Genomic DNA, 57,246 nt, shown 5'->3' on the forward strand with positions numbered 1-57,246 from the left:
TAGGAGTGCTGAGAACACTCCAGGCAGCTCAGCTGAGGAAAGATTGGACCCCAGCCTTAAAGTACAAAATCTGGGAGCCTGAGGGATTTATTGCTCTGCAATTAGCAATGAAGGGGGGAAGGACATATAGAAGAGGGGATGAAGAATAGCTTTTTTGCTGGGGTCCCCAGCAAAGCTGGGGAGGAAACAAACTGCCCTTTCTGTAAGAATGGAATTATTCTTGAGAAAAAAACCAAAAATCTACTAGAATGAGCAATGAGCATGCTGGGGAGGGGATAAAATCGCAAGCATGGTATAAGGCCAGAGTTCAACCAGAGTGCCTCAAAGCCAGCATAATTAGGTTGCTTTAGGCCTTTTATAGATGCCCATTGGCTTTCTAACTGAAAATCGAAGTAGTCCAGATCCCTTCTACAGACAAGACCTAAGTAACCCTTACCAGTTGGAAACTGTACAGCAGGGCTCTGGTCTCACCTGGTAACGTGTCACATGAAATCCTCCAAACTGGTTTTCCTACTGAACAAAGAAATGCTGGGAAGGCATGCTCTGTGGGCCTTTGGCTACGTCTGCAAAATTGGAGATGGGCAGTTGCACTTGTGTTTATAGCACATGCACTCTCTCCTTGATTTTTTTCTTCACTGAGAAGTCAACATGCAAGCAAATGGCCACTTCTTACCATTTGGTAAACATACAATGGAATAAAGTGTTTGCAGAGATTTGAGACCCTGGATTTGGGGTTGTACATTTTAAATGGAAGGCTTTTGAGTGTGCTGTCTTACCTTCTCGGGTTTTGTCACATAGGGATTTTTTTTTTACAAAGACAGTTTAAACTTGGTATGTGTTCCCTGTAGAAAAAAGGTAGCTGAAATCTGCAGAAATCACTTGACTTAAGGAGCTAGGTCTTTAAAAAACCCTAGAGATTTGGGTTTGCTCCCCAGGATTACTGTGCAGGCTCTTTTGAACATGTTCCACATAGTAAATCAAACTGTGGAAGCCTCCTTGCTTTTAAGGCAGAGCAAGAAATTTCTCAATTACATTGATTTAAAATTACATATTTATACAGGTGCATATGAAATGTTTGTCAGACTCAGCAACGCTGCCAACAGGCTCAGTATAAAACGTTAAGGTAAAAATATTTAAGGAAAAAAAACAATTTTAAGGTCACCAAAGAAGGACTGTAAAAGTACAGTGCTTTGCTTTGCCTCTGATTTCCATCAAGAATTTGACGGAGGACTGTTTCTTGATCCGTCCTGAAGAACAGATTCTTCTTCTGGAAATACTGCAAGTCTGACTTGCTCCATATTAATTGCTTTCTGGAGTTAAAATAATCAGCTTATATTATTAATCAGCATATGCTGATATATCAAAAATTATTCTGATATAGACATTTCTTAAAGAAATAAAAATTTTACAGTATTTGAAGCTAATTTAGCAAGATATGATTTTGCTGCTTCTTATATCAGTTAAATGCTGTTTATTTATTCACAAAGGCTTCCTTTTATCTCAACTGTTTGCGTCTTCCTCAACACCAGTTTAGGTTTCCAGTGACATTTTCTAGTTTCTAATTACAGTTCAACTGTTGTTTGGATAAGCTGTGCAGTACTCACAGTGCTCCCCCCCCCCATTTTGGCATTAGGACATCAGTTTACTTAATAGTGTAGGTTTCTAGAATTGTATTAGAAAGTGAAGTAGAAACTTAGTGGTGAAAAAGATACTAAAAGTATACAATTAGCATAATAATCTTAAGATATACAGAAGTATGTATAATACAAATACACATATATATGTGTATATAGACAGAGTGGATACAGTAAATAATATTAATTCAAATGACAAAAGAATCCTGGAGTGCATGAGGGCATCCATAATCAGGTATGTACTCGCATAATAATCCTATTCCTGAAGTGTCTCTTCTGCTAACTGTGCACACAGATCGCACTTATTTATTGATTTGCTGGCATTTTCTCTCTGTAGACATCTACAGTATTCCAGGGTTAAGTCTAAGAGAGCTGCACGAAACATAAGCTGATACTTGTTCTTGTTTTTTTAGAAAATGATCCTGAGCAGGGAACAAACCTCTGCTCATCTTGATTTTTATCTGTGCATATTTAATATATAGTTTTTGTAGTATATAGTATTAGCATATAGTTTAGTATATACTAAATAATAGTATATTATGCTAAGTATTACGATAGTGTTCCATTTAGTATTAGTATATAGTTTTCATTCTTACAGGGTGAATATTGCACTATGTATGTCTAATTTATCTTTATGAAAAATCTACATTAAAAATCTATATCTATTCTTAAAATCTCCCTCTGTTAAACCAGAAAAAAACCCAATAGGTAAAACACCATTGAACAGAGTTTGTTCCATTGTTTTCAAAACACCTTTTTTTTCTTCCTTTAAAAGGAAATGAAAATACCTATTGTAAATTTTTGTTACTGACATGGCTCTAACTGCTAACTAACGTATCACAATTTTGGATGGAGGTTTGTGTAAGCAATATAGTGTAATTTGAATAGAAAGGAATAGAAATCTTCTTATTGCCCAGATTGCATTGTGTTTCGGACCTTATTCCTGTATGAAAACCATTTTCATAGGAAAAATGCATATATGCACAGTTCTGAATTCAGTGGTCTTATTTCATTGTTGGCATTATCTCAGGAAAATAATTTCACATTCTTAAAAGATCTACAGTGCATTTTTTAATAACATAAATTCAGTTCAATCATTGAAGAACTCCACTTCTTCAGTTTCTGCGTTTGATAGTTGAATTAAACAGCAAAAGCGTCTTGGAAGCAACCTATTTTTTTACTTTTGCCCCCAGGAATTATTTTATTGCTGATTAAAATGTTACATGGCACCATGATTAGGCCCAGCTTCTTACATTAATTTGTCTGCAAGTGGGGCCCAGTTTTGTATCTCTATAGTTGCATTGAGGGAAATTAAATGAGAGAAGAAAGTTGTGTACTGCACGTGTTGTTTGCTAATGCGACAACGGCAGCTGTTGCAAACTGAATTTTTCAGCCCTTCCTTTCCCTGAGAGCCTGGGAACCAGATTGCTTTGTACCTTCTGCAAGCAGTTAAATGTAACTTTTAAAGTAAAATCTAAGTCTATTGTCGGGAAAGACTGTTGCAGATTTCTAAGACATCTCTATAATTGCAAATATAAAATTCAGCAGAGCAATAACAAATCTAACTTCAGAGTTAAATAAGATGAATAATTGAATCACAGACACACACAAACACATTTTATACATGAGGCCTTAAAACTTGCACTACAGGCATACACTCGTGTGTATGGTTATGATACAGCTGTTTTGACACTTGTAGGTTAAGGAAGCGTTTTACTTGCCAGTGATAACACAGGCTGCCTTTTGCTTTTGAACTGAGCTACCACAAAAGCTAGAAACTGTGCCCAGCCAGTACGTAACCAAGGCTGTAAATCTAAATAGGTCAGGTCAGTGTGTTTGGAACAGTTTTTATTTGGTTAATGGGTACAGTTACGGGGCCATCATACAAGGATGGTTTGGCTTCCATCAGAGACAGACACTGCTACGTTGTCCTTACATCCTGTGAACGCTCATTCAGGCGAGGGAGGGCTTTGACGGTAGCTGAGGACCTGGTGCTCTTCCCAGAAGCAGCATATCTTTGATGTCATGGCTGAATTCTTCTATTACTCTTCTCTGTTACTGAGCTCCGTTGAACTGGACAAGTCTTATCCATTCATTGTGTTTGAAGGAACAAGGGCTATTGTCTGGCTGGTCGTGCAGGTTGGCACCGCTGCTCAGCACGAGATGACCAGTGCGTTAGACAAGGACTGGCGACTCTGCGCCTTCTCCAGAGGCTGGCTTTGTAAGAGTTCACAGGCTGTCAGCTCATGGTAAAGCGTATCTAGGACTTCAAATAGGTGGGCTTTTCCTTTTAAAATAAAATGGCAAACATCGTAATTTGAACAAAGACAGAAAGTTGGCAGTTTAACAATCATAACACAAGCTCTTTTTTTCATAGATGCTGTTTCAGGTAATTATCAGAAAGTGTCTAAATTTTGAGACCAAATAATGAATTCCCATCCCTATAAAAAGAGTGGAAGTGGGTTCAAGGACTGCTTTCTCTACTGTTTCTCGTGCTTCATTCACTGCCCACTGAGTTCTCACATACTTGTGTGAATGAAGACTGTTTCATGTCACAATAAAGAGTTGCCAGTCCAGCCACCTACTTAATCTTGTCAAAGAGGAAGATGATGTTTGATTACAAAGACTTAGGAAAGCTGCTTAAGTCATATCAAGTGCACAGTCAGAAAATCGAAAGCAGAGAAGATGAGCCATTTATGGCAATGATGATGCAGACAGAGAGCTTCACAAAGTTCCTTCACTTCTTGGTGTCATTTTAGGAAGCTGAGCTGTGCTGCCACTTCAGAGGGAGGCACTTTGTTCCTGTGCAGGATAAGCAGTAGTACCTTCTGGACACTTGTGTGCTGCGGATACTAACAGTCTCTTCTCCTGTGCTCACCAGGAGAATATCTGACCTGTGGCTCAGATACGGTTTCTCTCTGTGTTGGTGTCCCGAAGCCAACAAAGGTCTATCTTTGCCTTCTTTTCTCTGCATCCTCTGCAGCCATGCTGGAACAGCACAGCTTAGCTCTGGGGTGCCCGCGCCCTGAATTGCTGGACTTTAGTAACAACAAGGCTTTGAAGCTGCAAAACCCAGGATGGTTTGTATGTTATTCTCCCTAAATCACTGTTATCAATATTCTCCAAAACTAAACCCTCAGGCCACATCTAGTCTTTTATAATCTTGACTACTGCCTGCACCTCCAAGCCATGTTCTTAGGCTTGGTACAAGATGTTCGTTTCTTGAAGGTAAGTACAAATACCCTGCTAATAGGAACAAAGTAATCAAATCTAAACCCCTGGGCTGTGATCCCTGTATGGTTCCTGCAAAGGCAGCTCTGGCACATCAGGCCATTGTCAAGGGAGAGGAGTTTGCAAGTTTAATTTTCGTAAGAGGAACACGAAAGGCTGTTATTAGAGGAGTGCAGGTTTGATCCAGTTTCTTTACAGAAATACTCTGCTATATTTGTCTGTTTTGCAGCAAAGGAATACAACACAGTGGAATAGCAAACCTGATAAATAGGTGCCTTACGTATTTAGTCATGTTTTCCACTTTTTCGTATCTACAGACGTTGGTGTAGCCCTGCAGACATTAGTGGGATACTGAATTGTTCCCCTAAGGCTAAATTATAATTAAAATTTGGCTTAAAAAAAGCCCTGGATATTTTCCTGTTTCTGCTGTGTCACAGACCAGGAAGTATGACTTCCTGTAGGTAATCTTCTTGCACAGCACTTCCTTCTCCCTAGTCTGTGCCCCGGTATTTGAAATATCTTTTTCCTACTCATCCATTCATTATCTAGTGTTTTTCCCAAAAGGACACTTTACATGTTTCTTGGTCTTTATATGTGAATTATTTTCTTACCAGGTTGGGGGTCACGGCAGGATTCCAAAGTGCTCAGCAAGATTTTCCCCAAGGCTCGCTTAGATATGTTCTTTAAAAAAAAAAATAATGTTATGGCACAAATATGTCTTTCACCAGTTTAAATTATGCAAAAAATTGTATCCACAGCATATTTGCATTTGAAAATTAAAACAAAATGAAACTGAATCTGATAACACAAGACCTGATATTGGCTTTATTTTCAAGCATTTTATCTTAGATACTGCTCAAATAATAGCAGTTTGTGGGGGGCTCCAGTTCCTTAATACGGCAGTGGAAAGACAAATAGCAGTTATTCAATGGAAAATAACAGAATTTTCCAGCGTGTGCGCCTAAACAAATCTAGTTGGTAAGGACTGTAAGCAGGGCGTGCACAAGAAAAGCTCGTTCAGTCCTGTGCTAGGCCTGTGTTGAAAGGTGCATGGGCAGAGTCTGGGGTGTGATCTCAGGCCCATCTGTTCTGGGAATCACTGGGAACCATTTTAGGTATAAACAAATTAGAAGAGATTGTGTGTGTCATGTGGTGGGCCCACTGTACGTTATATATTGAGATGTAATAAACATTAGCCAAAGTGAGAGGGTGAGAGGACTGTAAAAACTACTTAGGATTTGGATGCTCTTTTTCAGTTGTAGTTTTATATTAGAAATCTGTTGGGATGTTACAAATCTGTTGGGATGTTACATAATGTGTTTGGAAATATAAACTCTCTTAATTTGCTGTCGAGACACTAACGCATGCTTTCTGGGAGATGGTCTTGCAATCAGTTTAATTAGCACTTAGAGCACCCGTATCTGCAGGGACAGGTTGTTCTTGTTAAAACTTCAAGAAGTGAAAATAAATGGAAGCTCTTCTGGAAGAAGGACGGTGTGTCTGCCAGCAGCTCTGGCACTACTGGCCTTGCTTACTGACGCTGATCATCTACCTCTGCGTGTCTGCCCTGGCGGGGACTGGGGCATAGTGGAAAGCAGTTTGCAGCGGGCTGGGATTACACCTGACCTCTGCAGCACAGTGTGAGGTTTTAATAGTCCTAACGTTTTGCCTTTGCACAGTCATTGCTTTGTAGTAGATTCTGTTGCAAATGAGATGCTGGGGATATTTAAGACATGAATGTGAATATGCTGGGGAAGCGACATCTAAAACCACAGTTTCTGATGAATAAGCTTTATTTTGTTTGAAGTATATCCCATCAGGGATTTAGGGGATCCTTGCTGAACTCTGCTGGGAATGCTGTAAATTATGCTGTTTGTTGACAGCATCGTTGCCTGTATTGGTGCTATGGGAGTTGGCAGCACATGGTGGCAAGTTCCCAGCAATGATTAGCATTAAGTGCTATTATCACCGAGACATGGCACATTGTGTGATGGATTGTGTCCTAAGCAGAAATAATTTGTAGTAATACAACTGACCAGTGAATGACATGTTGAAGTCTTGACACAAAAGATTATTATGCTTGTTGTCAGTTAGTCTTTACTAGTTTAATCCTTCACTGGATTGTTGTTGATGCATATATCAGACTTGCAATACGAAAGTAGAATTTCCACGTCAAATGCTGAAATAAGTTACCAAATTATGAGATATTGCACTTGTTCCCTAGACTCATCAGTGGAACACGAGTGTACTTCAAACAAAGTAAAGTGATCATCTGAGGAAGCATTCTCATCTCACACAGATTAGGCAGAGCTTTGCTGAAAATTGAAGAGAACCCTCAGTCATTAGAAATTAGCTCCTAGCAGTCCAGCGCAGCTCCCAATGTACTCTGCAGATGATCCAGTTCACCCGTCTTAATTGGGTAAGAAACTTCTCACAAAAAATACCTTTGTGGTGTACAGGAAGGAATTTTATCCCTTTAATACTGACTCAGTGCCAACTGTAGGATGCAGTAAATAAAGTCCTTTTCTAGAAGGAAAAAGGAAAAATCTTTCTGATTACTAGCATTTTTATTTTCCTTGTTTCCTCTAAAATTTTGTTCAGAGAGAGGATAATGAAAGCTTGGAGATCTAGATCCAAGGAGATCTCTAGGCGTCTCTTAGAAAGTCAGCCGTAGAGTTCTAAAAGCTTTCTGCAATCACCAGGCAGTTCCCCAGGCAAACACTTGTAAAAAGGACTTTGTAGTGAATAGAAAGTACAAACATCCTTTTTAGTTTGGAAGGGACACTATCAAAACCCATTTTAAGTCTCTGGACTGCTTTCTTGTCATACCAAGTCTCGAAGTTGTTGAAGCAGCTGTAAAACATCCATGAGCTTTTCTTCCACGAGGGACAGCCTAACTCTCTCAGTTTCCAACATCTGTAGCTCCATCTTCAACAATTCCGTCTCCTCCACCTTTTGCTGCAGTTCCCCTAGCAATGGGCCTTTCATCTGCACAATGACACAGGAAATTAAAAGCACTGGAGCTTTTCACTTTCTTGCACAATAATTGCAAAGCTAATTTCCCCCCCTTATCTGGTAAATGTCAGTTCACTCCAGAAGATTATTTTGAAAGGAAGTACATTTCTTTAGCGCACTACATAAAGTGAAGAATCAATAGTTGCTAGGAAATGCATGCTTTGCTCTTGCGCATAATGGCAGTTCATTCAACACTGGATGCACGCAGATAATTCAGAAATTTTAAGTACTAGCATTACTATTTCAGTTTTCTAATCTTTTGCATTTCTGTCATCCTTTATAAAGCATAACTAATTTGTGTGCCCTCACTAATGCGGTCATATTTTTGTCTTGCAACTCCCACATATAAATCATCGGTACATTCAGTGAAACAAGAATGTAAAGAGCTAATTTTTTTCTAAGTATTTTGGTTTTTAACAAGGAGTTGTAAGGAAAAAAAATAAATGAAGAGTCTGGTTCTGCAAAACACTGGCATGCTTGCTTGGTGAAGCACTGATTTGCAGGTAAGCACAGAGAAGTCCAGCTTCAACGAGACACTTGAACACTACAGAAAGCACGGGCAGGAGGGGTCTCCTCAGACCTGGTGCACCCAGAGATGAGCTGACCTGTCAGTTGGCTCAGGCCTCCCTCTGGAAAAATGTTCAGGATTCAAAATGTTGCTTTTGTTTCAGTGCAGAAATCTAAGTGACATATTTTGAACTACAAAGCTGCTGCAGCATTTGCAAAAGTAAATCTCTTTGCTTGTCACAGACCCAGCCCTGCTGCAGATACATGGCCAAGTTGCTAAAAACAGCCTGAAAAGCACTCCCTGGAAACTATGTCACTTAAATATTCATTTTGGACCTTTGAGAGTATGGACAGATTTCAGGTTTATTAACAAAAGTAAACATTTCTCAACCATTAGTGTGCCCAGCATTCTGAAATGTTATCATTTTTTGCAATTTCTTGTTGCAAACACAAACTAAATATATTTATTAATATTACACTGAGAAACAAAATCATGTGGGCTAAATGCCAAATTTGCTGGCTCTGTTGAACTCGAAAAGCTGCAGACCTTAATATGCACACTACTTAATAGATTTGTTTTGGTGGAAATTTGTATCCTAATGAATTTTAATAGATGGGAAGGAACTTCAGTTCCCTAAAACACAAGTGTCAGACTGAAAAAAGAAAACAGCCCCTGATCACACTGCGCCTTCTAGAAGGTCATTTTAGTTTGTGACAGTGCTAATAGTATGTATTAGTTGGCGCTTACTCCCCCATCAGATGGAAATCAGCCTGTTCCATTAGCTCTCTGTGAGCCCGGTGAGGTGCTGCTCCTGGGAATTATACAACAGCCACAGAAGTTTGGATCACTAGATCTGGTCTATCTGCCAAACAATGATTTCAGCAGCCCTGTCTGAACACCCCTTTTAGGTGAAAATACTAACATTTTCCTGTATGGAGAGCCAGCTTTGTTACCCCCGATGTGGCAGCAGTCCCACTGAGACACAACAAATACTCTAGAGGCTGTGGGAGGTCTTCAATGAATTAAACATGTGGTTTGCTTTATTACATTGCAGACTGCCTCACATTGCAAATACCACCTGGCGCAGCTACGTACTGAACACATGAAGTAGTTACGTTCCCCTGTACAGCTGAAGCACTGTCATATCAAATAACAGAGAGGTAAACAGGTCACTACTTTTAAGTGTAAGATAGACTTTTCCAATATGCAGTTGGAGAGATGCTGATGGAAATTCGTAACGGGTGCCCATCTATCCTGGTCCCACGCCCTGTCAGGCCCCTGCACCCCTAACATCACTGATGGGCTGCTTTTAGCCGCTGCGTTAGTCGTGCTGGCCAAGCTGCCCTTCCCGGGAAGCTGCACAGGGACGCCTCTGTCCCCGCTGGCCGCTGCCGCCAGCCTGTCGGCTCTGCGGTGGGTCTCCCATACAAACGTGAATAGCAGAAGCACAAGCTTTCCTCTTCAGTATGCGTGCCACTCCAGTTCTCCGGAGCTCTCTACTGTCATGGCCAGCTGCTCAGTTTTCACAGAGAGCAGAGGCAATACGCTCAGCTGAGTGCCACTAGTCATACTTGGGCGTAGCATTTGTTGCTGCTGCCTCTTTCTGCCCTTCATTTTGACTGCTCCTACAAAGCCCTTTTTGTTTGTTATTTCCTATGCTGTAGCTAGTAAACTGCTTTCCATGGCAGCTATACCTTAACAGTCACCTCCTCATGTATCAGCACGATAGCTTCCTGATACCTTTATTTCATTTATATGTATGGGTATGCAGGTTTTTTGTCTATTTGTGCTTGAAGACAGTGGCTCAGTGTACCATTAGAACATTTTCGCACATTGTTTTCCCTAGCTTGGTTACATCTAGCATCTCTTCTTACCTTAACGTTTGCAATAAGATAATGACGATAGTTAAGCATAACCTATTTTGAAATTTAGGAGGGATGGTCATAGTGCTCAGAGGAGTGGGCTTTGGTTTTAGCTCTGTCAAAGTCCCTTGTCGTAGCCTGATTTTGGAGCTGTGCATTGTCTGTGAAATGGAAATATTCTCAAAACTGGTATTTGGCAAGGCAGTAAGTCAGCTGCTGATGTCCAGCCCTCTTCTAAAAGGGAGTTAATGCCACGGGGAAAATCTGAGCTCTGGAATAGTGTGTACAAATACATCTAGGACAATGAATAATTAATATGCAAAAATCCCTTAGGCAATGTAAGAGAACCTCATTCTGTTGTATTTTCTACAAAAGTTAAGGAGGCTCTCATACTGGAACCATTTTTACAATGAACCTGAGAAACAATTTTCAAAACAGTACCAGAACGGCAGAAGGAAGTGCTGAGCTGTGTTGTGCAGGTTATCTTTTAAATGATTTCACGCCCAAAGGCCTGGAGGGTGGCAACTGTAGCACCAGTTTTTACGAGAGGCTACAGAGGTGATCTGAGCAACAGCAGATCACCTCAAAAGTATCAGTAATGCTGTCAGGCAAAGTGGTAGGAGCTGTAATGGAGAAGGGACTTGGTGAATACATAGATGAACACAGTAAAGAATCTATTAGATTTCTTTGAAAAGGTCTGTGAATATATAGGAATAATGTTAATTCAGTTGATAGAGTGCATTTTCAATCTGCAAAAAGCTTTTGATAAGATTCATCACGAAAGACAAAAAAAACCCCAAAAAGTAACTGGCAGGGGGCAGTAGCGCAGATGCTGCCGTGGCCTTACAGCTGGTTCAAAGGCAGGGGTAGAGCATGGAGGGACATAATCCTTAGGGTCTCCCTACGAGCTGGGTTAAGAGCTGACCTGCTCAGCATATTCATAAATCATTTTAAAAAAAAAGTGAATGTCAAAGTGTTTAAGTTTGCTCTCAATACATTTTTTGGGGGTAATCGAAACTAAAGCTGCCTGCAAAGAATTACAGCAGGAGTTCATGATACTGAATAGCCATGGATAATAAAAGATCGGATGAAATTCAGTGTGAGTAATGCCAAGTAAGGCATGTAGGAGAGGTACACAACGCCGTACATATGCAGTGATGATGGCAGCCACTCAAGAAGGAGATACAGAAGAGCTGTAATCGCCTGAAAATAGCTCAGCGGTCAGCAGAGATCAAAAGGATACGTGCTAGGAGCTATTAGGAAAGGAACTAGGGACAAACCAGAAACCATGATTATGCCGTGAAGGGCTTGCATTTGGATACTAAGCACATTTTCAGTTCTTCTCATTTAAAAAGGGTAATAGAGCTTGAAAAGTACATGGAAGAATAAAATAGAGTGACAGAAGTAAGGAATGGTTTCTATACCAAGGAGCTGAGGGAGACTAGAAATGGTGATAACTGAGACAATGTTTCTGGTGCAAAAAGTCTGTAAAATGATGAGGAAAAGATCATTTGCTGATTCCCAAGCACACAAATGAGGTGACAGCAGATCATCAGGCTGCAAATTTAAAGCTAACAGAACCAAAAACTCAAAACCTGTTCCTTTCTAACTAGTTTGTGGAGTCCTTGCCCTGAGATACCAAAAGCATAAAAGCTTTAAAGAAAGGAAAGGTAAATTCATGGTCAATAGGTCCAATACTGGGCATTAAACATGATACTCCCCACAACATCCAATTCAAGATGCTCCTGTCCCTTGTGTATTGGGAAGCAGGCGAGCAATTCCAAGAGGAAGATCCTCTGTACTGTTTCTCATTGCTTTTCTCGAAGCAGCTGCTGCTTGCCATCAGGCGTGTGATATTAGGGTGAACTTTTCATTTGACCCTGTATGGCAGGTCATAAACTAATTGTCTTTTCAAGTAAGCTGACAGTTTGTATGCGAGATTTTCTAGAAAATCATTGGCATTCTTTTGCAACACTACTCTTGGCAACCTATCACTTTATTTTTAGAATTCACTCATGTTTTCTCCAGCTATTATTCCCAGGTCCTGACACCATCGTCACCCTGTCTGCAGTAGAAACTATTTTTAAATGTTCGGTTGTTGGAAAGCAGAACTTCCTAGACATGACAGATTTCAGAACTCTTTTATCCCCTGGTTTTAGTGTCTTAGACCGAAGCAATTATTAATCACTATTTGAGGGTGTTGCTTTTCACTTGCCTGCTGAGTTTTTTACATTTTAGCTTTGTTGTTATTTGTCTAATTTTCAACACTAAGCTGGTCCAAATAGAAGTACATAGAGCAACGTATAAGGTAGTTTTGTCAGGTCATCAGAAAAAGTAGTGTTGGTGGTTTATTTGTTAAGCCAATATATTTATTTGCAAGTTAGATGAGAGAGAGCATTTCCCAGTCTCCCAGTTTGCTTTGTGTTGATTACAGAACAGTCACCTTTTTGAAAGCAATTACTTATGCCTTGTCTGTCTGGTTTGTAGCATCAGAAAAACCCCAACAACCTATAACTGCACACAAGAAATAAATGTTGGCTAAATAAAAGTAAGAGAGTTTAGGAATAAATTCCCCCTATGGGTTTTAAATTCATGTCGCAGTGAGTTGGCAAGGTCTTATTCACCTCCCTGCTTGTCTTTAAATCAAGAGCAACAGATTCCATTTTTGTCCTGGATTTTGTGTTAATCTCTCGATAACGGCACATTTCTGAACAAGGTGCACAGAACTAATATCCATCATCAGAGATTAAAAAGAAGGCAATATGATACTGCAGAAGAAGACGAATACCTCTGAATGGGAAAAAAAAAAGGAGAAGAAAACTGGCACTACCTACAGGAAGGTAGTTCCTTCCTATAGGCAAAAGATTAAAATTAGTCTTTTCTGGGGGCTGATGTTAGGCAGTATGGAGGGAAGCTTTGTGTTGCTCTAAGGAGTATTACAGGAATAAATTGTCATTGGATGCTGCAAATTGTGCAAGACACAAGTATGGTTTTATTCTGGTTTTAAATGTTTTTCCTCACAAGTAAACTCTTTCATTCAATTTAGGCAAGAGGGAAAATGATATGAAATACTGATAAAAATCAAAGGATGGCAACATGTAAAGAGGTTGAATATTTTACTCTTCCTTTAAATAGTTTACTGATTAATACAATCCTTCCAGAACTACTGGAATCTTTATGCTCCTTTTAAAGAAGGGATATGAAATACTGAACAAGCACTAACTGAACCTTCAGACAAAGCAGACTAGAGCAATGCCTACGGTGCAGTATTTTTGTTACCCAGAAAGATTGCTAGCGTTGACATCTGTGCCTATCAATGGCTGAAGTTTGCAATGCTGAAGTAGTAAGATCACATGGGGCTCCTAGGATGCTGCACTCAGGCTTTTAACTACTGTGGTTATAACCTCTGCTGAAGGGAAGTTCTCAGTTTTTTATTTATAAGTATATTGGTCTAAGCCTGAGATCCAGCCAGAGTAAACTGGATGATTTCCACTGCGGGATTCCAAAATGGTGACCCCTGCATCTCAGCCAGCTGGAGGGATTTCTTGGAAAGTCACTGTGCTCCCAGAGGAGCTGGGTGTCTGGGACACGTGGAGGGTTTCATCCACAGCTGAGGAACCACTCAAAGCTGCCTGTAGTAACCCTCTGGTTAGTGTGTGGCTCTTTAGTCTGCGGTGGTATCAGGCCAAACAGAACATCAGTCAACATCTTAGGCCATTTAAATAAAGGGTAGTGTGTGAAGAGCCTGCGTCTGACTGTGGCCGGTGTACAGTTTGTCCTCCAAAGAAACGGAGGTTCAGGGAGGAACCAGACTGGAAATGCAAGTGTTACAGGAAAGCATGAGATGTTTAAGTTGATGAACTAACGTCACGGTGAGAAACAACAGCAACAGAGAGCAGAATGGCCAGAGTAAAATATAAATGCATATGGGCATAAATGCAGCTACTCAAAGACACATAACTAACTCTTTCACCCGCTGCTTGGCACCTGTTACCTCTTCCATATTTGTTTCCAGTTTCTTCACTTCGTGCCCTTTAAGCTCAAGCTGCTGAGTTAGCTGCGTGACTCTCTCTGCGAGCTCCGCAGGGGCTGCGTCATACCCATCCGCGTTGGTGCCCTCCGAGTGAGGCATTAACTTTTTCCACATTTTTTCATCACATCTATAGACACATAAAAAAAAAAAAAAAATCAGTGAAAGCTCACAATGTGGGTCCATGTTTGTAAAAGCCAGTTTTTCTGCACAACTCTTGGCAGGACAGATCACAAATGGGTGTCCCAGCTGACACCGATTAGGATTAGGTGGGAATGGCCAGCACGTTATTTCCCATGTGCTGTAAAGGATGAGCAAAGGGGCCTTCTGATTTTGCTATATAGTCTTAATGCTTCTTACGGAAGCCACAGTGCCTTCAGGTCATGAAATAATCTCTGCAAAGAGCTCAAATAGCATTAATCTCAGAAACCTACCCGCTGCCACAGCAAGGGAGCTTGGCCATTATTTTCTTCATTTGGTCCACCTGGGCTCGCTGGTCTCCTGCCCACTTCTCCTCCTCTTCATCAGAGGCAGCCTGGCCCTCCACAGAGCGGAACAGCTGATCCTCTGCTCGAGAAACCAACAAAATCAACAGCCCAGATGTGCTGCAGCTGTGGCATTTTACACTCCTGAGACTGAGCAGGAAAGAAGTGAGATTTTAAAACCCCCAGTCAAACACAGTGCAGGGTCCTTCAGCAGCCGTGGGGAGGGCTTTAAAGCCAAGCCAAGGGAGCCACAGCAAAGATTGTTATTTTAAGAGTCTTGAATACTTCAGCAAGCTTTTGCAGGTAACTTGTAGCTGCTTCACTTAAATGTCTTCTTTCCTTTAAGCAACTGTAATATAAGGATAAGTGTGAAGGATCAGTGTGTTGTTAGCGGGGGCAATTACTTTTCGTGTATACAATTAAATGTACGCTTTCCAAGAGGAATAAGAAACAGTTGCACTGGGTAGGATTTTTTTGCCTAGTCACTGTAGCAGTTGAACACTGCTACATTCCGAGTGCGGGAATTTGATACAAATGTTCTCTAATTCGTTCGCTGGGTGGTTTTGTAGAGACGGTGATTTAACATATAAATGTAGTACTAGGTGTACAGCTAACTAATGTTTAGTTATGTCCTTTTTACCTAAACCTAATGTCTCCTTATATGCCAAATAAATTGTAAATGAACTGTCTACAATATATCTAAATATACATGTACAATTATAATAATATTTTAATAACTTTTTTAGCTGTATCTTATAAAAACTAGTGTGTTAATGCCCCTTTATCACAAGGAGATATTTACTGGGATTTAAGGGATTACTATGATGCTTGTAGCTTACAGAGAGTCTTTTGAAACAGCGAGTACGTGAAAAGCACTGGTCACATCTTTTTTCGGATCATTTATTTTGAGTCGACATCAGGTTAAGCTAATGTCAACATGATTTAAAATGCTATATTTATTTACCTTAATCACTGTCAGGTAATTAAACAGGTTTAATGAATTCTAGCAGAGCAATCAAGTCAAATGCTGTTATTTCTTCAAATCCTGAAACCCGTTTGCCCTGAGGTGGCATTGCAGGCGGTTGTGCGCGTTTAGTTCCCTCCGCAGGGGCAAGGGGGGGCTCACGGGGGTGTCACCCAGCAGAGACTCTCCGGGAAATGATTCTCCGTCTCGCTTCAAGGGCGCGAGCACCCGCAGTTCAAGCTAAAAGAGCCCTTTCAGTTGTCGCTGTGAGCGGGACTAGCGTGCGGCCCCGGCCGCTGGCCAGGAGCGGCGGCTCACACCGGGCTCTTCGCAGCGTCCCCTTCAGAGGGCGGCCGCGTTCCATCCGCGCGGCGCCACGCTCCCTCCGCCCGCCCGCGCTTCCCTCCCGGGCCGCTTTGCGACCGAGACAAAAGGGGCTGGTGATGGTTGGGTTTGGATGGTTTTGTGTGGTTTGTTTTTCCCCCCCCGCCGTGGTAAACACTCGGCATGTATTTTTTTAACGTAATTTTCACTCCAGTAGCATTCAATGTGCCTAATTTATAGGTTATCATGTTCAATAACAAAGCTCAGCTGCATGCAGCATTGCTCTTTAATTAGCAAATGAATGTCTGCATTTTCATGGCAATCCTTACACTGTACAAACTAATTTATTAAAAGCACTTTCTTTCTGTGAGGCTGTGCACTGCCAAAACAAAAAAAACTTCCTATTTTCGATCTGTGATACATTAGCAATGACCTTTTTCTATCATCATATATTTTCTTGCCATAGGAGTTCAAAGGGATAATCAATTACAACTCTTATGGCAGCCATGAGAACCGATCGCCCAATGCTATGGATTCCTTGAAGCGCTTCAAACTGGTATGTTTAATCCAGTAAATTAATTGCAGCATCTGGTGTAGCGGGCACTCAGATTAGGCTTTTAAAAACGGAGGAAATCTTTTACATCCCCCCTTGTAGGTTATGATTAGCAGAAAACCAGAGAGGAAAAGCAAAACTTCTTATGCATCTCTCTTAACATTAAGCCAGTATTTTATTAAAATTCTTCTACTAAGCTAATATTTAAAAAAATAAATCTGTCGTTAGAATCAGAGCACTTTAATATTGTGATATTTAGGCATTAATTTGTAAACTAACTTACCAAATTCTATTGATGCAAGTGCTCTTCTGCTCTAAGAAATTAGTATTTATTAAAGTATATATGAAAAACAGAAATAATTTTGCATCTAGATTTATTTAGTATATCTAGATTTATCCCAGATGTTCACGCGACCTTTTTTATTCATTCAACTTTCTTTGTTATTTTTCTCTTCTGCCTTTTCATTTGATGGAACACCTTTTCACATTTTTAAAGCTATAAACCCACAACTTATTTGTTTGTAAAGCTTTTGCTAAAGAGCTGTTTGTACTTGAAGTACGGGTAGCATAGGTTAGACATGGGAACTGTCTTTAAACTGGCAAAGTGTGTGATTTGATATAAAATAAGCCTACTTTTAGAAGTATTTTTAAGTCTAACCACGTGGAGAACGTGCTACAATGTCAATTATATTTACATGTCATTATTTTTAGCATTCCTGAGCAGCTGCTTGACAGCTCTATTCAATACATACCTAAAATCTAATTTTTTGCAAGCGTCCACAGCTCTTCAGCCTGAAGTAAAGATGCCTTGCTGTTTAGAGTTACTTTCAGATAAATGTTTTTGTCTTCTTTGAACTAGATTTGTTAAAAAAATCAAATATAAAAATCATGGAAGGTAAGTCAAACTTGCTGAACTTTGCATTTGCTGTCTCCATGGCATGTAAACCTATCATAAATGTGTCTCATTGTTAGAGCAGCTAAATGATGACTCCCCCCTCCCCAGATTGCTGTCTCTTTGAGAGCCCTTGTAGCTGTCTGCTCCACAAAAGCCTAGTCAAGTTCACTGGCAAGAGCCACCCTTGGCAAACCCAGTGATTTTCAGAAGACTTACAAAGAATGCTTCATGCAGTCCCACGAGAGATCACAAGTGTGCCATGTTGTGGCAGTAGTTAGTGCTACCTGTGCTAAACAGGCTGGATGTTTTCAGAGTTATTGAAGTGGCCAGGGTGCTTCCAAAGAGTGTGACTGTACAGAATATTAACTGCAAATGGCTTCCTTGGAAATGATTTTAGCTGAAGTTCTGAGTTTTATTTACAAAGAAATGAAAACTTTATATTTTTAAGCTGGGAAAATGGTTTTGTGAGGTGAATCATATGGGAAAAAAAGCAGGTTTAAATTATAGCTCTAAGTGACTTGTTCAGTCTTTCATTAAACATAAAATTAAGTGGCGAGTGGGAAGTAGAAAGCTGGGGTGTTACCTTTTAGGTAGGTCTAGGATTTCAGTATTCATTAGGATTTGTTTGTGGCTTTGATGGTTTAATATCTGTATTAGTTTTTCTGTTGAGGATCTTACAAATCAGTGAGGAAATAAAGTAGTTGGGTACTGGGTTTGATACCGTTCTCAGAAATCCCAGCTCCACCAGTGGGAGATCGTCGATCTTGCTGCACAACAGACAGGCCGTATCTTCCATCTGCTCCAGCGGCTCCCGCTTTCTGCTCGGGGCTGCTTCTTGAGGGGAGCTGAAATCTCACAATTTCTGACCTGCAAGAAAAGGGCAAAGTAAAGTGGACTTGTAGGAAAGCTGACAAACCAGGATGAATGCACACAGCATAGAACGCAAGTGACTTTGGTTGAATGAAATTGTTCAGACTTGCTGTAGAAGAACAGGGGTATCTATCTTCAGACCCTGTAAAACTCTGAACCCCTGAGGGTTGTGTTTGGTTGCTTCACTAAGAATCAAAGGAAGGTAGATTTCAGCTCTTCTTTAGGTAATAAGAACTAAACATCACTTATAGCTTTTAGTTCAGGTCAAAGACATCTAGAAACTATATATGGAAAAAGTCTACTCTGGCCATAAACTCTCCCTTCTCCACTGATGATGATGTGACAGTGCACAGCTCATTTTTACCATGGGCATCATAACCCCATAGCTTGGGTAGAAAGTCCTGCATCTGGTCATTTGGGCTGGTACTCAGAAATGTCAGGCAGTTCTGATCTAAGTCTTCCCAGTACTGGAGATGAAGCAGTGTCAGAGACTGAAAAGTCAAAAAGAACGATATGCAAGAGCGACACACCTGCAAAACAGTGCATTATAGGCAAGAAGCATCTCAACAATGGGCTTCTGAACTGCTCACAATCTCATTTGAAATTGTGTATTTTTATGAGTGGAATGTAGAGTATATTACATCTATGTGTTTTAATGCAAACGGCTTTCAAGTTGCTTCTTGGGTATGGAGCTAAATGAACTCTTAAGTCAGTCCATTGCAAACTTGTGTGTGTCGTGTAATATTATAAACTTCCTATATATTTCCTAGTGTAGGTAATATTATATGCTTCCTACTCACTTCCATGGCTTCCTCTTTTACTATTTTGAAAACAGTTTACTTTCAATGGTTACATCAAGATATTTTCCTATTTAGACCATATAATAATGTGGTTATATTTTTCCCAGTAGGAGTTGTCATGTAGTTCACAAAGAATCTCTATGCAGAAGAAAGCAAACCAAATTCAGGAGTTTTGTAGTAAATTAAGTTCCCTCCAAATTCTTCCTAAGATTAGTTTTGGTCTGGTGAATATTGGATATTCCTTGTACTTAACACATTAAATATTCATCAACAAAAGCGAGTTAAAACATTTAGCAAATTGGTTCTGCTGAAACAAGTTGTATAACATGATCTTTTTGTACAAATCTAAATATTTCCTGCCTGTAAACTCAACTACTGCTAGGAACAGGACTGGAGATGTAGTAATAGAAAAGCTGATGCCAAGGTAGAGAGAGGTAAGTGTTGCAGAGAGCTTTTGTTTGATCTAACACAGCTGCTGTCAATTCCTGAAGAACCACCCCAATATTGGTTCCCTTGTTGCTTGTGAAAGTATACTAAGTAAATAAGATTGTGACGTTAACAACAACAGTCAGTATTTTGGAATATCTGTAGGGACAGCAGCTGAGGTAAACCATGCTTAGGGACCAGCACTTCTTTTACCCCCTTCAGTAGATCCGACTGCAGGAGAACTAAGGACATACTTCGTTTACAATTTATGGTGGTGTTTAGCTTAGCAACAATTGGATTTACTGTACAGTCAAGGGAAACAGCAGTCTCCAGAATGGAGCCTGGCTCGTCATTTAGCTTCATTAGTTCTGGAAAAAATAATTATGAAGTAGTGCAGAAATAGCAAGCACTATTAAGCTTAGGCATTCAAAATGGGGGCTCCTGGGAGCATCACAGAGCTTCACTGTTCTGGACAATTGCTCTGGAATACAGTAGTGTTTCCTTTCACAAGAATGTTACGTTTTCTTTTTCTGAAATGTGCTCATTTGCTTCATTTTAAGACAAAAACATTTGGGGGTCTGGTACTTGATAAGAATCCTGTGCAATCTCTTGAGGACTGTAGCTGCTGTTGTGCAGATTGTTCTCTTAGTTTTGAGCTACAGTGTAATTAAGATCTGTTTGGATTTCAGAGATTTCTAGTGAGGTCACAGAATACAGAGAGGTTGACATTTCAGTGAACATTCTTTGTCGTCTCCAAGTTGGTTAAGATTTTTAACCCATAAAACATCGGGAATATTCAACTATTGTGAAAACCTTTTCTAGCAGAAGTGGGTCAATGCTGTGATGTTTAATGGGAGATCTGCTGGTGGTATGAACTTCTTACATCTGGCAGCCTGGTTTCAATTTAGCTTGCAGTCCAAGGAACATTATGAGGTTTGGTGGAAAAAAACTATCCTTGTAAGATTCAGGACTTAAAATAGTGAAGTCCCTCCACTTAGATGACACTCAAGACAGACCTAAATAATAGTTTTCACTTCTCTGTAGTTCTTGGGAGGGAACTTATAATCAGTTAATGAAATACAAAGTGCAAACTCTGATTATTCTATAGTAGTTTTTTTGAGAGGACTTCATCAGCTCTCTCTTGGTGTGGAGAAATTAAAGGAGCCATACAGATGACATGGTTTGTTAGGTCTTTCTGCCCAATATATTGCTTAAAGACAGCCCTGTTTGTTTTCTCTGGAGGTGTTCATCTGGGAAACTAGAAAGAAATGTAAGTTTTGAGCAAGGGTTTTGAGACCTGGGTGCTCCAGAATTTAAATCTTGCTTCTGGCACGGGCCCTATCATTTGCATCAAATCCCATTGTGCCTTAGTTTCTCCAACAGAAGAAATACAGCAAAGTTAGTGTACCTTACATCCTAAATAAAAAGGGAGTACAGCTTAAGATACAGCCTGTTTTCTAGAACTATGCAAGGAAATTACTTCAAGGTGTTTAGGAAAGGGGTAGATTTTAAATGTGCGTGAAGGAACGTGTGGCCAGACAGGCTGGAATTTCAGAGCTCATTCATGCCAGATAAAAATGAAGAAAAAAAGCAAGCAGCAGCATAAATATATAAACAAGTTTAAAAAAAAAAAAACCAAACAACCAACCAAGAGATTTTATAGTTGATCAGCTCATATATAATGTCAAGGTTCTGTTGGAAATAACAAAACGGAAATTAGTTGTTTTGGTATGTCCTGCCAAGACTCCAGTATAATGTGATGCTGGGCACTGGTTTATCCACAGTAGTGACCAGGGAAGGTGGCAGGAAAGGACAGGACCAACAGCACAGTGACAGAGGTGAAGGGAGGGGGAATGTCCTGCGCCATGGAGTTCCAAAGGAGGGATGTATAAACACGCTGGCTTTCATTCACGTCATCCAAAACCAGCTTAGGGTAATAATCTGCCAAGCTCGGTGCCAAAGATGAGGAGGCAGAGCTAGAGATCTCTCTGGTTTTATGGAAATGGTGAGGGGGCAAAAGAGGCTGCTGATACTTCTCGTGGAGCTGCAAGGGCACACTTTGCATTCCTTTAAACTATAACTAGAAACTAAACGTGAGATGGGCTGAAGAAGGTTCTCGTCAGAAATATTGCACAGAACTAGAAGAATAGCATTAAGGATACTAAGGAATCTTTGCAGCAGTCTAATGGAAGAGAGGGGCTGCTTTTAATTTTGCCATCACTACAAGATCTTACATTCACTTTGGAGAATATTTCAAATTTCTGACTGGATTTTCTCTGGTTTTTTGACTTTAAAGCAGATGTAACCAAATAGTACGGAAGGTTTAATTTCTTAGGGTTGCTTCATGTTTATTGTTGAAGTACACAGCGTTTCATCCTCCTTCTCAAGTGAGGTGATAAAGGCACAAATGGAGTCGTGGTGGTGCTCTTGTGTAGCAGAACAATGACACACCGTGATCTCCTGATTTCTCATGTGATTTAACCACTAGGTCACTTTTTCCTATCTGGGAGCTTCTTATTTTCTTTAATGCCAAATCTGCGCTCTTGATTTTCAAGTGGCAGAGGTTAGAATTTAGAGAGCAGCATAACTGGTATGCTTTTGCTGTCATGGTAAATGCTAAAAGGAGGAATCTTCACTTTTTCTTAAACATAGGTTTAATTCTTTTCTCGTTAGTATTCATGCAGCATCAAATGGGGCTTCATAAACGAGAAGAAGAGTGAATAAACAGCACATTTGTTTAGGGCAAAGATCAGAGGGGCAGCAACGCTGAAGATGCCTGGGAAGCATTTGTGGAGGGTGCAGTGTGGCCAGGCTTCCATGGAGACGGGCAAACAGTCCACAGGCATCTTCAAGCCTTTGTACTGGGGATAATGGGGAGCTCCAGAGAAGGAAAATTGAAGAGGGCAGAGTTTGCAAAGTACTGGACCTTAAAGTAATGTCCATGACTAATTGGCTTTTAATTGGCACTCCTGTTATTGTTATGGAAACTTCTAACTGCAGCAAAACCCACCTGCTTCTGGCACTAAACAAATCTTTAACTTAAATAATTCCTGACTAATCATAAAATAACTCTGAGGAATTGCTTAGCTTCATGTTCATAGGCCTTTAACTAGTCTCTTTTAGAGACGTGTGGAGCAGATCAAACAGCTGTGTGAATATGTACATTGCCCTAAGTATAGTTATATAAACTATGTTATACTTTAGTTTAAAAGTGTGTGACTTGTGTTTTTTAACCAAAATGAGGTGTGATTTTTATTTTTGTACTATTTTACCCAAACTGTCCGAGTTCAGGGAACTTGGAATACTTTCAGTTTTGGCTTACTCTCCCTACAGGGAATGAAAGAGTTTCGAAGGTGTGGATATTTTTGTTTTATTTATGACTTTTCATTTAATGTTCAGATCAAACATGTTTTCACTCTGGAGTTCGGTGTCAGTGTAGGTTTTCTGAATACATCTGTATTTAGTTGTTTGGTCTGTAAGCTGTGAACCCCTCTCCAACAGAAATTGTATGAATGAACTTTCTATGATCAGTTCAGATTTTAATTTGCTTAATCTCAGGTTTTCAATTGCTTGATCTGTAAAGCATTAAATATAAATTTTTAAAGTATGAATTTTTAATAGCTATAATAAAGATGACTAAATATCCTGGATTTATACTGAAATCAGTAGAAGTTTGTAGCTAAAGAGTCTCTATAATAGTGATTACAGTTCTGGGAAGTTTCCTGTTATTGGCTGATGACTTTTATTTTCTTGCCAAAATCACCATCATCTAGGAAAAAAAAAAATCCTTTTGCTGATGGCAATGTGTTTTCTTGTGGAATCTCTCCTCCTTTCTCCACATTGTATACAAAGAGGCAAATCTTGCAGTGGTACTGTTAGGCCTTGCTGCCATGCAGCGCTCTTCCTGTGATGATTTTTAGCATTTTAGAGACAACACAAATCTTTGTGCAGACATAGTGAAATTGCAGAATAGAAATGTGCCTTTTACTGTCCACATGGTCCCATTCCAACGAGGAACTTCTGGAAGCACAGACTGTTCAGGTGAAATTGTTTTTCAGAAATTAGCTGCTCTTAGTTCTTTATTGTCATTTGTCAATTGCTTGCTTGTTACTTAACTTCTTAAAAAAAAAAAATGAGATGAGATTAGAAAAATGTGTTTCCTGGGAGGTAACGCTGGTGTTCCTGGCTTTTTTGATTCTCAAAGATTTAGATGCAAAGATCTTCCATTGCATTTGGCTTTCCATGCCTTTTGGGTTGAATTTCTCTGATCTTTTAGGCTTCAGGTAAGCAAGAATAACAGAAGTAAATGCATTTCCAAAAGGACTTGTATCTCCTTTGTCTGGAGCACTGACTGTTTTTAAGTGCTTCGAAGTGGTGAACATGCTCCAGTCCATGGCCATGAAGAAATATCTAAAACTTTCCCAACAATTGTGAAGCTGTGTTTCTGCTGGGCAAGCTGGCACTACCGACCAAGAATGCGGTCGGGGAGATTTTCCCTTTTGCCCTCTCAGTGCTCTCCCTGGCAAGGACTCTAGCTCAGGCAGTGGTGGCTTTGACATATAGAAAAGACCAGAGGAGCTTTTTAGGCCTGAAGGAGTAGTTCCAAATAAATTTGGAAGAAAAACTCCCTCTTTCTTGCCACCTCTCTCCTTTAACACCTTTCTCCCATTCTGCTTCTTCTCATGCCTGATCCCGTATGCTCGGAGTTGTGCAAGCAATGTGCTGCTATGAACTGGATTTATGAAATGAGGTGTGTTTAAAATCTCATCCCTCTCACTTTTGAAGAGAAGCTAAAAATTTTGTATCTATGCATAGCCCTAAGAGTTACATCTTTCAGGAGATGGCAAAACACAGGCTGCGACAAGAGCAAGTGGGTGGAGAGATCTGGGTTTTACTGCTGATGGAAACACACGATTGAATTCCACCCTGCGTAGGGACCATGGTTAAAGTGAGAGGGAGAATTACAGCAGCAGCAGGCTTGAACATGGAGAAAGGAGACAGGATTGGGGTACAGATAAAGAGACAGAAGATGAAATATGCGGGGGGAAAAAAGTGCTTAAGGGCCAAACACACTCCCTGACAAAATTTGGGATGCTATCCAAGTTCTTGAAGACTTGCCATTACTGTCCTAGCAGTAAATGTTTGGGAAAACCATCCACAAATGAGTTTCTCCTCCCTCCCCCACTGCAAGTCCACATGGAGGATGATAATTTACTGTGCTGTCAGTTGCTCACTTGACTCAGAGCAGAAATCTATGCAGAGAATGTAGAGAATGTGACCCTCTTGGTAGAAAACATAAATGTCATGATGATGCTACCTGGTACAAATTCTTGTGTTTTGAGTGTATTTGGGTTTTTAAGGTTCTCAACTTAAAAGATGTCAGGAGGTTGCCTTAACCCCTGGAGTGCGTGTGTTACAATATAGTTGTTGTTTGTAAAATCGCAGTCTGTTTTTCCTGTGGGTTGTTTGCCTCATTCAAGGCCGGGGATGAACGATTTCTGTGGATGGACAACAACTTTAGAGAGAGGGAAACTTCTGCCAGGAAGTTCCTTTCTCATCTGCTGCAGAAGCTGTAAGGAGCAAGTCAGGTGAGACACAGGAACAGAATGGATAGTGTCCTTGTTAAAGCAACTAAATGCTCCTTTGAGGAAGTAGATTCTTGTCCTGTCTCTGCCAGAGCCCCTGCATAATGCTGGGCAAATTACTTTAGTTAGGCTTTCTACGCATAATTACTGTGTTATATGTGTATAGATAATATTGGGTCCTGATTATTTTTTTTGGCATGGAATTTGAGACTATGGGGCATGAGAACTGCAGCTTGAAGCATGGGATTGTGGAAGTTATGATTGGTGTGGTTTGCCCTGAAATACTAGGTACTGTGAACATTTAGATAATTCAGAGTGGGCACCTAAAATCAGCAGAAAAAATGTATGATAATCTTTCTAGTCTGGTATGGTACTGTGAAGAGTATTCTAAAAACCTAATCATTCATTTCCAATGAAACAGTTAAGGCCACATTTACATTTAAGGTAAGTATCAGTGCATTGAGCAATACCCACACGACTACAAAATAGAGCTCTTATGCATGGATACACGCATTCATACGTACATAAATTTCTTGCAAATAAATGACTAATTAAAACTGCATGGGCAGGTTTCATTCTGTGACTTACAGAATACTGTCCTTTCAGCTCTGAAGTGCAGCTCACGATCTCAGAGTCTCACTGTTTGGGTTTTTCCTTAACCTTTTTTGGCCTTGAAACTTTAGTTTACCGTTATTAATAAACTATTACTCATTTGGCTGCTCTGTGGAAGATAACATTTGATAATTAGGCTAAACAGATGAGGTAATTATAGTGTTTTTATAAATCTTGTGTCTAGCAAGGGATTATATTGCACAGCAGTAGTTCTTGAGTATATCCTTGATGAATAAGACTGCTTTTTGCTCTGTGTGGGGTATTTTATGGTTAATAGCCACCTCACTATCCAGGAGAAATATACATCACTTCGGAATTATGTCATTCAGATATTCCTGCCCCTTAATGAATTCTTTTGTGACAAAATAAAGGAAATGATTTCCAGATGTTGTTCCACTGGAATAAAGAACTCTATTGCCACACCCTGCTCACTAGAAATTCAGATACTTGCACTGAAAGTCTAGAGTTTTGCTGCACACAATGCAGATCTAAGTAAAGCTAGAAAAATATAAGTATCACAAAAGCTATTTGCTAAAGCTTGCACAAAATTTCTTGGAAGTCTAAGTTAAAAACCTGGATTCAACTTTCCTCCTAGTCATGGAAATGGAAGTCACAAACCCGTTACTCCCTCTTATCTGTTACACAGCTCGGCTCTTGAGTTTCCCTTCCTTCCATATTGGAGCAGTTATTTTGATTTGGTATAACTGAAGTTTGTGTTAAGCTGGCGATGTCAGAGTTATTCCAAAAGCCCATGAGCCTCAACAGAGTGTATGTGACTTGAGACTGGTGCTAGACCCCACAATAACGTGAAGCAGCACAGCAGTCTGTCTTAAGAGCTGATACGGAGGGATAGACCAGAAGGGCTTTATTCAGTATTGTACTGACCCACTGACCAACTGCTGGTTAAATAACAGCATTTCCCTGTTACACCAATGTGGCTAAACCTTTTCAGCCCAGAGAGCCAAATGGTGGACCTTCCTAACAGGCCACGTGGTACAGCAGTAATTCAGAGTAGCTGGCTATGTGCAGGTGAGTTAAGATGACTTCTGTTGGTCCTCACACCATGCCATAACAGCTGCTTGCCATAACAGCTCTTTCCGAGCTACACCAGAGGAGAGGGACAGATGGCATTGTCCAGTGGCCGGGATCCAGCCTGCTGGTTGCCACTGCAGCACTTGGATCTGAGCCAGCCTGCTTTCCACAAGGAACTCCATGACTTTGGGGTGCCCTTCCTCAGGTCAACATCCTCCAACCCTGCTCCAGGACAGGACCTTCTGGTCCTGGATTTTGCTGAAGACTCTGTATTGGCAATACGTTGCAAGTCCATTTCAGGCAAGCAGTGCCAACAATTTACTTCTCCACACTTCCTGAGAAGCTGGGGCTCAAATGAGGCTGCAGCTCGTGTCAGAACAAGTTCTCACTCAAGAATTCCAGCCCTCTTTGCTTCTAGTCAGGCAGTCTCATTGGCAAAAACCTCTCTCTAGGTATTTTTTGATCTCCTTTTAGCCTAGCCTGTAAGGAATAGCGACAGAGGTGTGTGAAAACAAACACGCAATGCCCCAGCTATGTATGCATGAGTCGTGTGTATGTGTTCTATTTGTCCTTCCTGATCTCCAAACTTTTATTTTTAGAATTCTCTCTCTTCTGGTATCCTGACTTGTGTTTTACAGAAAGATACTTGAAAGCCTACAACCGAACACCAATAACTAAAGCACCATGAAATTCTAAACCACTGATAGCTGTAGCCAAGACACTTGATATAAGGCACATGAGCCGGATAAAGAAGAGCAGCAGAGCTGTGCTCCTGTAGATAATTTCCTTCTGCCATTGCTCGTATAACGAACAAACCCCTTCATGTATTCCTTCACGTAGACCTGTGCTATTTAATCCCAAGGAATCCCTTTGTTATCTCCTGCGTGCTAGAGTGTATGTCAGTAAAGATCAAATAGCCAGTGATCCTTTTAATGTCTCCTAGATAAAGAAAAGTGTTCTTCCGAAACAGAGTCAGGGAGTACTTATCAGCGGGGTGGAGATCCTACTGAATTCAACTCTTAGAGCTTAAAATGTCTGACAAAACACTGTTTTTCAGTTCTCTGTTTGATGTATGCAAAACTTGAGATATTACTGAGTGTGGTATAAACTCTGAAAGTACTTATTTACTGGCATGTAAATTCCTTCAGGACTTATCTTGGAACCTCATAGCTGTAGAGCCTCATGGATTTGGAGTGACAGCAAAGGAAGATGGCTCACTTAACAGCAACGTCATGCCTTAGGCTGGCTGCAACTTATTTCTGACCAGCTCTTCCTAAGCCTTTGGGAAAATATGACATTAATGTATCTTAACGGGAGGGGCTGCAACCTTCAATTTTGCATCTAAGTGAGACTTTCTGAAGCTCTCACAGGACAGTTGCAAAAGGCCTGTCTAGTCATGTGGGCCCTGCAAGTTGCCAAGTGCTGCACACATGAGAGGTGTCCTGTGACTACTGCTGAGCCCAGGCCCCCAGAGTGCAAAGGGGACGCGCAGTTACTGCGAGACCTGAAGTGTCAGTGCTGGCAGCCATCTGCTGTGAACATGGGGAAGTCGCAGCTTCCATGTTCCTCAGATCCTGTATCAGGAAACAAGAATAACAATTACCTCATACTGTTGTGTTTTCTGTTTCACTGATGTTTGTAAAAACATCCTTGGATCTTTAGGAGAGCTATTTCTCTATTAGGCGCTGCATAATTCTGCAAGCTTCTTCATTTTGAAGCTCCATGCCTGCCATTCTGATGCTTTCTTTGAAACAGTTCAAAGTTTCCTGAAAGCAGCCTGTCCTTTGCTTTCTTGAAGCCTTTATTGTTCTGGTAGGCAACTTGCAAAAAATAATGGTGCCGTTACGGTAATCCCAAATTACTTACTTTCCTTCCAAAATGTTCATACATTATTTGCCAGTTCACAGAGATCAGAAAAGATTGCCTGGTATTCCTGCGTTTATTAGGGTCCTAGGTATATTTTGACAGCAAATACAGCAGCTCTTCTTGAATCTTTTATTGGTAATATAGTTGAATAAGGAATGTTGTTTAGAGGTAGAAAAGCCAATGGCAGAAGTGTAACATCACTATAAGTAGCTGCTCCCTGCATGTGAGAACTGCTTCCTGGCACTGTATTTTTAGCCCTCTGCCTCATATGCTTTCTCCTGGGTGGATCTCTGCTTCGCTCACCAGTAACTCGTTTCTTTCTCTGATGAACCTCAGTCCAAGCAGGTTTGCATTGGATTTATCACCAACTTTACTTAAGCTTCATTTAAGTTTAAACTTTACAGAATCTCTTTTCTTCTACAGCAGGGTACCTAAGCAGGTGCATAATTTAAGCAAATTTGCACTCATTGACAGAAAATCAGTTTAACTACATCTTAGTTTCACTGTATGAGTTGCAATCCTTACATAAAGTTACACACTTCCCTAAACTTTTTACTAAGTAAAGATTTTGTCTTACCACTTTGAAATAATTGACTTGATCCAAGTTCAGGTCATGTTTTATGCAAGTTCATTTAACAGCTTTCCTCAAGCTTTTGCTTTATAAGCCATTTTTCAGCTTCTGTAATAGGATTATATTGCATTCATTTCCATGATATTCAATAACATAAAGTCGAGATTCATGTGGGGCTCAGGCAATCTTTAATATTGCCCTGGGAAAAGCACCCTCTTCTAGCAGTCAGAATTGCCTGGGATTTGCGGTGTGGCCATACTAGTCATTGAAAGTTTTTTAGGAAGTCAACAGAAATTAATACAAGGAAAAGGAGGAAAAAAAGTATGACTAACTTGTTTCTCTCTCTCTGAAAAACTAGATGCCATAAATGTAGGACACGGGTAAATGGGCACACATAGGCCAGCAAAGACAGAGACTGAAAATGTAATCGCGGTCATATTAACATTAGCTGCGTCCCTGGCAGCGGACTGTGCTGCTTGGTACTCATGGATTATTATAGGCCAAATCTTGATGGTTTCTATTAAGGCCAGTTTCTGACACCTTCTTCACATGCATGTATTTTTATAAAATATGGTTGTGTTTTTTAGACTGTAGGACTGTTGGCGTAGGATGTAAATGCTGTACCTCACTGTCAGTGTATATTGTGGCAGTGTAAGGGAACTGTGACCTAACCTGTTTGAAATGACTACATATTACTGGGATAAAACCAAGATCAATAATGGTCTCTATTAGGAAGAGTAAAACCTAGTGGTGTTGTCGTTTGTCCAGCACAGATACTGTACAGCTGGGATAATGTTCTGAAATTGTGTGTGCGTAGACCCTTCAGAGCTGCCCAGGCTGAGGTGTGTTCCCTATTAATTAGGACAAAGGTACAATGAAATCCTGACAGGAGCCCTTGAAAGATAATAGGACTTCTTTTTGCAGGACAAAGGAGCAGGTAGATTTTATTAGTAACTTAAAATAACTCTCATGCCATCCCTGTCCCTGCCATGCCCGCCCCCCCCCCCCCCGCCCCTATTTTTTCAACTACATTTTAACTGAACAAGCAGAAAACTTGATTAAGCAAGTAGTTACTGCCCTGGAAATTGCATATCGATTATTTAACAAGGGTATGAAAAATTGAAACAAAAGCACCTTCCATCCTTTAAGAATGCCTGCAGCTCAATTTCTCTTTGAAACGCTCAGCCATCCAGCAGAACTGCCGTACTTAGGAAGTAAATTTCATCCAGATTCTGTGGAGCCTAGCAGGCTCTCAGAAACCAGAGTCAGACACTAGATTATGTTCAAATACATGAAGTACACTTTCTGCTTTTGTTTTGGATTTTCTAGCTCCTCAGTCTAGAAATTTAGATGTCTAAAGCAAATCAGAGCTACCTTAAAGGTAATTGAAGTGATGCAAAAAACATTTCTCGGAGCGATTCTGTTTCTGCAGCTGTATACTTAAGGTATTGCAGAACTTACTAACATTAGCTTATTAAAAAAGGTACATTATGTAGGTAAGATCTTTAATCCCACATGGCTCAGTGCTGCTGTGTCTTCCTCCCTGAACAACAGCTGCTGATACGTGGACATCACAGACGGTAGTGCAGCCCTACGGTTCCTCTCAAGTAGCAGAGCTAATAAATGAGGTGAAGGAGAGGGGGCACATGGAAGCTGTTACTGGGAAAATTCTGCATAGGAAGGTTGGGCAACCAGGATCCATGTTTTCCCAATCAAGATTACCCTAAATTATTCTAAGAAAGGACTCCCCTCCATGCAGCGGGGCTGCTGCCTCTGAGCTGGGTGCAGCCTGTGTGAGGGCTCACAGTTACCCCCGCAGGACACGGTGCTGCTCACATCACCTGCAGCCCCTGCCCTCAGCAGGAGCCCCGCGGTGGGCAAAGACGATGCTTTTGGACAGCCTTACAGGTATTTAGAAACAGATACTTCCTTTTGTTTTCATAGAGCTAGCTTCCTCAATAGATTTCCACAGGAAAAGAAGGAAATCTGTATGAAAAACAGGAAGCAGTTCTCAGAAGCTCTCTGTAACATAGCACCAGGAGGAAGACTTAAAATAAATGCAGTTGTTTGAAGCAGTAGGTGATACCAGTTGTATTATCTTACGGTAAAAACAATGATTAAATTTAACATCATAGGGCTATAATAGAAATATAAACCTCCGGTATTTATAAGAATGTATTTAGCCTTTCATTTCAATTAACAGTAGGGGACTAATATTTCAACTTCTGCAACCAGGTTTTTACACCATATTTTCTATTTCCACTTTGTTGCCCTGGGCAGCTATTTTGGAAAACTTCTCATCTACCTCAGCGTTGGGTAAGATCCCAAACTTGAAATGCTGAGCCATTCCTCTTGCATCCAATATGAGACTTCATCTTTTCTCTTGGCTTTTTGACATTCTACAATACAGTTTCAAATCCTGAGATTTATGTATTAGAAGAAGGAAGACAGCTTAGGATAACATTTGACACTTCTTAATGAAAACATTCTAGAAACTTCACACTGAAGTTCCTTTCTGATCCATCTTCAAACTCCCGTGAAGTTCCAGGTGTCATGGAGAAATTGTTCTAACTTTTACTGTGAGTGCTGAAAAGGAATGGGGAAGTTTGTAGCTCTCCACCTTAAAAGCAGGTATAGTCACATGAGGAAGACGTTCCATTTGACTGCTGGCTCCGTTAGGAAGCTTAGTAGCCTCTGGAAGCAGTCCATTAGAAAATGGGGATATGGTATGTGGGATGACAATTTTTGAGGAAGAAGCCCTTAAATTTGTTAATCTTCCAGATGAAATTTGAGACGAATTCTACTGTCACTTTCTATATGTAATAAAGCTGAATTTCATGAAGAAGATGGATTTGGCCTTCACAGTATGCTGTTTATATTTGAGAATGTCAGTGTTCATTTCTAATACAGAAATAGGTAAAAAATGAAAGCACAATGTGTTCCTGAGTTTTACTGCCAGGTTCTTAGTAATTAGCAACATCGTGTTACAAGAGATGTATGAAATAAATTCAAAATGCTCATAACCCAAAAGCATCTAAAACAAAACCCCTTTTACCCATACTACTTGGCTGTCAATGCTGCTGTTATAATTTTTAAAGCTATACTAGCTACATAGAAGAATTTAATGGAAACATTTCAGGCACGGCATATTATACTTTTAAAAGTCTCCACTAGAGCGAGTGAGAAAGGCTTTGTAGATCTGAAGTAGTCCCATGGAAATGAGAGCAGAGACGGGACTGATATGCCGCAGTGTTGCTGGCTTGCTTTCAGCTTAGTCCCACAATAAAACCTGATGGCTTTTGTTCTGCTGGAGTCACAGCTATTGAACAGACTGGAGTTTGTCAATATACCTCACAGAATCTACAGATGCTGTTTAAGTCTATAATCTCAGATGAAACAAAAAAAACCAACCAAACAAGAAAAACCCCAACACACCAACCCCGAACACTAGCAGGTCTTTGTAGTGAATGTGGATTTTTTTTCTTGGTCTTGTTTTTTGTAGATACTTTGAACAGCGAAACGGGGGTGAATCAATATAGTTTTTGCAAAGTACAGCGCTGTTGCATCATTAAGCCTGAAATCTATCAGTAGAGCCCCCTTCCCCTCCAAACCATCAGTTATGGGTCTTAAAATGATCCTGATTGTTCTTATTACCTGAAGGGACTCGCCACAATCTTTCATTACAGGGCTGTTTGCCGCTCTGTAGCGTCCCATGTTGTTTACTAACTGAGAGAGACTAATAATCCTCTTGGAGTGAATTTCTATGTACCACAGCAATTAGGCTGGCAACAACAGCTAAAGGTAGGACTTAACGTGCTGTGCCTGCATTTTTGATTGTAAATTCCTTGAAATAGGGCATGAGTACGTTAAACATCATATATCTGGAGGGTCATTAAAAAAAGATGCTGGCAGTAAACTAAGCCAGATGTACGTTCATGTCCTCGAAGGATTAATGACAGCATCCCCTGAGCATGCAGAAGTCTGGTTTGCATTAGCAAAGGCTCATTGAATTGCATTCATCCTGGCCAGAAAACTGGGATATTTAGGGTAAATACTGTTTATTTTCGGGTCCCCATCTGATTAGGAATAGAAATGACCTTAGTTTCAGATGTAAGGGCCACTATTAATGCTTGTTTGAGAAGTGACAGGTTCCAGATTTGATGAAGGGTCCAAGCTGGTAAAAAAGCCAACATAAAAACCATGGTGCATAAATTTCATTTTCTAGCACAAGCATTTGTTTAAAATGCCAGATCATTCCCAGATCTCTAGTTAAAACCCAAACACATCATTAGTAACAGAAAGAGAGGATATATCACGTGCAGATCTGTTTTAGATGACTTTAAAACCACGTCATTCGCAACTGCCTCAAGCAGCCTTCAGGTGTCTATACTGGTGATGACAGAGCATATCTTGTGGTGAGATTTCTGGCAGCAGCTTTAAAAATTGTTATTTATATACACTTGTCAGAATAATGGGAATTTAGGCCCTTGGGTCCATAGCAGTGTAGGAGAGGCATGATGGTCTGCATACAAGTTCCCAGTATCCCTTAAGACCGCTGTTTACTTCAGTTGTTGGAAAGGCCTTGCAGGATCAAAGGTTGCTTCGGAGTGTATCATTACTGTTTAGTAACGGGCTTAGCAAAATCTTGACCTACGGCGGAACTTCAATGCCTTCCCTTATTTCAGAAGAGTTTCTTGCATGCAGCCTTTTAATCAGGTCCAGGCAATTTGATTCTGTGGAAATGTTTCAATTGCTGAATTTTCCAGCCTAGACTGTGCAAGATTCTAGGAAATAGTTTTTTTTCCTGGCTGTCTTGGTTTGAGGATATTGACAGTCTTATTTTATATGTTCAACTGAATAAAAGTACTTTCCTGTTGCAAGTGGTAGCTAGATGTAGGACTCTGATAGCTGGGCTGTTAAAACAAGAGCTGCTTGTTCGGTGTGTCTGCTCTGTGCACGTCGCACTGTTGATTGTGACTAACCCATGTTTATAGATGGAGACAACTGGAATATTGTTCACTGTATCTTACCTCCCCAGTACGTATCTGGTTGCTCTGCAGAGCCATACCTGTCACACTGGAAGTTTGGGGGTTTGTTACCACTGCAACCAACTGTATTTGTTTTCAATACCAGGGAAGAGGGTCCATGGTGACACTGTTGCTCAGGAAATGAGGTTGTGCCAGCACATCCCAGTCTGAGGGATCTGTGCTACTGGTGTGGACAGGATTTATGTGACTTACTCATGCTAACATCAGCGTGACTCCCTTGGTAAATCAAAGGGGGAACTGATACCTCTGTGCTTAAGAAATTGTAATTGAATTCTGCTGCTGTCATACTCTTTTGGCTCAAAACCTGGGAGATCAAATAGGGTTTTATCTCCATTCTGCTAGTGCTACCACTTCAAAGAAATGTATTATTTTCCTGTATTTCACATCGCCTATGTACAAAAAGATCAAAAATAGTTAGCTTAAGTTGCAGAAGTACTGAGGATTTCCCTTTACAATTCTAAACCCAGAGACATGACTGTAATGTCATGTAACCACTCCCTAAACTTGTGTGTTTAGAGGATTTGTGAGCACATTCATAGCAAATGTGCCCTAGTTTGTTTGCCCACTCTCCTGCCCGTTAAGCAGATGCAAGCTGTGTGAAAGTTAAATTGTGTGATCAAATGGTTACAAAGAACCCCAGGATGATGTGACATTCACCTTGGTCCGGGTTTTATTGCATTCTAAAACAGCAAAGAGAGTTTTTGGAAGGATTGATTTGAATTTTAGAAGTGACTTGAAGCTGAGGTTGTTTATAAAGTTGAATGAGGCCCCAATTATTATTGGGACTTTTAGTTGCTCCTGTAATAAAAATGGTAATCAACTTTACATACCTTCTTACACAGAGGTAAGCCCATGAGTTGGAGCTTCATCATGTAGAACCCAAATTTGAGCTCATGAAAATGATATCAGTGGCTTGATTTAAGCCACGCAGAGCCTGATTTGAGTATGAGTCATGTTGTTACATCACCATTTGTATAATAACAAGTTGCAGAAATCCAAACAAAGCGTAAGGCTTACAAGAATGTATTGAAATGGATGTAAGAAGATAAGAACTTAAGAACAATCACGCTATGCTTCCAGTTTCATTTTGTGCGCCGACCTGTCTGTAACAGGGAGCTACCATGGATGCTTCAAAAAAAGAAATACAGGCACAGAGCAAGTCTCGAGCAATGTTTTTACAGGTTCCAATAATCAGCATTTGGAAATTTCTACGCACAATGTATGCACATGGGCTTCTGTGGTGTTTTAATGGACATATAAAAGCTTATCCTTATAGATGTGTAAAAGCTTATCTGAGTATTTAAACAGTTTCCCAATTTCACAGAACCGTATCATTAATTTTGGTGGCGTTATCCCTCCCCATTGAGAATGATTAGCACCTCTCCAAACTATACGTGATGTTCTCCAAGACATTCTCTAACCCTAAATAAGAAATGCTGAAATCAAAGTATTGTCATTTTGAGGCAACGTATTTGCCTTTTCTACAAGAGGTATAAAAATAAAATAAAAACTTAAGTGTAATGCCAGTACAGATCTCAAAGTGCCATCAAACCAGTCTCATCTAGTGCATGGGATCACATCCTGAGCAACAACTCTGGAATCCAAATTTAGATTATTTTAATTAAATGCTTTTCTGTTCCCTGTGGCCAATTGGAAAAGTGCTCTAGAGATCGATTTTTAGCATCATATATAAAATGTAGCGACAAACATATATAAGTTTTAGTAGAGCAGCACATGCTGTTATGTATTTATACTTATTTGCCAGCATATCACCTATAACAATGGAAGAAAGTTCCCTAAGTTAAAAGCACAAAACAATCCATAAAGGAAAATTTTGTGTGGATTAGACGTGCAAGTTTGTAATCTGATAAAACATGGTTTATTTTTAAAAATTAAATTTCCTGAAGCAGAAAACTACAATGTGGTGTTTACAAAACTGGTGAATTCTCCTTGTAGGACAGAATGGTTCCGTTGGAGGGGACCTACAGCAATTATCTAGTCCGAGTGTAACTCTGCTAAATTGTTGTTTGCTTTTTAAATTGTCTGTATTTGATATTCATGATGGAGTTCTCTAGAATTCCTAGCATGCGGTCTTCTCCAGGACATACGTTTATGTGAATAGATTTTAAATTAGATTTTTCTTAATAATCTAAAAAGGTAATTTCATCATGCTCCTTTATCACATATACATTTATCTAGGACTAAAATATTCAGGATACAGCCTGCATTTTATATTTTTGGTTCTGGCAATATACAGTAACCTCTGTAGTAATAGACTTCTGAAATAACTTCACTGTCAGAGTTCAAAATATACCCTTGGCCATATTTGCACAGAACAAAGTAATAACATCTATTAGACAAAGTTACTTTCTCATCTTATTATTTAAAACAGAATAGTTATTATTCTGGTAACATGAATTATTACAATGGTCGAAATGTGTCTAACAGTACAGTTTGAGTGGTCGTAGTATATTTATCAATGAAAGCCTACTGCTGTGGGGGCAGCAGTACTGTTTACAGTGAAATCCATTGTACTTCAAAGCAATGCTGTTGGTCTTAGTTGGGAATGACTGCTTCGCGCATGGGTACTGACTAATGCAAGTAGTCCGAATGTGTGCCATATATTTAATAATTTGTATCGTGTAATCTACTTAAGCTTTCTGTTTTACAGCCAGCCATCTCAGTCTGATTCTCTTCCATTGTATAATCAGGCTGTACCTTGTAGGGGTTTTAAGGGAAAAGAGGATTCCCCATTAATATGTTTTTAGAACATCTTCATTCCTCTTTTTAATGAGATACAATGTTGTATTTCTACCTGGACTAGAAATGAGAGAATCCCTCTTTCTAGGGTTATAGAACACTATTTTCTCTCTCTGGCAGCCCCAACAGAGTGTGAGAAACCATGCTGGACGTGCATTTGTGGGCGGATAGGGGTGAGGCTGTTGCACATGCGTGGTGACTGTAAGGTATCGCACAGCCCCCTAAATGATCAAACAGAATCTTTAATATTGCATATGTCTGCACATACCAAGCAACTTGGAGTGAGGTGAGAAAATGTAAACAGAGGAGTACCAGCGTATGTCCATGACAGCTGCAAACAGCACAAAGGCCAAATAAAGGTAAATGTTAAAGTACATACTCTATTTCTGATAAACACACAGTATTTTGAAACTGCTCTGCTTGTCCCCGGATCTCAGCCTGTGCTGGTAACCACTGGGCCAACACTCCTACAAATGATCTTTTTCAGTTATGTAGGAAAATATTTGCTGTGCCAGCATGTCAGAAACTCTAAGCCTAGCTTTGCAGATTAAATTTTGCTGTAGGCATGAAGGGATAAAAAGGATCTTTGCAATATTGGTACGGCTGTCTCTTACACAAAACCTGACATCTCCATGGAATGGTGTGTGCTGGTTTCCAGCTCAGCGGGGAACTTCTGCGGTTTGAATGGAAATGAATTAAGTGATTTGAGATGGGACAATAGGCATCCGTTAAGTGGTCTCTCCAATGTGAAATCATGACCTAAAGGCAGGGACTTGTGCAGGGTTTTGTCATACTAGATTTTAGTTGGACTCTTCATCTATCTAATTCTGTATCCTACTCATCGTGACCTGCAAGCAAATGCTTATGAGGAGTGTGCAAGAAATCCTGTGGTAGGTTGTTAACAAGGGAAAGTTGCATCTAAAGCTGAGAGTCAGTTTGGTGCCCACACTGAAATAGGGGGTTCAGAGATTTTCCAAAATTTATCACTGTAACTCAGAAATTCTTGACGAGTAAGAGTTCGTCCATTTTAAATCCTGGTAATATCCAGGTATCAGGGATATTCCGCAGCAACAGGACTTTGCCACCTCTCCTTTAGATGCAGAAAGAATTAAACAGCATCTGTAAGCTTGTAGTCCATCTTTTCCTATCTTAAAGGTAATTGTAGAACCATTAACTAAGGTGGGTAATAGCCACCTGCTTCTGTGGTCATTATAATCTTAACTTTTTAAATAGGAAACTGGTGTGAAGGGAAAATGTCAATGATTCTTCCAAAGCCACGGTCTTAAGTCCAAGTCAGGGCTAAGCTTAGAGCATGGATCCTCTTCAACTGTAGGTGTGTGAGGGAAGCTTCGTTCTTGGAGCAATAACCTAGGATTCTTGCAGATGAAGACAAGGTGATGTCACAGACAGTCCTAATATCAAACTATATTTTGTCATTTTATGTGTATTAAAAGTTCAAAGAGAATACTTATACATCCATTTCCCCTGATACTCATGTATCCTATTGCACCCTTAGTCCTTCCTTGGCCTTTCACTGCCATACGTGTGTAGATTTGCTTGGTGACTCAAGTAGAGATGTCACCTTTCTATTTAATACCTGCTATGGTTTGGTTGGTTATTTTTAAATCGGAATTTTAGTTGCTTTCTTAATTCAGGTAACTTTTCATCAAGCTAAGCCCCTTGCAGGAAGGTACTCCACAGCTTGCTTTACCTGCTGTGTAAGAACCACTTTTTTTTTTGTCTGCTTTGAACCTGCCTGCTGCTTTCATGTGATGACCCATGGTTCTTGCATTGGAAGAGACTGAACAATTCTTCCCTACTCATCTTCTTGATCTTGATGAAAACTTTATAGAGCTTTTTTGTATCTTTCCTCAGCTATCTCTTTTCCACTTCTGCAAGTGGCTAAAGTAGTTTCCATGCCTTTTTTTCTATGCTTGTTGCCTTTTTTTATGCCTCTTCCAGTTTTATTCTGGTTTAGGTGGAAGGATCACAATTTCCTTTCTCTAATACAGGTGTTTTGTGAACGTGCCTCATTATTTTCTTTGTCTTGTTCTCTATTCCTTTCCTCATACACTTGGATATTATGTTTGCTTTCCTCACTGCAACTCAGCATCTGAACAAATACGTTCCTAGAGTTATAAAGCTCAAAGATATAATTCCTGAGCAGTTGTAGTAAACTCGGAATCCACTGAAGCTGGAACTGGTTTTTGGGTTGGTTTTTCTCCCCCTACCCTGCAAAGTGCATCAGTTTTCATTAACACAGTAAGTACCAACTGCCATCATTCAGTCTCTCGGTATCATAAGATCATGCCGCAAGTCTTCACAGCTGATCCTTGTTTTTAACATCTTGGATAATTAAATAATTGTTTAGTTTTTATTTTCATTATTATTTTCTCTAGAAATCAAATGACAACCACAGTATTGTAGCTTTCATTACCATGTGATATAAAACATATTTCTCCAAATAAAACATGTTTTCAAGTACTAGCCAAGGCAGACAAGCAGTCATGGTTAGAATTAGAATAAAACTGAAGTCACATACCCAGCTCCCCCTCAGACAGTGAGTATTCTGATCTGAATCCAAGCTTTGTCATTCAAATGGACTTTTAGTTGAGACATGAATCAAATCACTGAGGTGGAACTTTACTGCTTTTAATTCCAGAGATTAATTCAGACTCTCCTCTGAACTATAGTGTCTTCTGCAGTGTTTTTAATGGGATAGAAACATTTTGTGAGATCATGATTTTTAATGTATTAAACCATTCTCCTTCCAACACAGAACTTAATTAAAATTAGCCATTCTTGTTGCCATTATTAAAACTTTATTTTGAACCAGTGCTCTGACCCTTTCTGAAGCCCGAGTGATGATAGTTGAGCTCTTCATTACACTGCTCATCCTACTAATCCTCTTCTCTTTGAACAAAGATCAATATCCACACATTCCAGTTCATGTTACACATGCAGGATCCTTCCAGGTGGTGTTTATGGATGTAAAAGGAAGGGAGTCTGGCTTCCCACCATGTCTGTTCAAGCACCAGCCTCTCTCATAATGAAATCAAGGAAACCAACAGCTGGGTGTTGTCTGCTGCCTTTGGCTGGGCCCCATTTTTACCGCTCTCAACAGCCTCTTGTTTTGTTTTGTACAAACTATGCGGTTTCATCATTCATTCTGACTGTTTGATTTAAGCTTCCATTCCCTGGGTCAAAAAAAGGCTGGCGAGGGAGGAAGGATGAAAGAAGGTGACACTTTGACAGCTCCTTTTTCACGGTAATGAGCAGAACTGCTCTTTCTTTCCCCGCTCCTGTTCACCATGGCCTTTTCTTTCTTTATAGAGCCCCGGGAAGGGAAGGAATTGCTGGTCCAGCTCTGCCTTCCAGGCACTGACTAGATAAACTGGAGGGCTCAGAGTGTCTTTTGTGGGCTCTGCCTATAGAATCAGTGCTTTGTTTAGGGGTTGTTTTCTGTTTGTTTCCTGTATACAAAGACAGGTAAATGCAGATTAATAGAATTAAAGTTTTGACTTGAATACATGAGGCAGCAAAGCATGATCTACTTCCTGCTGACTTCTGTACTGTGCGTCGCGCTCCTTCGCGAAACAGAACCCCATTAGTTTAGCTGGTCCATGGGAGTCTGCCACAGGAAAGTGCGCTTTGCTTGGAAGAGGAAGAAATATTTGCTGCCTCTCCGGCATTAATAATCCTCTGTTCCAAGAACAGCATCATTTAATAAAGAGGCAGTTTAGATTACAAGTAATCTGTCTCCTAACTAGAAGAAAAGACTTCTCAGTGCTGTTGCAGAAGCAGAGCCTGAACTGATCAGGTTGGAGAGCTGCGATTTCAGTATAAATGATTTCTAGCACTTCACAAGTGCCACACCTTAGGGATTGACAGTTTCTCTGGTTTACATAAAGTACAGATCTAAACACCTCAAAACTCTCAGGATTTTAGATTTTTAATCATGATTATTTGATGTGAATTCAGAGCTTAGTTCATATATACTTCATATTTACCAAAAAAGCTTTAAATTTATTTACTTTTTAAAGTTTCCTGTTTTTTAAATGCATTTGAAGCATCATTTGGAAACTGTAAATCACAATGAACAAAAAAACCCAAACTGAAGAAAGCAAAGCAGGTTGGTAACAACAGAAGAGAGCGAATAGAAGAAAACACCACACAAACAGCAGGAAGGACATCACACTACAAAGAACTCTTGTTTTAACAAGGGACAAAAAGTAGCAAGTGTTAGACTGACAGCACAAGAATAGACCCAGTATATAACTCTTCTGCAGAGAGATTAATCATAACTTTTCTGAAAGATATCAACCCCCTGACTGCACTGAAAGGTCTTTTATTCAAAGTCGGTGCATTCACCTGGGGATGTTCTGCCGGTGCTGGTCATATTTCCTAGCCAGAAGACGTCTCCTTCTGCAAACCATCACCTCCCAGCCGGGGCTCCGGCAGTACAGAGATACCAAATTCAATTCAATGACAATTTCAGCTAAGAGCTGCCTTATTTTTGGTTTCCTTGTTCTTTTTCTCTCTGCTAAAGGTATTGTCCCTGGGGACTGTGGATAGCATTGGAAATTAAGCAGAGCTATATACGTTCCTTAATGGAAACACAGATCTCTCAGACTAAAGACCAGCTTCTCTTGTCACTTTTACTTAAACTGTTCACATGTTTTCTGGTGTTTTTTTTTGATTGGTTGAATTAGGAATCTTGAGTAAAAAATGTTTTGCATCTAAAGAAACTGCCTCTTCAACGTGAAATGAAATATTTAATTTTGGTTTAATTTATTTTTTTATGTCTTAAAATGGTACATTGACATTTGATTTAGCTACACTGATTTAATGTTATTCAGATAGGAAAAATCAAAATACTCCAACAAGAAAATGTCCAAATAAAAGATCACCATTTTTCTGCTTTTCCTTTTATTTTCGTCTGTGTGAAATCTTGCCTAATGTAAACTAAATATGCAACCAAACTGTTTCAAACCATGTTTTTGGAGGATGAACTATTCATCCTGGGTATTTTGTCGGGGTCTAAATTAAATCAGAACAGTCGCTGTACGTGAAAGTGGTCCATCTGGTTACCTCATTCATGCCAGTTCTGTCAGGCCACCAAATTAAATCACTCTAAGCAGCCCCCTTGATGTCCCTTTGTTCTGCACTAGAGAATATATCTGAGACCTGTGCTTTTAAGGGTGTGCCTGTGTTGCGCAGTGTAAAAGCTGTTGAACTAATTCCAATTGTGCAGCTCCATAGAATTCAGATGTGGGATGCTTGGATGCCCTCAGCTGCAGAGCAGGCTCCCTGGGAGTCAGCACCTTGACAGCAAAATACAGCTGTACCCCAAGCTGCGTATGTGCTGTTGGGAATCCCACCTCTGGATGTCTGCTGAGGCAGAAATGGGCAGCAGAACCTGATTTTCTACAATTTTCATAAGCATTGGCTTTGCTTTGATTGTTTGTTTTTCTGTTATGTGTCATTTTTTGCTAAGCAGAGTGCTACTGAAATCTACCGGCTCCAGGAGTGTGAAAATACTATAGTCAGAGCTCAGCTTAAACCTGACAATGTTCTACTTCAGACTTGGCCAACTTCACCACGTGCAGTTCCAGATACTTTTATGTTAGGTGAACTAATGCCAAGGACACGTTGATGGGGTCAAGTACAGCGAATAAAAGCAGAGCAGATGTGCTGTGAATACCGGATTTTTCAGTGTTATGATTAATGTGACATCGCGAACACTCCCTGAAACATTCTGCTGTGGAAAGAGACTCTTCACAAAACAAAGCACAGGGCCTGATTTTATTCTGTAGATTTACTGAAAGGTTTGGGGTCTTTCCACTGTAATCTGATTCCTAACACTTGGCACCTCTTTTCTCAAAATGGATGGTGTGTGATGTGATGGCAATTAGTGCTTGAAGCTGAGGCACCCTTCAGAGAACTTTTTTTTCCACATACAAGGAGGGAAAGCAACACACAGTCAATCACAGCCTCCACACCTTATTTTTCAAGTGGTTTTAAGAATGATGCTGTGAAGGCTGAAGTTACTTGTTATACAGAAGTAAATTTCTACAGATGCCTCATGCTCAAAGCTTGTGTTTGACATTTATTTTCCAGCCAGTTTTTTTTTTTTTTTCCCTGAAGTATACTCCTATGTGAAATGGCATTGGCAAACAGAATACATCAGCATCCTCTGATACAGAGCTCTGCAATAATGGTCAAGCTTCATTCCATGCTTTATGTTTTCAGTCTTTGAGCTGCAACTTTGTGATCCTTTAAGGACACATATATATTCATTTTTATCAGAATTTGTCAGATTTTCAGATGGGCATTATCAAAAGCTATAAAAATGTATAAAAGTTCCTTTTTTCATAGATAAAGAATTGTCTCTGTAAGTAACAACTAAAGCCAGCCTCTTGATATATCTTACAACTTTCAGGATGCTTGACTTGAGCACACAGATAGGTTTAACATCTGGAATTGTGGAAAAATCTCCTCTTTATGATGGACTGAAGCAAATACTTTGACCAGGTGATCCTCTTGCCCTTCTTCTTCCCCCCCTGTCCCCCCTCAGAAATCTCAGTCTCTGTTTGAGTTTCCAGTTTGGGAAACTCAAAGATTCAGAATGTGAACCTTTAAGATCAGATGCAAAGAACATTTAATCAAAGTTTTACTTATAGTGCAGGGCATTCTTTTCTGGCTTTTTTCCTAGTTTGAGGGCAGCATTTTCCTTAGGTTGCGACTGCCGTTTTTTTTAAGTTTATTTCAGTGGCTACAGTTCTGAATAGTTGAGATTCAGACTGCCAGGCAAATCTGGCAAATAGAGGAAAATAGGCTGAGCAACACAAAGAATATCCCAAGCCAAGCACTAGGGAGGCAAGTATCGGTCTGGATTTTAATCATTCTGCTAAGCAGGCAGCCAAGGTGCTGATAAAGTTGAAAAAATGTGCTGGAGAATGAAGGGAAGAGAACAGTACCGCTAAACGTGGCCAGTGATTCAATGGGAATTCTGACTACAATTAGAAGATGGGTAAACAGAACAAACTCCAGCAAATATTTGCAGTACTGATAAATAACTGACTCGTGTCACTGAAAATACAGAAATTGCTTATATTGTATTTCCTAACATCAGTGATGTTTATTAGCTCATCCCCCAGCCTGCTTGGAGTCTAGGCAGTTTTAAATACAGATTGAATATCCACCCCTATGCCAGTGTCCCTGGCAGTCTCCTAAGAAACGTGATGGTATTTCAAATCTTTGGATCTCGCCTGTGCTATCCCAGGGATGGGCTTTAAGAACTCAGTTTGGCTGTGGGTTTGCATTATGGCAAGCTCCCAGTGAAGTCATGGAGTCAACTAATTTTATTTTTTAGATACTTCCCCAGGTCTCCAGGTAATTTAATGTTTATATTACATAGAGGAGGTTTTTGAGAATTTAAGTTAATGATGACATAGAATGGTTGCCTGTGCGTCTATTGAAAGGCTAGATTCATTTCTTTCTCTGGATGGCTAACTCTAATAGACAACTAGTTGAAGAAAGCTGCTGAAACAGAGTATATTTCTTGCAAATCAAAGGACAGGTTTGAGCGGGTTGGTCGCTCTAGCATTTCCACATTTCGTGATTCCATGCTTTTTTTTCTGGTGCATAAATGAAAAAGGCTTTTTGTTGAGTTTGTTTTTTTGAAGCATAGCATACACAAAATTTCCCTTGAACCATTCTAGGGTGACTTTACTTATCTTGCCATATTGTTGTCGGTTTGAGGATGTATTCAAAAGACAAGGCCTCCTGCCCTGTAGATCATCAATCCTTCCATATTCTGAGAGCAGGCTATTTTAGCAAAACAAATTAATCTGAAATTTTGTGTTGTCAGCATCTGTCTTACAAACTACCTTGCCTAGTTTGTATACTGAAGGAAAGTGAGATGAGGAGCAAAGAGTAAATAATCGCTTCTTTTTGCTTTAGTAGAATTCCTCGCCTCATTTTCATGAAGTAATTTTCAAGTTTTATGAAGAAAAAATTAATTTTCTTCCATTTTTATTCTTCCAGCAGAATAAGAAACTTAAAAGAATGCAGAATTCTCTGCTTGTGCCTGAATGTAGATGATCAGCAGTGTTTGATTTTCAAAGTAACTTATGTGAATTGACAGCAAAAGTGACATGTGCTAAACCCACTTGAGATACGGTTGATTGGCTTGTTTTAATTTTATCTCTGGAGAGGCTCAGCGGAGTTGTTGGGTACTTTATACTAAATGTGTGTTTAAGTGCCTGACTGAAACACTTGTCAATGCTCTGGTCCTCTCAGGATCTTGTCACTGGTGTTTTTACTTCAGATTTTTGTCCAGTATCTTTGACATCCAGGGAGGTAAACATAGAAGCCCTGAGCTTGGGCCACAGGTTACACTTTGAGGTTATATATTACTACTTTGTCATACAAAACTAACCTGCAGAAAAAGTAAATTTTCAAAATACTGCTGGCTCTTCAAAGCATCTATTAGGGAGGATTGGCAGATTTCCATTCAGTAAAAGATTTACTGCCCAGTTGTGGTCTCGTTACTCCTGTAATGCTCCTGATGAATTCAAGAGGTCTGATCACAGGAGCAGAGAGCAGTATGGTGGGACCTGGTCATACGCAGACCTGTTAGCCAGGTGGGGAAAAACTGGAGTGGTCTGGCAAGCTTCCTTTCCTGCAGGTGCTTCTTTGACATGGAAGTGGCTACAACCTTGTCAGCTTTGCACAAGAAACAACTGAGAGGCCGAGTGCGTGACTGTAGGCAACATGCAACCGTCCTCCTGGCTCCCCAGGGAGGTGCATAACGAGCTGTAACACTTTGTGACAGGAGGCTACAAACGCTTGGCTTACGGATGTGTCATAAATAATGGTTCTTTTTATGCAGCTTTCCTACACTGATGTTAGTTGGCTTTTAGGTCGACAGAGATGCATAGGTCCCAGTCTTGTCAAGCGGATAAACCCCAATGCATGGAGTTTGTGCTTGTGTCTGCATGCACTGGGATCTGAAGTGTCAGGATCTGTCAGCAGGATGATATCAAGGTTAATGCAATTCTAAGGTCTGTAAATTGAGCGCAACAGCAGTACAGACAGTGATGTCCTATCACCGGCGAGCTAGGCCCACCAGAAGGTGCCTAGGAAGCCTTTATGGCAGAAAGTGACATCCTGCTAATATTTGATACAAAAAGGTGCTGTACAGGAGCTCACCCAGGTAATCAGGAGGAACTGAGGGCTATTTATGAGCTAGGACCATTCCTGTTTGATTTTGTTTCTTGCAATGACAGCGAAAAATCATAGAATTGTCTATGTTGGGAGGGACCTTTAAGACCATCGAGTCCAACCAAGAAAGTGACTTTGGTGGGTGTGCTTTCAAAGTGGTGGAGCCTCTGAGAGGGAGTCCAGTCTTAAGAAATTATTTGAAAGGGGAGTAGGTTTTTTCTTTAATTTAAAGTTATCTTTGTGTATGAAACTAATCTTTGATTTTTGCTGGCATAAGAAAAGACAGTATGTTGCATCACCTAGAAAGTTTGGGCAGTAAAAGGTGTCCATTTTCTTGGGGAAAGTCTATAAAGGCAGAAGGGTGTGATGCAGCTTGCCAGGGCAGATGAAGGAGGGAGGTGCACTGTGGGGCTCCACCAAGCTGCTGGTGGAATTTCCAGGCACCTATTCAAGGGAGAGTAGCTGCAGAAACACTGCCTGCACATCTTCTGGGGAAAAAAATAATCCCTCTGGTATAGGAGGCGTTGGAATGATTCAAATTAGGCACAGAAGGGCAGGAGACGGCTTTAAAAAGGCAGCTGCATGTGACAGATACTGCGTATGAGATGACAAAACTAACTCCTTTGCCTTGAATTATCTTTTCTGTTACTGCTGACAAGTGCAGGGCTTGTAGTATGCTTTAATCTCTCCGTCCCCAGGAAGATATGTGCAACGGGGGCTGCTAAGTGACAGCTACAGCGAGTTGGACAAACGTCCTGCTCAGAGCTGTGGGAGGAAGCCTGGGACACGGTGAAAGCATGTTCACCCCGCTGAATGGGCAGCGTCCACATGTGTGGCATTGCCATTGTGCTCACAGTGATTTACTCCCAACACAGCAAATAAGGCAAGCCAGATGAAAAGGAGGATTTAGGGAGAGACCGGGGAAACGTTCCTGAGAATAAACGCTGTGTAACTAAGAGCCCAGCACTGAAAAAGGCCAGAGAACTGGCTACATTGCCAACATCGGAATTAGCACCTTGAGGATAAATGCTCAATGAGGACAAGCTCAAATGCTCAATGAGGACAAGCTTCCTTGAGGATAAATGCACTTGCGCTAATTTGAATGGATCTGAAGTAAAGGTTTTGCTATTATTATGAGAAGCAAGTATTATTAACGTTAAAAAGAATTGAAAGAATCATCTTGCATTTGAAATAAAACTAGCCCTTCCATCGAACGAGATGCTATACGTTTTCTTCGATGTCAACTTTTAACCTATTTGAATTACTCTCTACAGATTTCTACCACGTACCTTCTACCATAATAATAACTTCCATTATCCCTTTTTGTGAAATCAAAATGTTCCTTTAAAGTGTTTCAAACGAGTAGTAATCTGATTTGCTTGCTTAGCTCATGATTCTTCTATGACTAGAGACATGCCAGTAGTCTAAGATTCACATGATGGGAACATACCTGTTACTAACTTCTTGAAAAACATAAAGTTCTGAATTTTTTGCCAGACTTCTGTGTTAATATATAACTTCTTACAGTCTTAAGCAGAAGAAAATATGAGGTACAAGCAGAATTAGAAAATGAGATGACATTGTTCATGCAGAACAATCTGGTTGAGTGCTCTTGCAGATGAGGCTCTGCAAAGTAACATTTTGTTTTACCCCCTGGGAGCTCAGTTCCTTGACTGTCACTGCTCTTACCGAGTGCCGCCAGTCATCGCTCCCTGCCTCTTGTTGCTCTCGTCTGAGAACTCTCTGCAGTTGTGGCCACTCTTTGGTGTACTCTACCACACATGCACCAACAGTCTCTGTTCACGTTTTGTGCCATTTGAAGTAAATTGCCAAGCTGCACTTCGCCTTACAACCAGCAAGTAGTTGATATTGATGACACCAGACAAGCAGAAAGTTGTCCAGATTTTCTTTATTTAAAAATGTCTAATTTTTTAAATAGAAGAACAGATATAGGGTACCTAAACCTAAAATATGCATTATCATTCAGATTGGAAATAGCCTACTATATACACCTCCTTTTGTGGAGTAGTGTTTCCTTCCTAGGGCTTTTGTTTCCTCACCTAACGGAGCTGACTCTCTATCGCTTAGGAATATTTCCATGTTCCTCTGCTGTTCTTGGATTATTGATTTGGATCTGTTTGGTCCATCTTGTTCTATTTTACAGAGTAAATGATAACTGGAGAAATTATTGAAAAGATCAGGACATTGCCTCCTAGAAGAAAAGAAAAATTGCACTACTTCTGATATAGGATAACCTAAAGCATAACTTTTATAGAAAAATTAACACTGGTGACTTTATGAAATAAATAAATGGGGGAGATTATGCTAGAGGCCTCCCCTTTCATATTTATAAGAGACTATGAGGGATGAAACGAGCCCCTCTCCATTCCATGTAAAAAGGATTCCTACTCATTAACACATATAAATGCTGATGGATAATTAAGTAATTTAGGAGACAGACCATGCATATGGGAAGCATTTTTGGTATTTTATGACCCCTTCCACTGACCTATGTAATTACTGTGCTGCTGGCTAACACAGCAACATAAAACCTCTGTGAATATCTCCATTATGAAGTCTGTTTCAATTCCAAATGACCTTTCTTTGCATTTGTTACGCTGGGATCAAAAAAAGGTTGTTAAATTCCGTTACTCCCTCCAATGCTATTAAAGAGAAAAAAAAAAATCTGTAAACTTTGTTAAGTAATCAATTTCTAAGCCACCTACAACGTAGTATAGAAAAGAGAGCCAACTTATATTTGGCAAGAACAATTCATGTCAAACCAATCTAATTTCCTTCTCTGACAGGGAAAATGGCTGAATGGATAAAGAGAAGGAGTAGATGTGACATTTTTATTGTAGTAACACTTTTATATGTGGCATTCTTATAAATAAAATTTATAAATCATAGGACTATATTAGAATGGAGCAAAACTTACTGAAAAAAATGAGTTTTGGGAATAGCTGTTAATGATTTTTCTCTCAGATAGAGAGAGTATATCAAGCGGAGGTGACCAGAATCTGCCCTGGGACCTAGCTAGCACGTTCATTTAGGCTGCCAGCTTTTGACAGAGAAATTATAAATGTGCAATTGACACCAAGCTGGGAGGGAATAACAGCAATTTGGAGGTTAGTCCCAATATAATTTTGAAAAACTGGAAGGGTAGTCCAAAAATCAAAAAGCTGAGCTTCAGTAATAACAAATGAAAGGTCCTGTACCTGGGAAAATGAATCAAGTGCGCCAGTACAAAATGAGAATAACGCTCTGGGCAGCGCTGCATAAAAAATGGGGCTTGCATGACTTCCTACACTCTTCTGTATATGGACATGGTGAGTTACGCATTTTTGATATAATAGCACTGATAAAGCACATGATTTCTTGTTACACTTCTTTTTCCTCTGTAATGAATTTAACTCATGCTTTTCAGTAAGGAATTTCTTGACGTTTACCTGTAAGGTATCTGAGCTGACTCATTAAATTGACAGGGATTAAAAAATAAACAATAGTACAAGTTTCTAATGATGGAGAAAATAGGGAACCAAACCCTTGGACATTCATCCAGTGTAGGAAGAACAGGGCCTGCACCTTCAGACGAGAAGTATCTATAAAGTATTTGGTCACTAGGTTGGCTTCAGAGCCTAATAACATGACAGGGACGTTTCCAACCCTGATTCGGGAACCTCTGTACTCAGAAAAAGTTCATGTTTAAGTCATACAAACTTCATCTGGCAAACATTTACCAGAGATGTCGATAGCAACGTTTTGCATTAAATTTGCAGGAATATGCATCTGTGGGCAGAAAAGGCAACTGTAATTAGGTACCCCAGTTCAGGAAAACATTTAATCACTTGCAAGTACTTAAACGCTTTCCTGAATAGATACAAACTATGTTGTTTCCTGAGTTAGGGATTATAATTTAAGGTCATTGTTGTGATTCCAAGTCTAACTGAGAGCAGGTTGGCATAAGAGGAAGGTCTAGAAATGGGATTTAGATGCTTAAAGAGCTTTGAAAATCTGAACCTAAAAGAAGAAAGCATTTTCTTCTCTACTTTAGAAATGCAAAAGCATAAATAGGAGCAGCGTGAAAAACTCATAGAATAGTCTCGTGCTTGAACATGATCCTCTCTGGAAGAAATCTGACTTTGGCTGAGTAAAACAGTGGCCATACCAAGCCAGCTAAGGTGAATTCTCAGGAGACAAATCTGCAACCTTAAATGCTTTCCGCAGTAGACTCAAATCCCCACCCCTTTCTTTCCACTGCTACCTTGCAGCATTAATTCTTGCCAACCCTCGATCCTCCTTACATGCTTACAAACTTTTTGTGGTACTTGAAAACGGAGAAAACTGCTTCATCATACTTTGGAAAAGCAATTCTGCGGGACAAGAACTTAACGTCTTTGGTGCTTATGCCAGGGAGAACTTGACAGACTAGACAAATAGTGTGATCTATCTCGGAACTAAGAGTTGTATCATTCACCCAGATCTCCCTGTAAATGACAACCATCTTGGACACCATGTGCCCTCACAGTGTTTTTAAAATCCTATAGATGTCTAAATAAATACTTTTATCTTCTGCAACCACACAGGTATTAACATACACAACACTTACAGAAAGACACCGGATAAAATGATTATTTTTAGAATTTCCTCCCTTCATAAACCAGTACAATGGCTATGATGCTACAAATAACTCCCTATGAATTCTTCTTATAAGCAAACAGAGGAAGTATAAGTTTAGGAAGAGACTTGGTGTTCAGAATAGACAATATATTAAAATACTAGTTTTAGTACAGTTAGGAAAAAATATTAAATATTAGCTTTACTTTGGGTCAGTAAAAATATAAACAACATTTCATTCCATAGGTCAGTTTGAAACAAATTGCCTGCCACTTGGTAACCATCAAGGAGTCCAAGTTTTGTCTGAGATAAAAAGCAACCACAGCAGTGAGCTATTAAATTTGTGACCAACTTTCTGGGTTTTCGAAGCATATATTTATTTATGCTATTACAAAAGCAAGGTTTAGTTGGATGACGTGTTTTGGGTTTTTTTTTGGGACTCCCTCTATATTGCTGTGGTTTTAGGAAAGCGTTTTAACTTCTGCTGTCTGGAGCGTGACATATTCTGACAATGAAGAACTGATGAACTCACAGCAGAGTTTAAAACTGCTGGCCAGAAGTTGGCCTTGTGTGTTTTTCTCCAATTCGTATGACAAGCTGAACAGCTTTCATAAGAAATGGAGTATCAGCCATCCGATGACGGCTGGCTTTGTGTGTGTGACTTAACTAGCGGGAAATGTCTGAATTGATAATAGTTAAGGTGAAAAAATAAGCGTGTTGCAAGCGGATGCTGAAGGATTGTCAGCAATTTCTTTTGAGGCTTTCTTGAAGGATTGCTACATTGAGTCCTATTGCTGTGTGTCTGAGGAGTAACTTCAGCTCTCTGTAGATCAGCATCCTTATTGTGCCCTACCTTCCGCTGAATGTGCCTGGTTCTGTTATGGATCCCTACCAAGAAAATTGATAAGTAGCTCCTGATTTCCTTCTATCTATATTTTAGAACGTGTATTTGGAGACACTTAATAAGCTACCATCAGCGATTGTCAAGCTAACTTGGTGTTCCGATACCGTGATTTTATAGGCATTTTTTGAGGGACTCGAACTTACCTGTAGCGCTGCAGTTCCGATTCTAGCTGCTGAATGTAAACTTGCAGATGTGGCACTTCATTAGCTTTCACCTCTAGCTCCTTCACCTTGCCGAGACTGTTAAGGACGGCGTGTCTCGCCTCTTCAACCTTCTTCCTCATTTCTGCTTGTTCCCTCTTCAGGTTACGGTTGCAGTCTTCCAGATTGACCAGAGCCTCCTGAGAGCTCTTCAGCTCTCTTTCCAACTCCTGATTGAACCTAATTGCTTCTTCAATTTGCCCATCCCTGGAGCTCCGGATGAGTTCCACTTCCTTCAGAATGCTTTGAAGGCACTTGGTCTGGGAGTGGTTCTGTGTCAATTGTCTGTTAGTCCCTATAAAACAGGTCCCCTCTTCCTTATGGTTAGCGTGGCTTTTCCGCAGTCCTACCTATAACAGAAAGCAGGGAGAAATTCATGTTTTTTAAAGCAACCGACATATCAAGACTGAAAATAGCTGAATTATGTTTTGTTGGTGTTTTTTTAATGACATATAGTTGATCAGCAACTAATAAGCTACTTACCTTTGGGAAATACAGAGACAAGGAAACAATCTCTGGAAAGTAGTTTTTAAATACGTATCCATACATTTAATTTAAAACTACTCATCAAAGTGGAAAATTAGGTTATTGCACAGGTTTCTGTATAGGTTTAATGTCATTACTTTAGTCTGCCCTCAAAAGGCAAAGTAGTATGCTGAAAAAAAAAATATTTCCAGTTTGTTTTTTAAGTTGCGTTCAGTATGAGTGAACAGGGAGTAGCTAGTGGTGCTCTGAACCTCTAATCTTTGTCGTCCTCCACATTCTTTCTGGGCCTTTGACTGGTGACTTCGTGTTTGCTTCTGACTTCCTTTCACTTTTCAAATGAAAATGGTAAAAGTGGCTTCCACCTGCCGTGCCAGGTGTTGCAAAGCTGGACAGCCAGCTAATGCCAATGTCACGCGTGGAGCAGTTCTGTGGGTGCTGTGTTAGTATTCAACCCAACCACACTGGACCAGCCAGGATGATCGGTGAGCCCAGCCCCGCGGCGCCTCGCCTGCTCTGTGCTGTTTCATGCCAGAGTAATTTAACTGCCCTTAAGTATGCGTGTGTTTCGCTTGAGCTAATACAGCAGAAACAGGAACCAGCCCCAGAGTTAATGGGGCTCTGCTCCGGAGCCAGAGACTGTTCATCAGCCCGTTCGCAGAGCTGGCTCCGACCCTGACCTCGCATGGCCACGCTCTGAAGAAGACATGCTTCTCATGTTTCTGAGGTAGAGCTCAGGCGTTTATAGCTGAGTCACTAAATGTGCTGGTGCAAGTAAGAATCAAAAAGTTCGTTCTTATGTTGGAAAAAACCCCACAATGGTGCATAACTGGTCTATAACTGACTGGCTGCGTGTGCAATAGGAAAAGTGGCGTTATACACTTAGGTTTGTTAAACTGATGTTTTCTACAATTTTAGCAGGGTGGTTTTCAGTGCATCCCTTAAATAGATGTAACGTCCCACTGGTGAACATACAACATTTCTCCTTAAAGACTCTATGTAACCAAACTTTGCTAAAAAGTTGATGCCGGAGATCAAAGAGCAGCCTCGCTCTATGCCATACTCCTTTTATAAATCGGTCTGGGGCCACAGAGGTTGTTAACACCGGATTTTCTGAGAGCAGCATCTTCCCTGAACGCCACTTTAATCAGGGATAACTTGATTAGCGGAGGCTCCGCAGCCCGGGGCCGAGCCGCGCACCCACCTGCAGGGCCAGGCAGCGGGCGTCGCTGCTCTGCAGGGCGGCCCGCATGTCCTCCACCAGCTCCCGCAGGCTGCCGTTCTCCTCCTCCAGCTTGGCGATGCGGTCTTCCGCCTGCTCCAGCGCCACGATCTCCTCGTAGCACTCAGCCGAGCAGGGCCCCGCCGCCCGCCGCTCCGCCGCCGCGCCCCCCCCGCCGCCGGCCCGCCCCGCCGGCCCGGCCCCGGCGGTCTCCCTGCGGCGGCGGCGGGGGCTGCGCAGGCGGATCTGGGTCTCGATGTGCTCGCTGTCCCGGGCCAGCGGCAGGCGCGGCGGGGCGCTGCCCGCCTTGGTGCTGAAGTAGCCGCAGAGGCGGGCGTGGAACTGGCGGAAGGTGAGCTCGGCCGAGAGGCCCTCCCACAGCCCCGCGCACTCCTCGGGCTCGGCCGCCGCCGCCTCCTCCAGCCCCAGCACCTGGCACAGCGTCCGGAAGTCCTCGCCGGGGATCCTGCCCGCCCCGGCGCAGTCCAGGTGGTGGAAGATCTCCTGCAGGTACTGGTCCAGCCCGGTGGCCAGCACCACGATCTCGTTCTCCACGCCGCGGTCCAGCCCGTAGTGGTAGGCCAGGGCGCTCACCAGCCACTGCGTCCGCCGGGCCGGCCGCCCGTACGGGTCCCAGCCCTCAGGCGGCTCCATCGCGCCCGCCTGCCCCGCCGCCGTCCCCGACCATCCTGCCCCCGGGCCCGCCGCCCCGCTCTCCGGCTGCGCCCCCGACACGCCTCGCAGCCCGCCCCGCCCGCCGAGCGGGGCGGGACCGGGCGGTGTCCCGGGGACGGAGAGGGGCCGCCGCCACCCCGGGGGCTCCGCTCATCCCGCTGGCGGGGTCTCTTTCCCCACCGACTTCTTCCCCCTCAACGGGGGCCGCTTGTGGCGGTGGCCCCCTGGCCCTGCGGGGTTCACCGGGCAAAGCGGGCAGGTGCCACCCCCTCCCTGTGTTTGTCAGGGAAAGCCAAGCCTGAGCTCCAAACTTATTTCTAACTTCTCATCTCCTCCTGGTTCCTTTCTCATATGAGCAAAAGGATAACGCTGTAGAATGCAGTTTGACAAGTGACACTTGTGAAAGAGTGAGTAGTGCCATTAAATTCATTAAACTAATATGCTTAAAAGTTGTTCGTCTTTCTGTTTGCTCAGGTTTTTTTTCACCTCCGTAGATGCAGTGTCTCTATGGTATAGGTATGGGTTTGCTAAGTTGTTGTTTGTGATAGAGATAAAAAAAAATTAAACTGGTTCAAATGTCTGAGCTTTCCAAAGCAGTGATTTTTGTCACTTTTTGGCTATGGAGTAGGACCTCTTTGAAAATTAGGTGTGATTCAAAAGGAGCACACAGCTGTAACCAGTTCTACTCGAGTGCTTGAAAACCTTTCCTGCACTAGCAGCCCACTGATTTCAGAGGGAGCCTGTGTGCAGCATCCAACCATAACTTGTTGAATGCAGCTACAGTCAGGGAGCAGCATGAGCAGGGCTGCTCCACTGGCAGGGACACACCACGGGCCAGCGGTAACCATGGCACCAGGGTGCCCGAGGTCTGAATAGGGTGGCAAAGTTGAGGTGGTGATAACAGGCTCTATTAACAGCCCCAGACATGGCAAGGTGGTGAATGAACCAGGTCTGGGGTCCATCAAAGAAGTCCCGTCAAGAGCAGCAGCATATAGGGACAGAGAGAGCTGGTGGAAAGGCTCCAGTGCAGGTCCAAGGTCCATCCAGTAGACTGGTCAGAGACCAGAGATAGGTACACCTACAGCATCACTCTGGGAAGGACAGGGGGCTCAGTGCTGGGTACTAATGGTGCTCCTGGGCGGGGGATGTGGGTGAGGGTCCCACCTGAGGTTGTTCAGGGCAGGTAAGATCTGCTGGTGCGCTCAGGGCCTGGACGCTGCTTGTACTTCCCACAGTTGAACGGGAATATCAACTGACTTCTGTGTGCTGTGCATCATCAAGAAAAAGCATCCTTTAGAAGGCCGTTGACCTTCCTTACTAAAAATCAGATTTCTGGTTATTTCTATGGTAGGCTGGCAACATACAAGGCTGTTTTGCTGAAGATCTCCTTTTGGCTTTTATCTTAAAAGATCCAGGTTCCTCCAGGGCACTCAGTGCTCCACAGGATCAGCCTTCTTATTCTCAAGGGCTGAGTTTTATCCACTGATGATCTTCTGTTTATTTAGTATCCAAAATAGTAGCATGTTTTGTGATTGGGCAGTCATTAGGAATCTCCCGTCCAGCTCATGGATTTACTTCTGTTTGGTTTGGTTTTGGTTTTGTTGTTTTTTTGTTTGTTTGAGATTTTTTGATGTATTCTTGTACCTTTAAAGGGTGTTTCTCCCATCTTCCTCTTGTTTGAAGTGATGCATGTAACATTTTTGATTGACTTGAGGAGCGACTGGATGAACTGATAGTGTTTTTCCATGTTTAATGTATGCGTATATATTCCTTATTGTATGTATATGAGCCATGTATACCTATAAAACTTCAGCTTTTCTTAGTCTGATAATGTTGTTAATGCAAGAACTTGACTTGGGGTCAAAATGTCCCTGTAATGCAGTACCAGAGGGATACGGAAAGACAAAAACATAAACCTTGAACGTTTTTAGCAGATACTATGGAAATCCACATCTGTTACCGCACACGCCGAACTGACTGACCCCAAACATGAAATAAAAGTATCAAGGCCCTGGAGCTGGACAATGCAACAATCGAAACTGGTTTTGGTCTAGCTGGTTTCAATTGTAAAAATATTTATCAAGTGGAAATAATTGATTTAAAGGCTGCCAGAATCTTTACCAGGCTATAAACATGTCAGTGTAAATCTTACTTTAGCACCTGTGGTTTCCAGTTGGGTTTCTTGGGGGTGTCTCTGGGTGGAAGAGAGGGATCGTTAACCGCACTGGGGAGCATTTGGGCCTCTGGTGAACTCCCCGTTGCCCATCTGCTGGGCTCCTTGTTTGCACAAGCAAAGGACATAAATGGCATGGCAAATCCTGGGCTTTCTGGTGCCAGTTCACGTTCACCAAAACTTCATCTCTGAAAACAAGCAGAGAGTTGATACTAAAAAAAACCCCAAACCTTTGGTCATTTGGTGTATTCTTTAGTTTTTCAGGAGAAGCTCTGGCTGCCGAGCAGTTGGCATTTGCATCCGGTTTTCTTAAAAAACAACCACTTGACCCCATACTTTTAAACACTAGAGAACTGCGAAAACAGTTGGACCAGAGAAATCTTCAATCTCCCTGTAGCCTCCCTGTGACAGGGGGGCTGGGTTGGGTAGAAGAAAACTTTCCTTTTGCAGCCGGCTTTTCTTCAAAACCAAGGATGAATTGCTCGACACTTAACCCTCTCTCCAGTGCCGTGCTTTGGGTATCAGAGGAACAGAAGAGCCTGGGCACAGTGTAATTACAGTCACTCTCGTATTTGCTCCTGACTATAGCAAGACTAAGATTTTACTCCTGACCCGGACAAGGTTTGCCTGTTCCTTGACTTATACTCTAAACCTGCTCAGAGAGATGGCAACA

At 41.0% G+C, this 57,246-nt stretch overlaps 1 protein-coding gene and 1 long non-coding RNA gene across 3 annotated transcripts; one reads left to right on the plus strand and one right to left on the minus strand.

Annotated features, from left to right (window-relative positions):
* Window positions 1-1,521: 1,521 nt before the first annotated feature.
* EFCC1 (EF-hand and coiled-coil domain containing 1) lies at window positions 1,522-54,412 on the minus strand. Its single transcript, XM_074603186.1, has 8 exons — window positions 53,708-54,412; window positions 51,964-52,370; window positions 18,223-18,368; window positions 14,715-14,847; window positions 14,245-14,410; window positions 7,695-7,853; window positions 5,477-5,546; window positions 1,522-3,921 (listed from the first exon to the last, which is right to left on the minus strand). The coding sequence occupies exons 1-8, from the start codon at window positions 54,377-54,379 to the stop codon at window positions 3,788-3,790; spliced, it is 1,887 nt and encodes a 628-aa protein (XP_074459287.1). The 5' UTR covers window positions 54,380-54,412; the 3' UTR covers window positions 1,522-3,787.
* LOC141749533 (uncharacterized) lies at window positions 14,977-42,812 on the plus strand. Of its 2 annotated transcripts, none has more exons than XR_012589394.1 (3): window positions 14,977-15,068; window positions 16,520-16,609; window positions 42,572-42,812. It is a non-coding gene; the product is annotated as an uncharacterized LOC141749533 (long non-coding RNA). The 2 variants fall into 2 exon arrangements; XR_012589395.1 differs by lacking the exon at window positions 42,572-42,812 and adding an exon at window positions 37,192-37,419.
* Window positions 54,413-57,246: the final 2,834 nt, after the last annotated feature.

The sequence above is a fragment of the Larus michahellis genome, chromosome 10 (genome assembly GCF_964199755.1).
Source record: "Larus michahellis chromosome 10, bLarMic1.1, whole genome shotgun sequence".
Lineage (NCBI taxonomy): Eukaryota > Metazoa > Chordata > Aves > Charadriiformes > Laridae > Larus > Larus michahellis.

What these genes read in the sequence shown, in the direction of transcription:
- EFCC1 (XM_074603186.1), bottom strand. Translation starts at nt 54,379, where the DNA reads ATGGAGCCGCCTGAGGGCTGGGACCCGTACGGGCGGCCGGCCCGGCGG. An exon ending in TCGGAACTGCAGCGCTACAG is followed by an intron (nt 18,369 to 51,963) that starts GTAAGTTCGAGT and finishes CTTTTCTTGCAG; the next exon opens with GTCAGAAATTGTGAGATTTC. An exon ending in AGCTGGGATTTCTGAGAACG is followed by an intron (nt 14,848 to 18,222) that starts GTATCAAACCCA and finishes TTTCTCGAGCAG; the next exon opens with AGGATCAGCTGTTCCGCTCT.